A 72,089-nucleotide genomic window follows, 5' to 3' on the forward strand; every position below is an offset into this window, starting at 1 on the left:
CAGAGTATAGAGTGAATGAAGAAACACCAACAACTGCAGCATAAATTGGATGCTCTGTTAAGAATTACAGTTTTAATATTTAATATATTTATGTGTGTAATAATTCTGGATAATTAGATATTTTACAATATCTATACAGGTACAAACATATGCTCTGCTCCAGGTGTTATTACATGGTATGGTTATTCAAACTACTAATTTAAAAAATATTGACATACTATGATACCAGTTAAATAAAAAAATTGCATTGTAAATTTTATGCTTATCTTCTCCTTAGCTCATTAATTATTTATTCCATTTGGGAAGGTATATTACATAGCAGAGATTCACACAATTAGGGATATGTGAACTTATTCTTAACATTGTGTTATTTTTATTGACAGAACACACAAATAAGTTATTCCTTGCTCTCTTTAAGTAGACCTAAAGAAACATCATGTCTTCTGACTTCAAAACAAAAATAAAAAATTCTGAATGATTGGTTTTATGCATATTTATGCAGCAGCATAAAATACAGAGACTACCAAATACAGACATAACAAACCAATTCTATTGCAATCCATCCTGCTCCATTTCAATTGCGTAGCAACTAGATCTTCCAAAGATATATCTAAGTATATCTTTGGGGTGATATATCTAAATTATTCTAAAGGCTAAGATCAAAGTTTAATTCTTTCTGCACTACACACACACACACAAATACTTCTTATATTATCTCTCAAGATTTTCATTTTTCAATGCAGCTACCAGAATTTATCTCCAAATCATTTTAACAGTAAATTATCTTTCTGCAAGTGTCCAACCAAAACAACAAGGAAGCTTAAAAAAGACATGATCTACTGGCATGTGGGCATAAAACTAATATAGAAAGCTTATGTGTTTTTTAAAAAATAAAACTCAGATAAATATAACATCTCCTGGAGATATATGATATTAGAGCGTAATTTTCCTTCAGAAAAATCTGGTGAAAGTGTTGATTAATTGATTCAACCAAGTGGACCAACTATTCAATGGCAGAGCTACAGGGAAAATTCTGTCTTTAAACTTGTAGCTCTCTGCATTTTTGCTAACAGGATGGTACTTCTACAACTTTAATTCATGCTACTACCCCAAATCCTGAGATATTTGTAAAACATTTATCTTCTATACTTAATGTAAAATAAAATGAGCAATTTCAAGATAGATTAACAGTTCCTTAGAAACAGTAAAAAATTCTCCACTGAACAACATTTTCTAATGAGCAATTTACATCTGTCTTCTCTAAACCAGCAGAAAGCACATTGAGAATTTATGTAAGACTATCACTTCATCCTCTAAGAACAAACCTCTAAAATTTTGTGGTAGTCTGATTTTTGCAATCAGGTTGCAGGACCTTTCATTCTTTTTAGGGTAATTTTATGTAGAAATACTGAAATCACAGAACAAAGCAATCAATATACCTATTTCTATTAATTTATATTTTTCTTTTTACTGAAATGTGCATTCTCCATTGTCCCATGAATACTTACAAAAATAAGAAATATTGAAGGCATTATGTTATTCTCAATTTAAAAAAAAATAGTTTACATGTTTAGTAGAAATACTTTTAGACCCTTTGATTAGTTTTGTACAATTTATGGGAATTGATATCTTGAGGCAAGCAAAATACTAGGGTATCTTAAACATTCTCCACTGAGAAGTGATCTTTCAAAAACCCGTTACCCTCACCACTAAGCTGAAAAAACTATTTCTAGCACTAAATTCAAGAGTGAAAGTAGGTTGATTGCCCTTTTTTTCCCCCATTTTGGAATGTAGTTCTAGTTCCAGGATATTGGATCAGTTTAAGATCACTGGGGACCTCAGATTTTCGCCTGATAATGTAATAGCTTGAACATGCATTTTATTTCATTGTAAATATTTAATACAATACAATGTGCAGGAAAGTGAACCTATTAATAATTGTGATAAACCATTCTGTTACATGAATTCAGAGACAATTTTAATAATTTTGTAAGTTTTCTGAGTTGATCGTTTTTTAAAAAATGACACATACAAATTAATTACTTATAATGGTAGAAAACTAGAAGCAAATGTTAGCACATTTTAGAAGAATATGAAATTCCCTTATACATAAAATGTATAAAGTATAGGTAGCCAAAAGAATCATCTTCATTACTAATGCCTTGAGAAAAATCAAAGTTAATATTTTGCTTCATGGATCAAGAATTTTTCTAATTATATTTTAACTAACAATGAATATTATGCTTTAACTGTCTTGTTATAATATTGTTCTCTGAAGAATTAATTGACATAGAATGTACAATACCAAGAGTGATCCCTCCTGTAAACCATGGATGAGGGATGATGAAGATACTGGGTGATAGATAACACTTGACAGGATCAATGTAGGTTCATCTATTGCAACAAATATACCACTGAGTATGTTGATAGTATGGAAATAGTGAGTATATGGGAATTTTCTGCACTTTTCACTCAATATTGCTGTGAACCTAAAACTTTCCTCAAAAATAAAGTTTATCTAAAACATATATATTTATATACTCATAGAGAGATCATCTTGTGTCCAATAAATATACAATGTATAATTATTATAATATTTCACTATTTTGTTTATTTAAATAAATTTATTTTATTTTTGTACATATGTGAATCACTGCAATAAACATACTTATATCTAACATAAATATCTAGATATAGAATTATCAAGTCAAACTGTTCATTCCAAATATTTTAACTCATATTGCTTTACTCCTTCTACAATGTTTAGTCATTGTTCATTTTTTATCAATTTAAGACATATCTCATGGTGATGTTAATTTGCACTGCTATGATCATTTATGAGATTGACCTTTATGTAATTCCTTCATTGTTTCATTCTTTCAACTAAAATTTCTAGCTCTAACTAACAACTGGTAATATGCTAGGTCCTGTATATCCAGCCACCAACAAAAGCAACAGAAACCATTGTCTTTATGGAGCTTATATTATAAAAAGGAGAAACAATTAATAAAAATAATAAGCAAAATATATAGTGATTGATAAGTGAAAAAGAGGAAAAGGTAGCATGGAAGGGAAATTTTTGGATGTGTATGGCTGTGAAAATTTTACATGGGAGCCCAGCCGGTGTTGCTCAGTGGTTGAGCATCAATCCATGAACCAAGAGGTCACTGGTTTGATTCCAGGTCAGGGCACAGGCCCAGGTTGTGGGCTTCATCCCCAGTAGGGGGTGTGCAGGAGGCAACCGATTGATGTATGTCTCTTATCAATGTTTCTTTCTTTCTATCCCTCTCCCTTCCTCTCTCTCTACAAATTAATAAAAGCATATTAAAAAAATTTATATGGGATTCTTATAGAAGACTCAAGAGAATATGGAATTTGAACTGATATTTAAAGAATCTGGTAGATTGATTCAGGAAAATAATGACAAAAGTGGTGAGAAGTATTTATATTTTGGTATGCTTCAAGGTAGATCAATGAGATTTGTTGATAAGCAGATAAATATATGGGGAGAGGAATCAAGGATACCCCAAAGTTATTTGGTCCAAGCAACTGTAAGAATTGTCATCATAATAAGAAAGAAGGTGGTTAAGAGCAGGTATGGGAAGAAAAATTTGAATTTATGCATATTACATTCTAATGCCTATTAGATATCAAATGGACATGTCAGCAAGTCAATTAAATGATTCTGAAAGTCAGTGGTAGGCGGCCTAGATTGATGATACACAGATGGAGATTTTTAGTGTATCAACAGCAATTAAAACCATGAGCCTATATAAAAACATAAAGGAAATACACATAGGTAAAGGGGAGAAGAGGGCCTAAGTCTGAGATCTCAGATATCCCAGATATTTGGAGGTTGGAGAGATATTGAAAGTCATTGAGAAATAGCAAAGTAAAATAAGACAGCCAAGAAAATGTAACATGGAAGAATAAAGGTAGTGTTTTATGAATGAGGGAATGATCAACTGGATTACATGCTGCCAGTAGGTCAAATAAAATAAAATTTGAGAATTGGCCATTAAACTTAGTGAGATGGTGACATTGATAAGCAGTTTCTTTAGAGCTATGAAAGTAAAAGCCTAACCTGAATGGGTCAAAGGGATAAAAGCAGAAGCGGAACTAGGGAATATGAGTATACATATTTTTTTACAATATTTTCTCCTCTCAGAGTTCTAAAAATAATTATAAATTCAAAATTATTATTGTAAAAAAGAAAATAAACTATACATATAAAGCAAAATTCCTCCTGACCATCTACTTTTGTAATAGTTGCCCTCTCCTCAGGGGCTATTCATGTTTACTCTCAAAATTAATCTACTAATATACTATGAATCTAATAAAATTAAATAATGAGTTAATTTTCAAAATTAATGACTGAATTTCCAAAACTAATATATAAAATTTTGGATTTTATTTATTTAGTAAATATATTGCTACTGAATAAAAGTACCTTATTCCTTTTGTTTCTACTTCTAGGTATAACTTTTATTTTTTATTAATAATGTTACTTTTACTCATTGTAAGGATTAATACTTGTATTTTTGTTTCATGCCTCAAGTCTGTAAATGAGAATGAAGACAGAACCTATCCTTATTGTAGTTTTAGTAATTTTTCATTAAATTATGATGTTGGCAATTAGCTTAAGATGGTTAATTTATCATTTTTATAATACAATTATGGTGATGATGATGACAGCTAACATTTAATGAGAAGCTGTAACAGTATGTTGTATACAATATAAGTATTTTACATACAGTCTCTAACTTCACCTTTTTAATAACCCAATGGCATAATGCAGAAACTAAGAGTTAAAAATTGGCCAGGATCATTCAGCTTGTCAGTGGTAGAGGTGAAACTCAAAATTAAGTCTGTATAAATACAAATAGTTCATGACTGACTTAAATAGCTACTATGCTCTTTATCTAATAACTAGAGGCCCGGTGCACGAAATTCGTGCACTGGGTAGGGTGTCCCTCAGCCCAGCTTGCACCCTCTCACAATCCGGGACTGCTGGCTCCTCACCGCTCACCTACCTGCCTGATTGCCCCCTAACTGCTTCCTTGCTGGCCTGATTGACCCCTAACTGCTCCTCTGCGGGCCTGATTGCCCCCAAATACCCTCCCCTGCTGGCCTGATCACCCCCAAGGCTTTTATTAGTATAGATATGACCCTGCACAGAAAATTTTACTAACCCTGCTTTACAATAAGGGCTTGACGATTGAATCATTAGGACCAGACACCAAGATTTCCTTTCTTTAAATAGTGGAGGGAATACTTATCTTGTATTTAAGTTGCCCGGAAATTAAAATGAGATAATGACTTAGAAAAGCATAAAAGCACCACATAAAGACAACTGTCTTTTTAATGAAGTGGCAAAATGAAAAACACTTTTTATTCTCCCCTTCCTTCCTTTACAGCTTTTATTTAATCTTTGAAATTCATAAAAATTTCACTCCAATTTTCATTTCTTTACATTCAACATTATTTTGTATTGGTTTCAGGTTTTATATTAGTTACAGAATAGTGGTTAGACAATCATATACTTTACAAAGTGTTCCCCGATATTTCTAGTACCCACCTGGCATCATACCATCATTACAACACTACTGACTATATTCCCTATTTAAGTGACAATGGGTTTACAGGTTCCTTTCAATCTTTCTTTTGTGTTTTTTTGTCCTTCCTTTTCTTTCTCACTTCTTCCCTCATTTTCTTTATATAGTATCTCAATTGGCCATCAAAGCTCAATGAAGGCACTGGGACACGCTTCATCCATTTTACAGACCAGGAAACTGAGGCCAATTCCAGTTGGCTGTGGAACTTGACTCAGGAAGCCCTCAGAGCACACAGGAAGCCCTCAGAGCCATGCTCTTTGCGCTTCCTAAGGGGCAGCGGCCCAGCAAACAGAACAAACCTTCCAGTCAGGCTTCCGAGCCTCTTTCTCAAGCACCTCTTCATTGTGGATGCTCCACATTCTTTCCTCTCCCCCCATTCTTTACTGCCCCCCCTTCTCCGAAGCAGGTGGAAGGCTTCCCACTCACTGCCTAGGCATGCTCTGCTATGGGGCAGGGTGTAGCGAGCTTGCTTTTGGGTGAAGGCAGGAGCAGGAGTCACTGCCTCTGAAGTGTGAAGGCCACCTGAGCGAGGCCCATTAGCACTGGGAGCTTCTCTGAATCACATCAGTCAGTCCAGTACCCTGCAGTGCAGCACCCCTTCACTGAGGTGGCTCCACTCCTCAACCCCCGCCTCAGGGGTGAGGGTCCTTGCCCCTCGGCCAGGAGTCCTTCCATGCCCCTTGATCCCTGGCTGGGCCCACCCACGTCTTGGGGGCACTGCAGAACCTCTGTCTCTCTGCAGATAAAGCAGATCCCTGCCCTAGGTCTCTGCAAAGCTATGAATCTGTGGCCAGAGGCCTGGTCTGGGAATCAGCAACAACATGCCTGCAATGTTACCAGGGACCCTGGGAGCGGCTGGGCAAGTCCTGCCACGCGCCCCCCCGGCCTGGATCACCCTCAGAGAGCCAGGCTGTGCCCGGCCACGCCCCCCGGGTGGTGATTGCCGCCTGGATCACCGCGGGAGCGCCATGCTGTGCCCAGCCACGCCCCCCCCGGGTGGCGATTGCCGCCTGGATCACCCGCGGAGCGCCCGGCTGTGCCCGGCCACGCCTCCCGGTGGCGATCGCCGCCTGGATCACCCTCAGAGAGCCCGGCTGTGCCCGGCCACGCCCCCCGGGTGGCGATCGCCGCCTGGATCACCCGCGGAGAGCCCGGCTGTGCCCGGCCACGACCCCCGGGTGGCGATCGCCGCCTGGATCACCGTGGGAGCGCCATGCTTTGCCCGGCCACGCCCCCCCGGGTGGCGATTGCCGCCTTGATCACCCGCGGAGAGCCCGGCTGTGCCCGGCCACGCCCCCCGGGTGGCGATCGCCGCCTGGATCACCCGCGGAGAGCCCGGCTGTGCCCGGCCACGCCCCCCGGGTGGCGATCGCCGCCTGGATCACCCGCGGAGAGCCCGGCTGTGCCCGGCCACGACTGCCCGGGTGGCGATCGCCGCCTGGATCACCGTGGGAGTGCCATGCTGTGCCCGGCCACGACCCCCCGGATGGCAATCGCCGCCTGGATCACCGCGGGAGCGCCATGCTGTGCCCGGCCACGCCCCCCCCTGGTGGCGATCGCCGCCTGGATCACCCGCGGAGCGCCCGGCTATGCCCGGCCACACCCCCCCCGGGTGGCGATCGCCGCCTGGATCACCCGTGGAGCGCCCGGCTGTGCCCGGCCACGCCCCCCCGGGGGCGATCGCCACCTGGATCACCAGCAGAGCGCCCGGCTGTGCCCGGGCACGCCCCCCCCGGGTGGCGATCGCCGCCTGGATCAACCGCGGAGCGCCCGGCTGGGCCCGGCTACGCCCCCCGTGGCGATCCCGCAGAGGACCCCCCGGAACTAAGAGGATTGGGCGCCGCCATCTTGGTCTTCTCAACAGCCGGAAAGGCCACCTGGAGTCCCACCCCCAGCCTCTTGCAGGCCCAATCATGGGCATAGCGGAGGTGCGGTCAATTTGCATGTTTCTCTATTATAAGGTAGGATGTTCGTAAAGGTCTATAAATGATTAGAGAACCAATTCCCAAAGCAGGTACTTTTAAGTACACTAAAATGGCAATTATTCAAAAAGGTAAACAGGTTATTTTAAAAACAAGGACAAGATTAGTTGAACTTTCCTTCCTCACTGTTTCTGTTCTGTGTTTCTCTGTTTCATCTCTGTCCCGCTTAAATTACACTTCCACAAAATAGAGTTGTGACCTTTGAGACAGTTGAAGTCTATAACGTTAGAGCTGAGTTCATTGCCTTGCCTGTGGGCCATTGTACATTTGACCACCACCTATATTTTGATTACACTACATGGTCACGTACAAGTTCTGGCCTTGTTGTATTCTTAGGTTCTACTTTTGCAAATATTTAAGCCTTTACATTTTCCTTTATCCTACTAATTTATCATTGTTTTTACATTGGACCAATATTATATTTATTTATATACCATTGTATTTCCTGGTTTGAAAACAAGACAAAGAGTAAAATCCAACAACCTTTGCCAGCATTCTACTGGACATTTAAAAAAATTATTTGGACCCTGGCTGGGTTGGCTCGGTGGTTAGAGCATCATTTGGTGCATGGTCAGCAGGTTTGATTCTGGTCAAGGGCACGTACTTGGTTGCAGGTTTCTCAGCCCCCATACGGGTGTGTGTGGGAGGCAGCCAATTGATGTGTCTCTCTCATGTCAATATTTCTCTCTCTTCCTCTCTTCCCTCCATTCCACTTTCTCTAGAAATCAATGGAAAAAAATATCCTTGGGTAAGAATTAAAAAAAATTATTTGAGCTTTGTGTAATTCTCCTAATAACATTCCTTTTGATGCCTATTGCTTACTTTTAAAATAGTTTGTTCTAAATATTTGCAAGTGGGAGGCAATGTAGTATCACTCTTAATAGACAGCAGTATACCTAAGCAGGGCTGGCTTAAAAACAGAGCAAACACAAGTATTTGTCTTGAGTTGTAATACAAAAGACCAGCAAAGCCAGTTTACTTCCAAAACCCAAAATAAAAATAAACCAGGAAATCTAGCTAGTGATGGAGGAGGTAAAATGAGAGACCATAAATTTAGGAGTTGGATAGACTGAAGTACAAACACAGCCACATCAATATCAGTTATGTGATATTTTTGAAAATTACTTAAATTCTGAGACAAATTTCTTCATGTTTAAAATGAAGACAATTCAACTTCAGTTGTAATATTTAGATTAGATATAAATATTAAAGGCCAGCAAATATCTGACACACAGTACATTGTAAACCAGGATTACCTGGTTATCTTTTATAATTAGCAGGGGTGCATAGTTGAAGTAAATTTGCAAGGCATTCAGAATGTAATGGAATTGTGAAGCCGTGTATTGAATATGAGAAAGGCTGAGGTTGCTACTGGCAGAGATGCCAGAGGCAATGGCCAAAGTCCAGCTGGCTCACAGCTCCATGGGATGCACACGGTCCCTGTGGAACCATATTGGCCGTGACTCGCCTGCCTTGGCTGTTCCTCAAGCTTGATTCTCCAGCTTTCCTATTGGTTCTATCTATAGTTCACCTGAAACCCTTCCAGGAAAACTCCTTTCCCGCTTAATTTATTTCTGTTTTTTGTAACCGCAAACCATGACTAGCATAAAAATTGGAGTAGCTTCTCAGAGACCTGTAGGGACATAGAGAAATCTGGGCTTTGTCTTCCGGCAAATCTGGGCCTGAAAAGAGTGAACATCCAATTAGCATTAAAAAATAGAGATTTGTGATTTCACAGCATACATTGGGAAAAAATATCTGATCTATTTCTCTGGTCACCTGGAAAAAAAGTGCCCACTGAAAATAGTCTTTAAGGTTTGAGTGGCAATTGCTATAAACCAGTCAATATCATACATAATTTGAAAGAAAATGCCAAGGTCAGATTTCTAAATTCTCAGCTTAATGTAAAGATTGAAACATAAGCCTTTCCTAGGTTCCTTTTACAGACACCTAAGGAGTGTCAGTAAAAGAAGTTAGCATTTGCTCCAGGGGGTTGTCAGATTGTACAAGGAAATAATTCCCCAGCCTCATAAGATCCCAATGTGAAATGTAAGACATTTGTGGGGGATTGGAATATTGATCATTGAAAAAGAGATATATAACAGATTAGAAAGACTCAGGGTATGCTCAAACCCAAGTGATCTTCTTTATCTGGAAAGTTATTCTACTGCTTTAAAGATTCTATGACAACCTTGGCTGATAGAGTTACCTTGAAGAGAGAAACCATTTCTCCTAATGCCTCCCACTCTCCACTCTGCTTTCTCTCTCTCTGGTAAGTCCAGATTCCAGCACTCACCACAGTAATGTTAAAACAAACAAAAAACTAGAAGGGAAGTTTTGCTGCCTGAAAACAATTCTATTTCTCTTACTTGACAGAATTTCATTGGATGTGTGATTTAGGATGGATTCTTAGGGTGCTGAGTCAATGTAAGACTTTTAAAAACTAGTCTCATAGACAGAAAAATTTATTGATATTTTCCCACTATTGTTAGTGAAATGAAACAAAAACTCCAGTAGTTTGGAAATAAAATTCCAGAGTTACCAGGGCCAGTGGCAGCAAAACCAGCACAAACAGTAAACATCACAATTCTAAACCCTGAGCTTCTGTAATGCCCTCTTATTCTACCCTGTTCTTCAGCATCCTTCCTGAACCAGTTCCCAGCCTTCCCATTGATCCTGTCACCTGCTAATAGACTTCCAATATACTTCCTTTTGCCTTGAGTTAATCAGTGTTTGTATAGGACTAGCACACCATATATATATCTTAAGCTCTGTTACTAATTCTTGGAAAACTGTCATGTAAATATATTGTATTATTCTGAATAATAATGATAATGAATTAAATTACTTAATGGCAATCAAGGTGCATTTTGAACTTTCTAATATGTAATTTTCTAATAAATAGAATATAAAGTAAATCTTACAAAGACATTCAGCAAAGAAAAAATAAATTATTCTATTGCTACTATTAATCTCTCACCTCTTTTCAGTTATTATGGAATTAAATTCAGGATTTATTTGCACAGTTATAATCTTATTATAACTTTCCACAATAATTGTCAAAATTTTTCAGAATTAGTGCTCTATGATATAAATAGAAGACGATGCCTAACAGTAGAGCATATATTTTAAGTTCCATATGCCACCCTAAAAAAGTCAGTTAATACTTTTTTCAACTCTTAATTTCCTAGTTGTCCATTAAAACTTTATTCAAATAACTATATTTACTAGAATCATAATCTTAATTTGAAATCATCCATCATAAATGTCAATAGAAGGAAATATGGCTTTAACTTTGACATAAGTTAAAATACTATTTATTTGATTATAATACATTAAGAAGTTTGAAGTAATTCATTGATAATCATTAACTGGTGGGTAATATATATTAAAATGCAGTTAAGAAGTAAACTTTTTATCAATGTTATTAATAACCCTAATGATATTTTCAAAACAAAGATTTCAATATTATAAATTTTAAAAAAACATTTTAAATTATAAAAATCTACCTTTTCTGTAATATTTTCTTTCCTGTTCAAAACTTATCACATAACACTATAATTGTTTTACTTTACATTCATCATTATCTAAAATTATCATATTTATTTAACTTGTTTAATTTCTGATTTTAATCCAGGAAGCAATTTCCATCATGCAAATACTTTGTTAGTCATTCTTTTCACTATAAACCCATCACTTACAGAAATTCAGAACAAAGCAAATATTATATAAAATCTTGTTGAATTTTTAGTGCCTTTAGTGCTAAACTAATGTATACTCCAATTCAGAATTTACTAGATCTATGACTTTTGATAAATAATATTATTTGTGAGCCCCCTTTTGCTCATAGGCAAACTACAGTATGCTATTGCAAGTATAAAATTAGATGTCAAAAAAAGACTGATCTAGAAGATGCTCAACATGTTGTTTTCTTTATTTCAACTATTGCATTTATTATAAACTAACTAGAGGCCTACTGCATGAAATTCGTGCACAGGCAGAGGGGGTTCCTCAGCCCAACCTGCACCCTCTCACGATCCGGGACTCCTCGGTGGATGTCTAATGTCCGGCTGCTTATTTAGGCCCGATCCCACAGGGATCCCTGAGGGATTGGGCCTAAACTGGCAGTCGGATATCCCTCTCACAATCTGGGACTGCTGGCTCCTAACCACTCGCCTGCCTGCCTGATCACCCCTTACCACTCTGCCTGCCTGCCTGATCGCCCCTAACTGCTCCCCTGCCTGCCTGATCACCCCTACCCACCTCTGCCTCAGCCCCTGCTGCCTGCCATGGCTTCGTCCAGAAGGACATCCGAAATGACGTCCAAAAGGTTGTTCAGCTGTCTGGTCTAATTCCATATTATGCTTTTATCATTTTAGATGTATATATTAGTTTCATAACTATTAGTACTAATACTAAATATAGAGAATAGAATTAATAAATTAAAATGCTGTAGAATAATGGACTAAATTTTTTATATTGTTATAGTCTATATATTTCAATTAATTTACCGCCAGTTAACAAATTCATTAAATTAACTGACACATCATTTCCCCCATAAAGTTCACCAATTGAAAATTATGGCAAAATAAATGCTTATGGTTAACACCCTCATGTACTTTGTAACCTTTGCATTTTTTTTGTCTGACAATTCAATTTGCATGCTTATCAAAAGTCATTAGTTTTTTCTTTCTATGTTTAATTTATGCAAATTGCCTTATTATATTATGTAATTAGTAAAATGTAAAATAAACTGATGAAATTAAGTCATAGACATATAACTGCAAAAATAATGCTTCAGGTAAATTAAATAGAATGGCTTTAAAAATTATAAATATAGTAGTTGCTAAAAAAAATTAATTATGCTGCCATATTTGCTGTGGGTAAGACAACCAAAAAGTTGAGGGGCGAGGGGGGAATTGCAAGATTTTAAAAGGACTATACATTTAAATTGCTTCTCAAGTATTTTTAATTCTCTTATTCCATTATTAAGGAGCAAATATATGAATTTTGAGCAAGGTGTTATGCATGTAATTTATGCAAAAATAGATTATAAAGTTGTTATTTTTTTTTTTACCTTATTTAGAGAAAGGGGCTCGGACTTGCAAAAATTAATGGTCATTTATATGTTTCTTTTTAATTAGACATTTACTTTATGCATATATTTTGTGAGCCCCTTTATAACCATCTTTTTCAAACTGCAACAAATGTCCAGTTGATTATGTCTGATAAAAATATTTCTTCAAAATTCTTCTCAGTGTGGTAGTTGGGCAATACATAAGCCCTCTCAACCTCAGCTAGATGCTAGACAACACATTAATTCCTTCACGCAAATACTTTGTTAGTCATTCTTATCACTATAAACCCATCACTTACAGAAACTCAGGACAAAATAAATATTATATAAACTCTTGTTGAATATTATTGAATAGATAAGTTTGACAGTTTTGATATAATGTAATGGAAAGAACAGCACAGGGAACATGGAGTTTGATTATATATATATATATATATATATCCATTAATCTATCCATAAGTATCTAGGTTGCTTCCATATATTGGCTATTATAAATAATGCTGCAATGAACACAGGGGTGTATATGTCTTCTGAATTAGTGTTTTGGATGTCTTTGGGTAAATACCCAGAAGTAGAATTGCTGGGCCATAAGGTTGTTCAATTTTTACTTTGGTGGTTCCATATAAACTTTAAAATTATTTGTTGCAATTCTGTGAAAAATGCCACTGGTAGGGATTTCATTGAAACTATAGATAGTTTTAGGTAGTATGGACATTTTAATGATGTTAATCTTTTCTATTTTGAATATAGTATATGCTTCATTTTATTTGCATTGTCTTCAATTTCTTTCTTCAATGTCATATAATTTTTCAAATACAGGTGTCTATCTGTGTTCTTGGTTAAATTTATTACTAGGGGGATCCAAAATGGTGGCAGAGTAAGTGGAAACTACCCTGAAACTCTCCCAGGACCAAACTGGAATTACAACTAAAATACAGAAAAAAACATCCTCAATAATCAATGGAAGACTCACTGGAGAGAAGCCTGATAACCAAGGAGGGAAAGTGGAGACCAAATAGCACAGAGAATGGTAGGAAGTGCGGAGGTGCAAAAGGGCTGGCTGGGCTCCCACAGACAGTAGCTGAAATTCTGGAGAGATATCTCAGCCTTGGGAGGTTCCACTGAGAACTCTGCCATCACAAATTTCATGTGCAGCCACTTACTTTGGGCTCTGGCAGAGGGAGGGCAAAGTGGACTAGAGCTGTCTGAGTGGAATCTAGGTTTGGGGCTTCTAGGGCTGGAGCTCAGAGGGCAACCACCTGGTTTCCTATGCTGAGTCATTCCCTCATGCTGCAGAGGACATCTTTCTACAGCAGACCATTATCATCCAGGCAGCTTTGCCTGAGGAGGAACCAATTGCCCCACCCTGTTGGAAAACCTCTCACCCGACCCTGTGGTTGATAGATTGTGGCTAATCAAGACTGAATAACAATCAGACTGCAGGCAGAGGCGGATCTCTGGAGGATTTGAATCTTTGCCTGATCTCATTCTGGGCCGGGCTAGGAAAAGCAGACCTTGGTGCACATCTTGGTCCTTTTCTGAAGTACCCAGTCCCAGCAAAGGGAGCCACAAGCTGTGGATTGCTGAAAGATACAAACAGGGCTAGTTAGAAACAGTGTCTGACATTGTCCTACAGTAGAGATTGGGAGTTGTAGCACATTGACCTAATACATAGACACAATCCCAAACAGGCAGCCAAAATGGGGAGACAAAAAAATCAAGCCCCAAATGAAAGAACAAGAGAATTCTCCAGAAGAAGAGCTAAATGAACTGAAGATAAGAAATTTAACAGATATAGAGTTTAGAATAATGATGGCAAAGATGCTCAACAGCATGAGAAAAGATACAGTAACTATGAAAAAAAGACCAGTCAGAAATTAATAATGACCCAGCACTAATAAAGAACACACTGGAAGGAATACACAGCAGATGAGGGGAAGCTGAGGATCAGATCAGTGAATTAAAAGACAGGTGGAAAAAAATCAATCAGAGAACCAAAAAGAAAAAAAAACAATTAAAAAACAGGAGGACAGCTTAAGGGAGCTGTGGGACAACATGAAATATAACAATATTTGCATGATAGGAGAACCAGAAGGTCTAAAAAGTGAGTAAGGGATAGTGAACATGTTTGAAGAAATAATGGTAGAAAACTTCTCTAACCTGGTAAAGGAAAAAGTCACATAAGTTCAGGAGGCACAGGAAGTCCCAAGTAAGGCGAATCCTAACAGGCCTACACCCAGACACATCATAATTAAAATACCAAAAATCTAAGACAAAGAGAGTATCTTAAAGGTAGTAAGACAAAAGCATTCATCTACTGCACCATCCTGACCAGAAGTTCTAGTGTTTCCTTTTAATGTAAAATATAAAGTTTTAAGCCCCAAATAGAATACCACATATACCCAGAAAGGTTGTTTTCCTTCCTTCTCTTTTAGGTAATGAATATATATATATATTTACATGAGCTATATTAAATGTCAAATAACTATATTCCATATTTGTTTATAGAAAATATTTTTAAACTGCCACTCATAGCAAACCTCACAATAGGTCCTTACATGTTTTGAAGTAAAATAGAAACTTACTTTCACTTTATGTATGGAATATTGACAATTTGTTAGTTCCAAATTCCAGCAAACATTTTTTTTTCCTTTCTAAGATTGAGGTGTTCTTTTATCAACACTGCAGGAAAGAGAAAATCTGTGCTTTTTCTCTATTTTTTTTTTTTTTTTTTTTAATGATAAGCAGGAGGTAGTCACAGTTTAAGTACTTGTAGTCTTTGCTTGGTTTGGGGAAGAGGTTACTTGGAAGAGAAAACTGAGTTAATATCTATGGAATAAGAAAATACCACCCAGCACAAATCTAAGAGTTTTTCAATTAAGCCAAGTAATTAGATTTTGGAATGCATCCAGTGAACTTCCACTAAACAATCTAACTCATGAAACTCAATGATACTTTCAAGAAGGAAGTGTAAAAATAATAAATAAAAATAGAACAGAAAATGGTCAGTGAATTCACCTATGGCAAATGTGCTCCAGGAGCATAGAGATAAAACCATGTTTCCCAAATTTTCACTTCATGATAATTTCTAATCAACTTTACAATGGAATTATACTTATAAAAGCAATACAATTGAATAGTTATATGCTTTCATAATAAAAGCATGCCTCTCTGAAATAGAATGGCCTTAACCTACTTATGATATTTTATACCACTGTATTATGCAACACAGATTCTCACAAAAGTATGTTGTCTTTTCAATTAGTATTTTTGCCATTATAAAAATAAAATCAACTATTTTTTCTTGATATTAGATTAGTTGATGAGAAAATATTGGAAACTATAAATCGGAAACTGCTTTTTTTGTGGAGTTTAAAGAAGCATCTTTGATAGACTTTCCAAATAGTGTAATTTAACCCTCATAAAATCTCTGAGAAGTAAAATAGTAAACATTTCTTATATTTAATTCATGAATGAAATAAAATAAGTTACTTTTAAAAACATTCTTTCAAATTTAATTTAGCATTGGAAATGCCTCACAGTATGTTTTTCCTCATGATTTCACCTGTACTTTCTGTATCTTCTCACATTTACTTTTTGTCTTTTTTTTTAGAAGGGAATATAATAGAGTCAAAATGTTTTGTATGTATTTAATTGCCCTCCCTCTTCCAAATATCTAATATTGTGCACTTCTATACTATCAAAGAAGATCAATATTGGCAATCTTGAGAACTGTTCAACAAAATAAAACCATATTTATTATAACAGCCCAAGAGTTACTCTCATGATAGAATATAAGTGTCACCTGTGTATGTCAGAGCATATATAAGACCATTTAAATTTAAATACCTCCTAATCAAGAGAGATAGTTCTTCAAACACCCCATACTTATGGACAATGCACTGTTAGAGGTTCTAGACAATATCTGGATATTCTTCCCCCAGACATATAATAGTCCCTGAAGGTGCCCTGTCATTTTCCTGTGTATCTCCCAGAAATAGGAAAGATGTGTCAGATCCTATAATGCACATAGTGCCAATATACAATGGTAGCAGAAAAATGAAGAGTGAAAAGAAGAGAGATGATACTTATCATTTTTCAGTGCTGTGGAACATGCTTTTATACTCTAAAGTGACAAAAGGGGGAAAATAAATTCATGTAGAATGAGAAAGAGAAGCAAGTATAAAAGCATCAAACATAACTATTATAAATATTGCTTAGTAAAATGTTTTATTTTTCTTCATAAAAATACAATGATATTTGCCTGAGAACCTGCCACAAAGCTCTTAAACAAAGACAATTTTTGACCATGTAGGTATCTAAGATTGACTTCTGAGGGTTCTATATGAGCTAAAAAAGAAAAAAAAAAATAGAGGAAAGTGGTCATGGCCCCCTAGGAGGTCACCCTACCTATCCTTTCTATATGACCGCCAATAGGAGACAAATAGTTATAAGATTTTGAAACTTCTCTCTGGAGAGCTGTCTATTGGACTCACTTTACCCAGAGAGAGTGTTTCAGCATCTCATCACTGGAGCTAAATGCTGCGGGTGGTCCCTGCATGCTCATTGACATGACATTACTGGGAGCAAATATATCATCATTGAGAAACAAGATGCCTTCTCCCACACGAATACTGCAAATCTCTGGCCTTTGCCATTCATGACCTGCAAGACCTGGAGGCCAAGAAGTTCCAACACAAGTTCTGAGTCAGCACTGTACACATCTACCAGTAAGACAAATTCTCCTTTTGTTCTGCAAAAATTAATTGGTGCCTGTGGATGTGGCCCAATGGTTGAGTATTGACCCATGAACCAAGAGTTCATCAGTTGGATTCCTGGTCAGGGCACATGCCTGGGTTATAGGCTCAATCCCTGATAGGAGGCATGCAGGAGGTAGCTGATCTCTCTCTCTCTCTCTCTCTCTCTCTCTCTCTCTCTCTCTCTCATCAATGTTTCTCTCTCTCTCTCTCACATCAATGTTTCCCTCTCTCTCTCTCTCTCTCTCTCTCTCTCTCATCAATGTTTCTATCTCTCTCTCTCTCTCCCTAAAATAAAGAAAAACATATTTTAAAAAAATGAATTGGTGGATTGGAGGAATTCATGAGCTCAATTTGTCCTGATACTGTTAGCATCTAGTTTTTTTCTGTAAAGCACACACTATTTGATGTCAAAAGGACTGCATTTAAAACAAAACCTCATAGACACACACAACAGTATGGTGATACCAGAGGAAAAAGGGGTGGAGGGGAAGTGAAGGGTAGAGGAGATTGAGTGTATGGTGACAGAAGGAGACTTAACTCCTTCTGGGTGGTGGGAAGACAATGCAATATATAGATCAAGTATTATAAAATTGTCCACCTGAAACCTATATGACTTACAAAATTAATGATAAAAAGACATGTGTTTACATGTTAACTGCAGGACTCACTGCTTGTGTAGCCTTGGAAAGTACTGCTACTAAAAAGAGGAGGTTGCTTTAGTGATATCCAATTTGGGCCGCAGCGTCTTAGTGAGAACTTCTAGTGAGCACTCAGGTCAGGGGAATAGGAATAAAAACAACAAAAGAACACACACACAAAAAAAACCCACTGTCTTGTTGGTCATAATCCCATTTTGTTGCAGGCTTATGTTTCTTTTTAAGACTTTTAACTCTGAGGTTGGAGGTTTGGGGGCAATTACTATGTCCCTGAAGCATCCCTACTACTCTTCTATATTTGCCTTAATTTTTTTTCAGGGTACGTCTTGGGAAATTTTCCCTGGTAAAGAAGACCTCCACAATTTGAAGAAGCTGTGAGTGGGTCGATGCGGAGGGAAGTTGAGGTATTAGAGCTGATTTCAGTGTAGCCTTCACTAATATTGCCCTTGTATTTATCCGGACATCACTCAGCTCCAACTCACAAATTGGAAAGAAACCTCAATATAATGCATTAAAATACATCTCCATGTCAATTTTTAATAAATTGCCCAAACTCAAAGTAGCAGAAAGCAGCAGTTACTGGGTAATTGCCTGAACAACAAAGATGCAATGCACTCGTGAAAAGAAACATTTTGATTGAGGCATATTTTACATATCATAAAACTCACCCATTACAGGTGAACAATTTGATGATATTTTTAGTAAGTTTCCAAGTTGTGCATCACCATAAATCAGTTCTAGAACACTTTTATCACTGATAAAACCCTTCATGTACATTTACTGTTAATCCCTGTCCCTCCTCCCTCCCCGGGCATCCATTAATCTATTTACTCTGTCTGTAGATTTTAAAGTCTAGGTTTGAACAGCCTTTGATACCATGCTTAAATATTTTGACCAATGGGGATTGTTAAAGAAGGGAAAGCAGGAGAATAGCATGTTTCAGACTCTTGTTCAGAAAGTCCTCTGACAGCCTGGGGATGAGAGATTAAAGAGGAGAGCCTGGACATCAGGAGACTGATTACCAGAGTGTTGGGAAAATCCAGCTCCCAAAGACGAGGCAGAGAACCTGTGGTCAGGGCCTGGCCATGCTCGGACCGTGTATACTCAGAGTAGGCAGCTTTCTCTGGAACAGTCTGAGCAAGGAGAAGGTTTCCCAGAGAAGGTGAGTGGTCTGTGAAATGAATAGTAGGTGAAGAAAAAAAGAGAGATTTTGTAGTTGTATGTTTTCTAGGAAGTCTATCCCTAAGAGCATCAGAGAAGAAAGTAAATGAGCCGTGTTCATGTGTGATTTACAAATGATTGCACACAGAGGTTGAAAGTGTAGCACTGCTGAAAGTGCAACTGAATGTGGAGCTCTCTGGGGGAGGGGAGAGTCCAGGGAAAGTCCAAACTAAGTTGATCCCCCATAAATATTACTTTTTCTCAGCAGAGGCAGTTACTAGAAATCATGCTCATCCACAACTATTTCTTCCACATTCCAGTCCAGGGATTCAGACTTACTCATTTCCTTATAGATAAGCTTCCATATACACTAAATGAACTCTAAAAGTGAGACTGTCCTTCTGCATTTTTTAAATTTGTCCTGGTGATGTCTTGTAGTGCTTCCATTATTTTCCTCTTCATATCAACCCATCGATTGGCAGACAGTTATTAAAATATATTTGTTCAAAAAACGCTGTGAAGTCCACAAAGAAGTGTTAAATAATGATGACCAGGAGACATATAAGGAAGCCACAAGTCATTCTTTTCTTCCTCACTAGCAAAGCCCAATTTTATTCAGGGTAAGGATAGATCCAACTAAAAATCTATTATTTCCTAGCTTTATCCTAGTCACTAAAAGTGCTTACATAACATAATATAATCGGGAGTAACTATTTGATTATTTATGAGAAACAACTCTAAAGAGAAGTACCATAGACAGCACATACCTTCTACCTTTGGCCGTTCTGGTTCCATTTGCCCAAATTATGGTTGTGATGCTGAAACTGGAGCAGCTCTCTCATAACCTTGATGTAATCTCTATAAGCTAACAAAGGCTAATTGAAAAGGTAGGTATCGGATACATTGTGGTTCACATTTCTAATTTCATTATGTGAGGGGAACAAAACCTCATAGCAGAAATCAATTGTTAATTGATACAGGACACCAGTGTCTGTGTCTATATAAGAAATAATAAGAATAAAATAATATATGGTTATAGTAAGACATCCTTAAAATCAGCCAGTTGTATTGGGGATGTCAAAAGGTACATAAATAATTACAGTTTTATAAATGAGATTGATTCTGTAATAGTTATGCAGCCATTATGTTACAGGCCACTTATTTGACTCGAGTGAATATTTCTCAAAGGAGATATGACTTGAAGATTAAGAAACTGTTTTCCAAGCAGTCCTAGAGAGGCATGAAAGGGATCCCTGGGAAGGGAAAGCAGACAGAGAGATAAGTCTGTGAAAAGGCACAGGTCTGATAGAAAGGATAGAGAGAGGTGCAAACAACTGGAGTCCTGGGTGCATATCACAAAATGATGGGAATATGATCTGAGTCAGAGGCAAGAACCGGATGCATAGGGCATGGCAAGGATTTGGGACTTTATCCCATGGCCGAGATTAGCAAACTGGCAGCTAGCAGTAGAATCTCTGTTTCGTTTGGCAAATACAAGGTTTTATACATTTTACATTTGAATGTATTTAGGTAGGGTATGCTTTACACCCTTGCCACAGGCCCCACTACTTCCTTTTAATGTCACCACATATTCACATTAGAAAACTGGTTCCTGAAAAGACTTAAGTTTGTGACCTCTAGAGAAAAAAAATACCTGAGGAAGATGGGAAATCTTGAATGTGATTGAGCAGATTGTTTTGAGGTGTGCAGGGTTAAGTGGAAATCATATACCTCTAATGAGAAAAGGCTTTATTTGATAGACACAGAAAAATAATCATAAGTGCCAGGAGAAGGAAATGAGAGAAGTCAAAGATATTGTTCTACTTATGTATGCATTCATTGGTTGCTTCTTGTATGTGCCCTGAACGAAGATCAAACCAGCAACCTTGGTGTATTGGGAGGGTGCTCTAATCAACTGAGCTACCTTGCCAAAGGCTCAGCTCTCTAATTTTTAAAAACATTTAATGTATTGATCTGCTGGTTAAAATGCTAAATACTTGATTATTAACTCAATGGTATTTAACAAGTGCAGACATAAATTCCTAAACTTTTGGGAGACCTAATGTTACTTTTTTGCCTAGTAGATTTTATAGCTTCTAAAAACCAAGCAGTAGAGACCACTCTGTATTTATCTATTACTATCAAAAGAAATAAGGTGGGTAGGAAAGAAGAAAATAAAATATAAAATAACACATTGAAAATAGTCAATTTACAAGGTAATAATAATAAATTATCAAGTTATATCAAAATGTATTATTTAACCCAAATAGTTTTAGCATCCTCAATATTAAATACAATATATAACATGCACAAGTAGAAAGACACACATGATATATCCTGTGAGCATTTTACCAGTGTGTTAATGACCTGCTTGAGTTAACAACTGAGCTTTGCCTCCAGTCTTAAAATCCAGGCAATTATTACTTGCTTACGTCTATATCAGCACATTTTAATTAGACTAAATATACTCTAAGGAGAGGTTAATATTATACTATTTCATTTTCATTCTCAGCATCTAAAATATTCATAATTCAATTGTACCTATAAGTGAAAATCATGTATTTGTGACATTGTTTAAGTTTCTTGACTCATAAAATTAGAAACATCAGAGTCTGAAGTAAGTTTAAATATCTTCTTATATATACTTAAATCATGTAATGTCATTTTTCCCATTTTCTCCATATTAGTGATATCTTAAATCTTAGCTTTTTGAGATAAGACCTAGTACCTGTTACAAAAAAAAACACAACAAACCCAAACATGACTGGGATTTTAAAGCCACTGTCAACTATAATGAAGGCATACAGCATGCAGAGCAAACTTCACTCATTGAAGTAACAACTGTCAATTTGTTCATTATTTGGACTAACTTCCCCTCCTACCTCTGGGCCCATAGCCAAAAAGCAATTTGCATTTTATTATTTACTCACCACTTGTTGAGGTGGAAGGGAGTGATCTTTGAAGTTTCAAATGGTCAATGCTGTCTTTGCATTCCTTATTCTTTCAAACTAAAAGTAGATAACATTTGTATAAGCAGCATCTTGTTGGATAGCTGAGAGATTATTATGTTTTAAGTTTTAGAATTGCTTAAAATTGTAATAAGATTGGGGTCAATATCATTCAATACCTTGTCAGGACTTTGAATGGTACAATTCACATTAGTGATAATCTACACTAATAAAAGAAATATGTGAACTGACTGTACCTCCATCACACCTGCCAGCCAATCAGGAGTGAGTATGCAAATTAACCCAACAAAGATGGAGGGTTAATTTGCATATGCAGGCACAGGAGCAAAGACTGAAGACTGAAGACTGAAGACGACTGAAAACTGAAGACTGAAGAGGCTTGGCTTCTCTGCTGCGGCTGGAACGAAGGCCTGGGTCCTGGGTGCTGGAGGAAAACAGGTGCTGGCAGCCAGGGGAAGGAAGGCCTATTGCATGAATCTTCATGCAACGGGCCTCTAGTAATAATTATAATAGCCACATCTATTAATTTACTTAAGCACATAAATGTTTCAAGTACTGTATTAAATAATTTTTCATATCTCATTTGATCTTCAAAAAACACACCTACAATGGTAAGAACTATCATGTTTTGTTTTACAGATAGTAATAGCCAGTACTTACTAAATTCAAATCCCAATGAGACTGTTACCATTTTCTAGAACAGACAACACAGATGTAGTGTGAGAAAATGATTTTCCTAAATACCCATATGTGGTAAAGTTGGAGCCAGGACTCATTTGCAATTTAAGAACTCATGTTCTTAACCACAATGTCATGGTTATCAAATGGATTAATCTCATGAAATAGTAAATCTAGATCATTTAACACACAAGCTCCAGAATCTTATCACATTAACAAAATAAAAGTTACATTGTTTACTCAGGTTACGGTCCAACCTGAATTACAGTTGAAATGTTGTCTGTCACTAATGGAATCTGAAACATCAAATCTAGCTGTGTGTCCAAGAGAGAAATAAAGTAGTTTGGGTATAAATATGGCATTTTTCTGTCATACCTTAATTTCTATGTTATAATTATGACCATAGTGATATTGCAGAGATGAGTCTATTTTTCAGTCTACACATGGCTGAGAGCAGAGAAGGGGAAGCTATTTAAGGAGATAAGTTTCCATGAGAAATGACAGGAGCAGGAGCAGGAGCTAATACAGTGGCTGTAGGAATTAAGAGAAGAGCTAGGTAAAGGCTCCAAAAGACATTTAGGGGATAGAATCAAAAGGAGTTACTGAATACTGGGTGTGGACAATTAAAGAGAATAAGGGCCGATGATATTTCTGAGGTTTTAGGCTTAGGGCACTATACGGATGGAGTTAAGGAATATAATGTAGCAGTGACTTTTCCACATGAATACAATGGTTCCAGTCCTTTGTTACCTAGGCAGACATATTGATTGTGCTGCATGTAGGTTTGCTTGTTTGCAATGCTATGAAAACCTCCTAACAGCAAAACCAAGACAAATTAAATAAGTGGTAAATTAATCTGACTTATTTCATTCAATTATTCCCATTCAACAAAATCATATGAATTGTGAACTGTGAGAAATTAGAGGAAACAAAAGACACAACCTCTGGGTTCAGGGTGTTTAGGTTAAGTGGAAGACAATCATGATTTAACCTAATCAGCACTCAATAATATCAAATGGGATGTTCTAGCAATTCATAGAAACTGCATGAAAACCCAGAAGAACAGCAAAGAGAGCAAAAATATCTTTCTAATAGTTTGAAGGGGGGATACGAATTAGTTAAGCTAAAAAGAAAGGCATGCTTATGCTGAAGGAAAAACATGTACATCGACTCAGAAAAAACACGGAGAGTGCCATGATTAAAGGACAGCAGGAAGGAAGCTGAAAAAGAGATGGCAAGAGATAGAACTTGGTAGGTAATAATTGTTAGGATACGAAAAATTCTTACATGCCAAAGTCTTTTGAAGACTTCACCTTAAAAGTTAAAGAAGCCACTGAAGCATTCTTAGCAGAAAAATGGCATGGTCACATTTATACATCATAAATGGAACCCGTCATGGGGATTCTAGTAGAGCCCAGAAGAGAGGAGCTAGAGATATGAAATAAAGAATTATAGTGAGGATGGGCAGGAAGGAGGAATTTAAGAAATGTTAGGGCAAAATGGATAGTTGTATCCCCAGTGATATTAAAGGCTAAATGAAAAAGAAGAAACAGGATAAATCTCAACTTTCTAACTTAGGTATAAGTAAGTAGGTATCTGATGGTACTATTCAACAAGACAGGGAAGGCAGGTCAAGGAAGGGAGGAAGAAAATAAACTTATGCATATAATTATCTCTGAAGCATTTTGATAGATATGTCCAACAGGAAGTTGTATGTAAATTTTTAAGTGTAATATAATGTAATAGGACTTCATGTGTTATCTATGTCTGTCCTTTGTAGCTCAGTGCTTTAATGAGGTCAAGTTAAGGGTCTCAATTTCTTCTTCTTGACTTAACTGACAGACTTCTGCCAATGCCAAGTGAGACTAGTAAGAGAGAACAAAAGATTAAATGCAGGTTGATGCCGGCGGCCCGGCCCGCTGGCGGAGCGCGATGTCATGTGCCAACCAACCCACCGTGCGGATCACGGAGCTCACCGATGAGAATGTCAAGTTCATCATCCAGAATACGGACCTAGCTGTGGCCAATTCTATTCGGAGGGTCTTCATCGCCGAGGGGCCCAGAGTAGCCATTGACTGTGTTCAGGTTGAAGCCAATTCCTCGGTCCTTCACGACGAGTTCATGGCTCAGAGGCTTGGATTGACCCCCTCACTAGTGATGACATTGTGGACAAGCTGCAGGACTCCCGGGACCGCATGTGCCAGGAGTTCTGCCCCGAGTGCTCGGTGGAGCTCACTCTCCACGTGCGGTGCAATGAAGACCAGACTCGTCAGTGTCACATCTCGGGACCTCATCTCCAACAGCCCCCGGGTCATTCCAGTGACATCCCGAACCCAGATAACGGCCCCAATGACTATCTGGACCAGGACGACATCCTCATCGTCAAGCTGCGAAAGAGCCAGGAGCTGAGACTCCGCGCCTATGCCAAGAAGGGCTTTGGAAAGGAACATGCTAAGTGGACCCCGCCTGCAGGGGTGGCTTTTGAATGTGATCCCGACAATGCCCTGAGGCACACGGTGTACCCCAAGCCAGAGGAGTGGCCAAAGAGCGAGTACTCAGAGCTGGGTGAAGATGAGTCCCAGGCTCCGAATGACCCCAATGGCAAAGGAGAGGTTTGACTACAATGTGGAGTCCTGTGGCTCTCTGCGCCCTGAAACCATCGTCCTCTCAGCCCTCTCTGAGTTGAAGAAGAAGCTAAGTGATTTACAGACCCAGTTGAGCCACGAGATCCAGAGTGACCTCCTCACCATAAATTAGCTGCAGCTCATCCCACCGAGCGGAAAAGGATCCGAGCAGCAGCTGTGTGCAGGTCTCCTGAGACCCTCCTAGCTCCTGAAGTCCTGACAGTTGTACTTAACTGCTTGGCAAGCCATCAGCACCAACTGGAGAGGTAGCAGAGGGGAAGGGTGCCCCTCATCCTTGCTTGGTCCCAGGTAGATTACAGGGGTGCCCCTGGTATTTGAGGCAGGACAGTCCTTCACTGAGCATGCAGCATCCCTGGCCTTACCTGCTGATGGCTAGTCTCCCCAGAACCCAGACCTCCCTCCCGCCTTGTCTGCTTATAGAGGTCGTACTGCTTCCCTGTTGAAAACTACTGAGCTAGACGCCCCTCTTTTGGTCATTTCAGCTCTTGACTTACTTTCTGTGTGAAAGTTAGCATTTCACAGTTGTTCCTTAGGTTTCCGCTGTTAGGATTGAGTGTTAGAAGTCTCATTCAGGCCGCCTGCAAACCCAGCCCCTGCCCATGGTCAGCCTATGCTTCGCTCAAATTCCCAAGTGTCTTTAGACCCTGGCCGCTCCTCCCTACCCCACCCCCAAATAAACCCTGTATTTCATTCTCTACCCATCAGTTACGACTTCACTGCCAATGATCTGCTTAATTAGTTTGGGGTGGGGAGGAAAGGGGAGGGGAAAGGGAGGAGTGGGCAAGGGCCTTAATGAAGGTCTGGCCTTGACCCCTTAGTCTTATTGGTAGGAACAGACCCAAAGCAGTTAATTAGGCAGTCTGGCGGGAGGCATTGGAGAAAACCGAAGATACAGTACAGAAAGGAAGGGATATTTATTAACAGTAGAGTTTTTATTTTTGGCAATAAAAAGCACACAAAAAAGATTAAATGCAAATACATTGTCATAAGTCATTGTTGGTCAGTAGTATTATCTTCTTTTTTAGTACCTATTTATAAGTTGAAGAAAGTAAAAACTTGCCTTTTTTATATCTTATGCCTGTTTGGAAAGGGAAGTAATTTGAAAAGAAAAATCTAAGTCACAAATAAAATGATACATAAAAACCCTACAAGGTAAGAGTTTACTATATGCTGATGCTCATATATTTATAATTATAAACTATTATAAATTGAATCCAAACTTTATGCTCTTTCCCAAAAGGAAAATAAAATAATGACTATGAAAAGGGAATGGATGTCAAGTCCTAAAGAATGTTACATAATACAAATTGTAAAACCACAATGGAGTAATACAAAATTATGATCTTCATGAGATAAGATGAGTGTGTATTCAACCAAAGAGCTGCATAATTGCAAAGTAGAGTCTGAAGCAGCTGGATTAAATAATGGGAGTTCTTTAAAAAAGAATTATTTTTAGAAAACATAGCTTTCTAAAACTTTCGCAAAAGATACTATAGTCTACATAATTTTACATATGTATTTAAAAATCTAAATTAAGCAAAGTTGACCCAGGAAAGTTTGAAATTTAGCTCTTTGAAATAAAATTTAGAAGAGAGTCTTTCCATAGGCTTCAAACATATGGGATGGGAGGGCTTCCAGACAGATGAAGCAGCTTAAATATTTCTGAGTATTGATATCACTATTTCAAAGTCTCAGTCACTGCTGGCCATAGTGGGTGTGTGTGCCAGAATTCCCAACCTCCTGCCAGCCTCAGGGGTAAGCTCACACAGGAGTCCTCCTTGCAAGAACACTGGAAACCTCAACCAGCCACCATAAAGTTCTGTAAATATTAGGGGAAATTTTTCTTTTTGCAAAAGAACCAGTAATTTTCAGTAACATGCTTTAGAACATTGCTTTCTTTACTCTTTGGTATGTGTAGACATAGTACCAATAGTTTCAATCTGTTCCCTTGCTCCTTTATGAAAATAGCTTGTCTGAGAAGACTTTTTTCTTTTAGAAATTATGACTATTCCAGTTCATAATTTGAGATCATATAATCTCTAAGGGAGCTCTTACATTAGCACTTTAATCAGAAAATGTTTCTACTGAACAAAGTTTTGTTATTAATATGCAAATGAATGCTGTAAGGCAGATGACACTTTTCCCCAAACCACATTCAATTAACATAACCAATAACTGTAGGTGCTCCTAGTGTAATCAGAATTAGTGTTTTACATGACAGATTTTTTAACACTTCCTCTTTTTGAAAATAAAGACTATGAAGCTATCATTTACTATTATGATGCAAGTGCAAAACATATAGGTTGAAAAAATGGGAAAACATCCAAAGATGACATAAATATAACAATGATATAAATACACCTTATTCAGATTTCAGAATTGTTTGCCGAAATAGAGAATCCCATGATCACCTTAAAGAAGGCATTTGGCATTAAAATTAACAATTGTGCAATGGTAAGATATGTATACATATAATACCTTAATAAAATAAATAAATAAAATTAGCAATTGTACCTGTCTGTTACATTAGGATTATGTAATCAAGTGCTCTGTTACCTACAAGTGAAATCTAACAACAACAAAAAAGAAATCAGAACAGATCATGTAATAAATTGCTCAAACTCTTTAAGTACCACCTAAAGCAAGTTTTTATAGTTGAAATATTTTAAGAAATTAAAGTAAACAATTGAGAATTAATTTGAAAACATTATCTGCAGCCTTTTAATATTAAGTGGAAAATGAGTTATTTTGCCCCTAAGCATATTACTGATCAGTGTTTCTTGACTAAAGACTTATCTACCTGCCATCAGGCAGGTCAAAATCAATATGGAACAAAACCCTGAAGTCTCTTGTTTTACTTTCTATGTGTCAGGAAATAATTTTATGAAATTTATTTACTCAACAACCACTTATTTGTTACCTGTTATATAGTCACTGCTGTAGCTATAATGTAAAAAAAAAAAATATCTTCATTACTTAAACACAGCTCTTTTATATATTGGATATCATTTTAAAGAATCAAATTTATATTTTATAATACACATTGCTATTGTCATGGATGTAAAAATGCAGCTTTGTAGGGATTTTTACTAATTGTTTTGAATTACTCCATGTTATTTCACATGACTTTTTTGGAGCATTCAAGCATATCCGTTTCTAACTGAATTGTAAAGATCTGTGTGTGTCAGCATATTTGCCAGTGTACTTAGTATTTTCTGAGTAGTGTTGACTTTGATAATGGTCTCCTGGGAGAAAGGCTGGTATCACATTTCCCTGTTCCAACACTTAGTTTCAATGTGAATTTAAATCATACAAAAACAAAAAATTACTTGACTGAACATTTCTGGTGCTCATAGTCAGCACTTATGTAATTAGCATTAAATGGATCAGAGTAGCTCCTCTCTCGTCAAAACCAAAGATTTCACATTCATTTGGGTTTCAATATATTTCTTACTGCAAACATTAATTTGGGGGAAGCCTGTTCAAAACATAATGTAGAGTACAGACATTTAAAACAGAAAGTTGATCCCTTAATGAAATGTAGCACTCTCTACACTCAATACACTCAGAACCTAAAATATATAATTTTAACTGTATAACACTCAGCCTAAGCCTTTGCATCTGCTTTTTGTGTTTTATTAGAGTATTATTTTTGCCACTCACATCACTGACATCTAATATGCTGCCATCCAACAACAGGTAAGCAACATAACTTTTAACAGCTCCTGTTGGCATGCCACTATTTGTTGTAATTGCTTTTAGAGGAGTACCACATTCTCTTAAAACACTACTCTGTACTCTTTATGTGCACATATTATTTTGAACACTAGTAAAAGTTTGAGGAGTATTTACTTTTAAATTAGAAGGAATTAGAGGCTAAAGAAGGATAAAAACCTAGGGATATGAGACACACAGTCCTATAACCACAGATTTGGTTGTTTTGGCTTTTTGGGGGGTGAGGGTGAAGATGATGATGGCATTGGTGATTTTCTCAGTAAAATTAAGTAAAATGTAAAAGAAAAAGCAAACAAAGAAACCCTTGCTAGAATACTTCTTATCTAAAACCTACCACTCTATATTCCAGTCTTAAACCTAATCACATATGTCTTTATCTTACCACTAGAGGCCTGGTGCATGAATTCATGCACAGGTGGAGTCTGGCCGGCCGCAGTGCCTGTGAGTCACAGCTACTGGTCGTTTCTATCCTTCCACTTGTTCCGGCTGTAACGGTCACTTGGCTTTATATACACAGATGATGTCAGCAATCAGTATATTGAATGGAAACCTTTTAGTTTTTATTTTAATGAACCTCAAAGTGGCATTTGACTCTTGTTTACTTGCTTTCTTTTTGAAACACACTCCTCACGTGGCTCCATGACGCCACCATTCCCTGGCTTTTCTTTTATCTTCCGCTCCCCTTCTTCTGACACTCTGCAGACTGACCTTCCTCCACCTGGGCCTTTCATGAAGACCTCCCTCATGAATGTTTCTCAGTGTTCTCCTTTGGGAATTTCATCTACTCAGCATTTTTATCTTCAGGAAATATCTTCCTCTAAGATTCTAATCTTAAAATCAAACTCTCTGATTATTTACTCCTTTTTTGGAAATGTCATAAGCACTTTCAGTTTTATATTTCCAAAACAGAACTTTTTATCATGATTCAGGCCTTTAAATTTATCCCTTTTCTTCTGCTTCCTTTCCAATGAATGGCATCATCATATGTTCAAAGCTGTCATTTCAGAAACCTTACTGTTCACTAAATTTCTCTCACTCTACCCCTGTAATCAAAATATCATCAACTTTTGTTGATTGTCTCTGTTAAATATCTTCCAAATTCATACACTTTTATTTTTCACTATCTCATCATCCAAGTCCAAAGAACAATGGTTTCTCATGAAGAATGCTACAGAGTCCCAGATAGATGATAGATAAATCTCATTTTTCCATATTGAATGAAAATTCTTTTTAAAAAAATATTTTAAAAGATGTTTTTTTAAAAATATATTTTACTGATTTTTTACAGAGCGGGAGGGAGAGGGATAGAGAGTTAGAAACATCGATGAGAGAGAAACATCGGTCAGCTGCCTCCTGCACACTCCCTACTGGGAATGTACACACAACCAAGGTACATGCCCTTGACTGGAATCAAACCTGGGATCCTTGAGTCCGAAGGCCAATGCTCTATCCACTGAGCCAAACCAGTTAGGTCTTAAAAGGTATTTTTATTATGCTTCTTTTCTCTCTCTAACTCCCTTCTCCCCACCCTCTCTTTCTCTTGCACACACACACACACACACACACACAGACACACACACACACACACACACAACTTTTTCCCATATTGTGGTACATTAGGTTAATATGCATAATTTTTACTGCTTCTCTTTTCCCAGTACAAGAGTATATTTCCCTACCCCTTGATCTTATATCCAGCCATATGACTTGCTTTGGTCAATAGTTGAAGTTGGAAGTGAAAGGGATCCAGTTCCAAGCCCAGGTCCTAGTGATTTTCACCTGTCTTCTAGTGCCTCCACCATCACTAAAAAAATCTTATCTGGCCTAATTTATATTCCAAATGAGAATAAGAGACATGAAGAGAAGATTTAACTTAGCTCACCCCCCCAAAAAAAAAACAAAAAAAAAACCCCACATAGTTTTATCAGGTAAATAATCTTAGCATTATTTGCTGCTGAGATTGGTGCATTTGCTAATACTGTAGAATTATTGAAGCCATTGCTAAGTGATATTTATGGTTTCTTATTGTTCTAAATATGAAGTAAAATATCTTGAATATGGTCAAAAAAGATCTGGTGTAGTTAGTCTTTGTATGCATGTTCATTCTAATTTTACACCAAGCTCCCTCTAATTCTCTGTGCCCAGTCACAGTGGCCTTCTTCCAGGTCTGTGAAGTCATCAATAATTCCTCATATGACAGGGACTTACACCTTATGTCTCTTCTTTCTTTACTTAGTTCCTTCTCATCCTTTAGACTGTCAGCTGAAGCACCACTACTTTAGGATTAGCTTGAAATAATTACTATTCTACATTTGTTTGTGTGATTTTGCAAATTGGTTTCCACCATTAGACTTTAATAATAATAGGGCTATTTAAATGTTAAATGAAGGAATTAATGAAAGAGTTGATCCAAGCCTGATGTGATTTGACTTTCAAGTGTCCTAGTAATTACAATTTTTGACATTTGCTAGTCCAATAATACATACACAGTAGTTTTTTTTTGTTTTGTTTTGTTTGTGTGTGTATGTGTATGTGTGTGTGTGTGTTTGTTTTTAATCCTTACCCAAGACACGGCCAGGCCATTGTGGCTCAGTGGTTAGGCATCAATCTACAAACCAGGAGGTCATGGTTCAACTCCAGGTCAGGGCACATTCCTAGGTTGTGGGTTTGATCTTCAGTGTGGGATATGTAGGAGGCAGCCTATCAATGATTCTCTCTTATCATTGATGTTTCTATCTTTCTCTCCCTCTCCCTTCCTCTCTGAAATAAATTAAAAGTTATATTAAAAATAATAATAATAAAATAAATATAAAAAATTTCTTACTTGAGGATATGTTTTTATTGATTTTTAGAGAGAGAGGAAGGGAGAAAGAGAAATATCAATTAGTGACCTCCCATATGCAACCTGACCAGGGATTGAACCTGCTACCTGGGTATCTGCTCCAACCAACTGAGCCACCAGGCCAAGGCAAGTAATTTTTGAAAATAGTTATGTGTATATTAAACAAATTGTAAGCAATATAAAACAAATTTGGTATATACATTTAGTTATCTTTTTCTCATCATAAGTCCAAGCAAGTAAAAATTATACATTTATCAGCTTCACTTTGATACAATAAATTAGTCAGATTGAGTATCCATTCATCCCCTTGCTCTGTGATTTCTTGGTATTTTCCCATGAGATATTTTTCTTTTTATCAATAAAAACACTAACTTCATCTTCAGCATCAACTTAAGCCTCTAATATTTTTGTTTACATAATAACAGATATGAGTTACACATTTATAGCTTTATTTCCAGCTTCTAGCCTAGGAAGATAAATAATCTCTTATATTACTGAACTAAACTTAAAATGGTTCTCCACACAAGAATAGCATATTTATGATTTAGAATCCTGGTGCATAATTATTTCATACTTAGGATATGATCAATATTTTAAACTACTTTTGGGATGTTATCGGGAGCCTGAAAAACCCAGGGAATCTACAGCTACGGCACCCACCGAACAGCTGCGAACCCGAGAACACCGGCTCCCAAGTGGCACAAGCACGCAGATTCAGAGGAGCTCTACACTCCACCATGGAAAGGAGAGAGAGAACTACATAACCAGACACCTGGAGAAGAGAGACCATGGGGAGACAAAGAAACAACTCACATATGGAAGAAAAGCAGGCATCACCAGAAAAGGAAGTAAATGAAATGGAGGCAAGCAACCTGTAAGAGAAAGAATTCAGAGAAATGGTCATTAGGTGGATGAAAAGAATGGAAGACAAATTCAACAATATGTGTAAGAACCAAGAGGAAATGAAGAAGAACCAAAAAGAAATGAAAAATGACATCGCTGCTGTAAAGAACTCAATAGAAAGCATCAAGAGTAGACTAGAAGAAGCAGAGGACCACATCAGTGAGCTAGAAGACAAGGTAGGAAAAAATACCCAAGTAGAGCAACTTATAGAAAAAAAAAATTAAAAAGCAAGAGGAGAGCCTAAGGGAACTTTGGGACAACAAAAAACAAAACAACATCCGCATAATAGGGGTGCCAGAAGGAAAGGAAACTGAGCAAGGAATAGAAAACCTGTTTGAAGAAATAATGACAGAAAACTTCCCTGATATAGGGAAGAAAAAACCCACACAAATCCAAGAAGCTCACAGAGTCCCAAGCAAAATGAACCCCAAAAGACCAACACCAAGGCACATTATAATTAAATTGGCAAACACCAACAACAAAGTAAGAATCTTAAAAGCGGCCAGAGAGAGACAGAAAGTTACCTACAAAGGATCCCTAGTGACTGATTTCTCAACAGAAACACATCAGGCCAGAAGGGAATGGAATGAAATATACAAAGTCATGCAAAGGAAGGGTCTGAATCCAAGAATACTGTACCCAGCAAGGCTATCAATCAAAATTGAAAGTGAAATCAGGAGCTTCACAGACAAAAAAGGACTAAGGGAATTTATCACCATCAAACCAGCAATGCAAGAAATGCTAAAGGGTCTGCTGTAAAAAAAAGAAATAGGAAGTGAAGAAGGAACACAGAGATAAAGAATAAAAATGGCAACAAACAAGTACCTATCAATAATAACTTTAAATGTAAATGGATTACATGCCCCAATCAAAAGACATAGGGTAAGGGATTGGATAAGAAAACATTACCCATATATCTGCTGTCTACAAGAAACCCACCTCAGAAAAAAAGATGCACAGAGACTGGGGGTGAAGGGATGGAAAAAGGTTTTTCAGGCAAATGGAAATGAAAAAAAAAGTGGGGGTAGCAATACTTATATCTGACAAATTAGATCTCAAAGTGAAGGACATAAAAAGAGATAAGGAAGGTCACTTCATAATACTAAAGGGAGCAATCCAACAAAAAGAAATAACTCTGGTAAACATATATGCACCCAATACAGGAGCACCGAAATACATAAAAAAAAAAAACTCCTGGAAGATATCAAGGGAGAGATTGACAGCAATACAATCATAGTAGGAGACTTTAATACCCCACTATCACCATTGGACAAATCCTCTAAACAAACAAACAAAAAAAAACAGCAAAGAAACATCAATCCTAAATGACTCACTAGACCAGATGGAATTAATTGACATCTTCAGAACATTTCACCCCAAAGCCACAGAATATACATTCTTCTCAAGTGTACATGGGTCATTTTCAAATGTTTTAAACTACTTTTAACCCAGTCTCTTGTTCATACATTGTCAGAGTGCAGATATGTCTCCCTAATTATATTTTAAGCTCACCCCTCTTCTATTATAAAATATAACATAGTTTTAAATGTATAACAAATAATTTATGTTTGTTGACACTTTAAAACATATTAGTTATAAGAAACTCCCTTTTCCATACATACCATGTTGGGTCCAGGACAAAAAGAGGGGATGATCATCATTGCTTCTTTCTACTCTAGAAAATCATACTGCCACATTTAAAAATATCTCCTTATTTAAAGTCCATATCATGATTTTACATCTCCTCTTCCATTGTTGTCACAGTCATCCTTCACTCTTCCACACACCCCACTTTTCTAATAATATTTTTGTCTATTGTTCACCATTTCCCCCTTTACCCAAATTCTTGTTAACATTCTGAGATATTATATCAATTATTCAACATTCTTATCTCACAGATGCTTATCCTTTTAAAGCCAATGAGCTTTATTTCCATCACAGCAGGAACCCACCAATTCAGGTTTATTTTGGGCAATTCCAGAATATTTCTATAGCAAAATTGGTAATACCACTCTCTGGTATTTTTATCCATCAATAATTTCAGTTGCTGTCATTCTTCCATCAAACTTTCATTGTTTCCTCATCTGTCTTCTATTTCATGTATATGTTTCTAACTATCACAGCCTATAATCCCTCCCAGTTCTATAATCCTTTCTATTAATCTTAATCACTTTGATCCACTGTTCCAATATTCACTCCCCAGCATACTGGATACTCAACTCCTTAAATCATGTTGTTATTTTTTATTTGTTTGTTTGTTTCTACCTTGCTAGTTTAAATCCCTGGGTAACTTCAAATATCTCTGTGTCAACTATTACTTCTGGGATGCTATCATTGACAAAAATAATGAAACCAGTGTTCTTTCCATCCCAACCTTGTTGTCTGGAAGTGCTTGGCATGACCAAAGAATGCTGAGGATATGATATTATAAATAAGTGTTTAAGAATGAATAAAGAGAAATTGTCAAATACTCCAAATTTGATCAAAGAGATTGAATCTTAGACTTTAGATAACAGATAATATTTGAAGTTATTAGAAAAAGGAAATGGTATTGCTCAATCTGTTCCAAAGATTAAAAAGTATATATGTACATAATATAAAATCAATGGTATAGAGCCGTTGTCAGCAAACTGCAGCTCTCAAGCCACATGCGGTTCTTTGGCCGCTTGGATGTGGCTCTTCCACAAAATACCACGGCCGGGGTGAGTCTATTTTGAAGAAGTGGCATTAGAAGAAGTTAAAGTTTAAAAAATTTGGCTCTCAAAAGAAATTTCAATTGTTGTACTGTTGATATTTGGCTCTGTTGACTAATGAGTTTGCCGACCACTAGTATAGAGGAAATAAAGGTGGTAAAAATAGACTTTCTGTTGGCTAGAAGCTAAATATTTTTAAGGACTACATTAAAAGTATTCCTTAGTTGTAGTTCTGGAACTCAGCTATTTAGGATAATTATCTATGATTCTTTAAAAATGCTGAAACCAAGGTTCCATCCTTGAGTTATAATTCTCTAGATCTGTAGTGAGAATGAAAAACCTACATTTTTCACAAGTACCACTAATCACTGTGATATATGTACAGGTGTGAGAATCATTACCTTATAAAAAGCAAAATTTGGGTCACTGTTATCCTTCAATATATAGAGTTGTACTTCTTTTCCCCCTGCTTTTGTCATAAGCAGTCATTTTAGAAGAACTTTCACAGCTAAGAGCATTTTCTTATTTATTCTGTTGGTTGAAAAAGCAGTCCTCTGTGGGTCACATTTCCCTCAGTCAAAGATGCCCTGCATTGTCTTGCTGTCAATCATTCTTTCAGTAGTAATCGCCCATCAATTTCCCCTCTCCTGTCAAGAGATTTTATGGCATCTAAGATTTATGTAACAGGAACTGCTTTACAGAGCAAGGCATCAGCTTTGAACACTGTTTACAGGACTGGGATCTATCTCAATGCCATGTGAGCAATGATAACCCTGAAAGCTGTTGAGAAATAGTTTGAACAGCTTGAGGTTTAATGGCAATTCTCCCCAGCAATCATCAGACAAACTCAGCATGTTGGATTTATTTTGCCAAAAGGGTGAAAAAATAAACACTTCTAAGTTCAAGAGAATTTAGTTTATAATTCAAAATTTAATAACTATTATTCTATCAATTAATAAATGAAGATATTTCTATGCATATGACATGAATAATAAAATAAAACATTTTTAATAATTAAAATCTGACCTTATTGCTTAAATAAAAATATGCAATCACCTTTGCAATAGCATTTTAAACTTGGCCTCAAATAAATTGAGTCTGACTCTAATATTTTTAGACACTAATGATTTGAAAAAAAAAATGTACTTAGACCCCAAAAGCAAGTTTAATTTAATCAGAAATGGCTTTCTGGTGCTCCCATCTACAAAATTAAAAGTCTTGGTTTGGTCATCTTTGCCCCAGTAAAACCAACAACTCTCCCTATTTCCTTCCTCTCAATTACTCAATAAATAATAAAGGAGATATTCATGTTATTTTATACCCAAAGAAAACAAAGACACTCATATTAGAACTGTATAATTTACAAGGTGAGAGAATTAGGAAAAAAAAGTATATCCTCAATTGCTTTAAATTCATCTTCACATAACAAAATTTTGTGACATTCTCTTATTAATCCCACCCTGGGGCTTTACTCACCTGATCTTGTCTTGATAATTATTTTAATAGCGCCATCATAGGCTAAAACATAAACAATATCAATTAACAAAAACTAGTAAACAATACCAATTAATACAATATTTATGGAGCTATTTTTTGCAAAGAGTTATTGCAATGTAGTTTTTAACGTAGTATTTCAATTTGTATTGCTATGCTTTACAAGTCCGGTTTATAGGTCTTTGGGAGGCCTGAGATGACTGGTAATCTAACTACTCACTTGAATTATAATATGTCACTGTATCAAAACAATGATCATGTGATCCATACTTAGAGCAGAAGAAATGTTAGTCATTGCAACCATATCTCAATAACATTACAGGGCATCCAAGAGTATTGTCCAGAGAAATTATTATTAAAAATATCTGTCTTATTCTATTGTCTATACTTTGAAAATTACTGAGAGGCTCACCCTGCTACTTTGGTTGAACTCACTTTCCCATAGCTCTTTCCAATCTGTCCTCGAACTTATTGCTATGCCTTCTGCTATGCTGGAGTGGAGAGCAGTCCATCCTTCACCCTAGCCTTTTTCCTGTGATAATCTGACTGAGTTGCCTTTGTCCTTTCTACCTTTTTGCCTTTCCACAATCCTCATTGTGCAGGTCTGAAGAACCAGACTAGGTCAGAACCCCAATAAGCAAGAAGAGGAGAAAGACTGAGAAACATATTATTTTTTACCCTTCCTACAAAAAATGTGCATTACAGAAATAGTACATTCACTCACTAGTAAGTTGTAAACTTAAAATGCTGAGCACTCAACAAAAGGAAAGAATTGTTTTAAAAATATAAATATATTTGATAAGATTTAAAATATGTAAGTAAAAATGTAAGTAATATTATGATCATCTGTAGAGTACAATGTATTTTATATTATGAATTGCATGTATGTTCCCCAACACACACACACACACACACACACACACATATATATATATATATATATATATATATATATATACACACTTTTATTGGTTTATTTCCTATATAGGCAATCTCAAAACAGTTTGAATTTAAACAGAAGATATCTGATTGGTACATCTCAGTAATAATGGATCCACCAACTGCCTTTCTTATTTCATCAAAATGTTCTGAAATTCTTATATGGATTTAGCCTCTGTTATTTAGGAATAAAATCCAATAAGTTATTGAAAGAAAAGGGAAAGAAATGAGAGGAAGGAAAGAGAGGGAGAAGAAGAGAGGTGTCTTCTAATCACCTAAGAAATTCTACTGGGCAACAAGTTTATATTTTACCTAAAAGTTCAAAAAATGGATGGTACTTAAAGAAATGGCATTAAGTTTTGTTTGAAAATTTGAAAGAGAAAACAAAAGGTAGGACTAAGAATGTTAAGATTATTAACCATTTCCTGATGTTTCATATTATCTTTAAACTCCATTATTAAGTAAACAAATGAATCAATATGAAGTATGGAGATCCAATCCATTTTTTGTTTGTTTGTTTAGCAATACTCCTTGCTGGAAATGTGTAAATTTAAGAATTAAAGTTAGTCATTATGCAGGAGGAGGGGATATAAATGGAAAGGAGAAAAAAACATAAACAGCAATGATAGTCTAACACATGGCAACAATTGCAACTATAATTTTTATTTCATCAAGATAGTCTTCATCATATGTCTAAATAGCTTTGAGCCAAAGCCACAAAGATCATTTCAGAAAATGTCTTATAAAAATTTAAAATTATGTGATTATATTCTTATCCACTGATTTAGCCTTGGGTACCCAATCTGTCACTCCTTGAGCAAATTACTGGTATAGTTAATTAGCAATTCTGTCTTGAAGTGATCCTAAAGACTTGAAGAATCAGTAACATAACCTGTCATTTCTACTAACCTATTCTATAGGTGTTACTTCCTTTATTTTATATGAAGCTCTCCATAACCACATGCCTTGGGAAAGACTAATTAAAATCACTGAAGGAAATGTGATTAGCCAGATGAGGCAGAAAATAAATCTAGGGGGGAAATCATTTAATAGTTGTTACACTTTTTCATAAAATACTTTTCTTAGATGTTGAAAGAATATATTTTACCAGAAGTTATTAAGCAGAGGTAGTGTGACTTCCCCACTTTATTTTCATGTATAATAACATCTTTAATATTTTAAATAAAATATTTTAAATAAAATCTTGTATATTAAATATGAAAAAATCTAACTTCAGGTTTTATTCTAGATAATAGAATGTAAATGAAGAAGATGTACATCTGGTGGGCTGAGTAGCTTGCTTTATATCTTCTCAAGGTGATTATCAGAATTAATTCCAGGCTACAAAGATCCACAAGGTGGAAGAGTGTGCCCAGCCTGAGTGTGATGTCTATCTAATAGTCCTCAGGTCAAAATACATCTATTCCGTTTGTAAATACAACATAACCACTATTTCCAAATAGTGAATTCTAGCTCAGCAAGCTTCCTCAAAATGTATCTCTTTATGAAAGCTATAATCCAAGAAATAAAAAGCTGGACATCAAAACAAGTGATTCTCTTTTGTAATGATGTCCAAAACTAAATTATATAGTCAGCATTTATGTCTTACATATTTTCTGGAATCTGAAATTAAGTTTTTTTTCTTGTTTATAGGAAGGTGGATGGCATGTAGTGATTTTTAAAGTTATTACTATTATTTATAACTAAACTATGTTAGTGAAAGTATTTCTTCACCTACATACACACACACACACATACACACACACACACACACACACACACACACACACACCTACATATATTCAGATCCTGGAGCTTTTGTACCAGTTATTACTAGAGAGGAATCTCAAAACTGATCATGATCCAATTATTTTTCATTGTATATTATAGTTTAAATACAATTTATTCTGTTTATATAATCTAGTTTTTTCCCCCAAAGCAATTATTTTCAAACCACCCTCTTTTTATAGTATGGATTTAGTTATTTATTTTTCTCTTTAAGTATTTCAAACATTTTTAAAGTCTCCTGCAGATTGCTTTGTTAGCACGAGCCTTTCACTTGTTAATGGCTCTAGTGTGACTCACTCTTATGACTGTAATGTCATTTGGTAACTTGTAATTTTTGTGAATTCACTCTCAGGAACCAGCTTCTTGCACATTTCTACGCACATTGGCCCTGGACGGCCAAGGTGACCTTATGATGTGATTTTGCAGTTGTCCCTGCAATGACCTATGGAGCTCATTGATTCAGGACCAGCTTTTAGTTCATCTCCAGGCTAGGGGTGGCTGCATCAAATGAGTAGTACAAAGTTAACTTTTTGTTCTTTCTAAATGCATGCTCTCATTGCCAAATATTCTCAGGGACTCTCTTCCTACCCACAGTATAAAGTAAATCTGGCACGGTAGTTTATTACAATAAAAATTGTAATTGTTACTAACTCCCTTTTTAAACACAAAAGTGTCTCAGATTGGACAATGAATTATTGGGCCCCTTACAAACACAGGCCTATGGTCTTAACTTCCTGTATTATATTACTAGTAAAACTTCTTTTTAAAGAAGGGGTTCTCAAATACAGCATGCACTATTTTGTGTGTGTGTTTTCTTTGTTTTTAATTTATTGTCATTATGGAAAGTATTACAGCTTTCCCCTTTGTTTCCCCCCCCCCCCCCGATTATCCCCCTTTGCTCTGCACAGCATGCACTTTGTTGAAACACAGATCTCTGGGCTCCATTTCTAGAGTTCCGATACAGAAGATCCCTAGTAAAGTTCAAGAATGTGCATTTCACAAATTCCCATATTGATGGAAACTTAAGAATGTTGATGCTTGCGGTCTAGGACCACATTTTGAGAACAAGTGACGTAAGTAGTGTGTGTGTGTGTGTGTGTGTGTGTGTGTGTGTGTGTGATTCAGATATACATATGGACCTTTGATCCTTCTTAGGTAAGAAAATTTTCTGTCTGCGGGGACCAGAGATACTTCTTTGTCATCACTGAAGTCTTCCTCCTCCTCCTCTTCCTTGTCTTGTGGCTGCTGGTTTTGACACATTAGATATTAGCTTATTTATTTATTTTTCTTTTTACTCTTGTTCAATTTTTACTGGAACCCAGGTGCAGAGGAACGAATTAATCGTAGACCTCACTTCATAGAGTATTGCTGTGACTGGTTATTCATGGCCTTTATTTTATTCCCCCCTCACATCCCTACTTCCATTTCCTGTACAAGATAGAAAACTATTCTGTTTGATATATAGGCTTTAAAATTCATATTTTCTTAAATCCCTACCTATAATTACAATGTATATTATTATATACTAGAGGCCCGGTGCATGGATTCATGCACCAATGGGTTCCCTCAGCCTGGCCTGCAGGGATGGAGCCAAAACCAGCTCTCTGACATCCCCCGAGGGGTCCCCAATTGTGAGAGGGTGGTTCTCAGTTGACGCACCCCAGAATCAGGCTCCCTCCTTTCTGATTCCTGGTGCCTCACCTGAGAACTGCAGCTGCCAAGTCACCTCAGCTCAGCAGCTCCTGCATTGAACGTCCGCCCCCGGTGGTCATTGCAAGTCATAGCTACCAGCCAGTCAGCCAGTCAGCTGGTCGCTTAGGCTTTTATATATATATAGATGTAAATGTGTGTGTGTGTGTATATACATACACATATATATGTATATATATTAGTTTCTCTCTCTCTCTCCCTTACCTCCCCTCTCCCAAGGCTATGAAATTTTTTCCTTTATTTATATTTTTCAGAAAGATTTTTACTATATGGAATTATCAGTCTGGAAATTATAGAAAAATTCACCTGTAAAACTAGTTAGGCATGGTGTTTTTTTAAAGTGGCAAGAGTATGTGACAAAGGTCTTCAATGACCTTTCAATTCTCTGAATATTTAATGGTTTTCTAAATCAAATATAAATTTTGAAAAATTATATTCTTTAATAAATATGTCTATTTTATTTGGTAATTACTCTATACATGTTCATACAAATAAATTCATATATACCACTTTATATTTTTATCCCATATTTTTTGTCTTTGTTGTATCTGCAGTTATTTTTCTATTTGCTTTCATATTTCTCATTTTTTCTCCCTCCTCTTTGGGTCTGTTTTCAAAAACTGTATCTACTTCATTTGATGTTTGTTAATACTGTTCATTGGTGAGTTTTTGTTGTTTTTCTGTTTCTTTAAAATCCAATTATTAAAATCTTTCTACTTTTTTTGGTATTTGCTTTCTTTATATTTTTCTACCTTTTTGTATTGGGTCTAATTAAAGCTATACACTATTCTGTAAGTAACAGTTAAGTGATATTCACAAATCTTGGCATATAATATTTTCATTATTTTGAAGTTTCCATACAAATTTCTTTTTAACACAAAATATACTTAAGAATACTTTGTTTTATTATAGACACTAGAGGCCTGGTGCACAAAGTTTGTGCACGGGTAGGGTCCCTAGGCCTGGCTGGAGATCAGGGCCGATCGGGGCCTTCCAGCTGCCGGCCAGGGCCTTTCTTCCTCCAGCTGCTGGCTGTCGGCCAGGGCTTTTCTTAGTTCCACGCTGCCCCCTGGTGGTCAGCGCATGTCATAGCGAACAGTAGAACTCTTGGTCAGTCAAACTCCTGGTTGGTCGAACTCCCAGGGGACAATTTGCATATTAGCCTTTTATTATATTGGATACTACATGTAATTGATTACCAATCCCATTTCACTCTTTAAATAGAGTTTATATTTAGAGCACTTTTACATTTACAAGAATATCGAGCAGAAAGTACCTAGAGTTCTCATATACCCCCCACTACTTTTCCACAAGTTTTTCCTATATCTTGCAGTAGTGTAGTATATTCATTACAATCGATGAGCCAATATGGATACATTTTAATTAACTAATAAAACCTAGTTTACATTAAGGTTCATTCTCTGCATGGTACATGGGTTCTATGGGTTTTGACACGTATGTAATGACTTATAGTCACCGATACAGTATCACACAGCATAGTATTTAGTGTTCTAAAAATCCATTGTGTCCCATCTATTCATCCCACTCTCCCTCCACTGAGTTTTATTTGGAAAACCTAGTCTATGTAACATTGTTACCTTGTATATAAGAACATAATCAATTTTGTGTCCTCAGTGAAGAATGATTTGTAGCTGTGTGTTGTTTGTAACTATTGTGTTATTTAAATCTTCTACTTATTTTCTTATGTATTACTTGTTTGATCTTTAATATTTCTAGGATGGGCATTTTAAAATCTCGAACACTGATTTATCTCTATCCATAAGTCTTCTAATTGTTGCTTGTTCTGGCTAAATTAGTGCATCCATGCTCGTAATTGTTCAATCAATATATTTCCTCAGCATTCTTTTTTAGTACCCACTGTATGTCAATCACTCTTTTAGGCACTAGGTGCAGAGTATTGAATTAAAATCTGAAAAATATCTACTCTTGACAAGGTTTCATTCTTGCGGGTGCTGATGCCAAGGTAGAGAATAAATGAACATAACATATAGGATTTGAGATAGCAATTAGTGCTACAGAAAAAATACAGCAGGCAATAAGAACAAAGTTACAGGGATGGGAGAAAGACTTGTTTAAACAGTTCTGCTTTGATTAAGCATCTGACATAGATGATGGCGCAAGCAATATACACATTAGAGGAAAGTGCATTCAAGACCAACGGGCTGACCAATACAACAATTCTGATGCAATAGCTTATCTGTTAATCTACATGAATACTGTATATTCTTATTATTTCTTTTACCAGTTTATAACAGCTTCGTTCTTCATGATGTTGTTTACTTTATTTTTTTTTTTTTTTTTTTTTAAATTTCTTTATTGATTAAGGTGTCACATATTTGTCCTCATCCCCCCATTCCCATCCCACCCCTCTCCCCCCGCATGCCCCAATCCCCTGTTGAACTTAACCGTTGGATAGGCTTATATGCATGCATACAGGTCCCCTGGTTGAACTCTCCCCCTCCCCCCACCCTCCCCCTACCCTCCCCTATCCTCCCTCTGAGGCCCGATAGTCCGATCGATGCCTCCTTGCTTCTGGTTCTGTTCTTGTTCCTCAGTCTATGTTGTTCATCATTTCCCCTAGATGAGCGAGATCATATGTCACTAGATATATACTAATAAGAACTGAATGTGAGACGAGCAATAATAGTTATGCTGACAGGCAAATGAATCAATCTGTAGCGAGCTTCCCCCTGGACCAACAGTTCTTTTGAGACCCAATTTCAATGTCCAGTAGTTCCTTATGTGTACATGTCAGCACTGACCCCTCAGCTCTGGATGGTGGACAAATGGTGGTAATGGAGGTCCGACTCCCTCTGGTTTGGTCTCGGCCGAACCCAGGGGCACGGCGTCACCCGGACTAAGGGGCACGTGGCCTCACCCATACCCAAGGGGCGCGTGGTCTCACCCGGGCCTGGGACCCAGCCTCACCCGGATGGATCCAGGGGCGCACGGCCTCACCCGGACCCAGAATCTGGCTTCACCCGTACCCAGGGACGCTTGGCCTCTCCCAGACCCAGGGCTACTTGGGCTCACCCGGGCCTAGGTGCACGAGGCCTCATCCAGATCCAGGGACACATGGTCGCACCCGGACCCAGGGACGCTTGGCCTCTCCCAGACCCAGGGCCACTTGGGCTCACCCGGGCCTAGGTGCACGAGGCCTCACCCGGATCCAGGGACACATGGTCGCACCCGGACCCAGGGACGCTTGGCCTCTCCCAGACCCAGGGCCACTTGGGCTCACCCGGGCCTAGGTGCACGAGGCCTCACCCGGATCCAGGGACACATGGTCTCACCCGGACCCAGGGACGCTTGGCCTCTCCCAGACCCAGGGCCACTTGGGCTCACCCGGGCCTAGGTGCACGAGGCCTCACCCGGATCCAGGGACACATGGTCTCACCCGGACCCAGGGACGCTTGGCCTCTCCCAGACCCAGGGCCACTTGGGCTCACCCGGGCCTAGGTGCACGAGGCCTCACCCGGATCCAGGGACACATGGTCTCATCCGGATCCAGGGACGCTTGGCCTCTCCCAGACCCAGGGCCACTTGGGCTCACCCGGGCCTAGGTGCACGAGGCCTCACCCGGATCCAGGGACACATGGTCTCACCCGGACCCAGGGACGCTTGGCCTCTCCCAGACCCAGGGCCACTTGGGCTCACCCGGGCCTAGGTGCACGATGCCTCACCCGGATCCAGGGACACATGGTCTCACCCGGACCCAGGGACGCTTGGCCTCTCCCAGACCCAGGGCCACTTGGGCTCACCCGGGCCTAGGTGCACGAGGCCTCACCCGGATCCAGGGACACATGGTCTCACCCGGACCCAGGGACGCTTGGCCTCTCCCAGACCCAGGGCCACTTGGGCTCACCCGGGCCTAGGTGCACGAGGCCTCACCCGGATCCAGGGACACATGGTCTCACCCGGACCCAGGGACGCTTGGCCTCTCCCAGACCCAGGGCCACTTGGGCTCACCCGGGCCTAGGTGCACGAGGCCTCACCCGGATCCAGGGACACATGGTCTCACCCGGACCCAGGGACGCTTGGCCTCTCCCAGACCCAGGGCCACTTGGGCTCACCCGGGCCTAGGTGCACGAGGCCTCACCCGGATCCAGGGACACATGGTCTCACCCGGACCCAGGGACGCTTGGCCTCTCCCAGACCCAGGGCCACTTGGGCTCACCCGGGCCTAGGTGCACGAGGCCTCACCCGGATCCAGGGACACATGGTCTCACCCGGACCCAGGGACGCTTGGCCTCTCCCAGACCCAGGGCCACTTGGGCTCACCCGGGCCTAGGTGCACGAGGCCTCACCCGGATCCAGGGACACATGGTCTCACCCGGACCCAGGGACGCTTGGCCTCTCCCAGACCCAGGGCCACTTGGGCTCACCCGGGTCTAGGTGCACGTGTCCTCACCCGGATCCAGGGACACATGGTCTCACCCGGACCCAGGGACACTTGGCCTCTCAGACCCCGGGGCACGTGACCTCACCCATGCCTAGGTGCACGAGGTCTCACCTGGATCCAGGGACACACGGTCTCACCCGGACCCAGGGATGCCTGGCCTCCCCCAGACCCAGGGGCACGTGGCCTCACCCGGGCCTAGGCGCACGAGGCCTCACCCGGATCCAGGGACTCACGGTCTCACCCGGACCCAGGGACGCCTGGCCTCCCCCAGACCCAGGAGCACGCGGCCCCACCCGGGCCTAGGTGCACGAGGCCCCACCCGGATCCAGGGACACATGGTCTCGCCCGGACCTAGGGGTGCGTGGCCTCTCTCAGACCCAGGGGCACGTGGCCTCACCTGGACCTAGGTGCACGAAGCCACCCGGACCCAGGGGCGCGTTACCTCTCTCAGACCCCTGGTCGCGTGGTCTCACGCGGATCCAGGGGCTCACGGCCTCACCCGTACTCGGGACCCAGCCTTACCCGGATCCAGGGGCCCACGGCCTCACCCGGACCCAGGGTTCAGATTCGCCCGGACCCAGGGGCACATGGCCTCACCCGAACCCGGAATCCAGCTTCACCTGGACCCAGGGGCGCGTGGCCTCACCCAAACCCAGGGGCGTGAGGCCTCACCTAGACCCAGAGGCGTGTGACCACATCTGAGCCCAGAGGCTCGCAGGCTCGCCTGGACTTGGGTCTCAGCGGGGTTTCGTCTTCTTGATCCCAATTCCTGTTGGCCAATTCCCTCTCAGCAATTCCTTCGGTCATTTTCTCAGAGCTCCAGGGCGGCTGCCGCAGAACTCGTTGGGCGGCGGGCTCGGCAAGGCTCCGGTGTGCCCGGTGCCCGGCGGTGGGCTGGTCCGGTGTCGCTGCGTCGGCCCTTGGGTCTGCAACGGTGGCCAGTCGCTGAGCGTGCGCACCTGGCCACTTCGGGGCATTGAGATTCTTGAAGGACTCGGAGGTCAGCAAGCACGGAGTCTCCCTCCCCATGTCTCCCAGGGGCTCGTCTGTCCGTGCTCGGCAGCGAGTGGAGCCGTCCCCTCAGCCGGAGACCGCCGGGGGAACTGCGCCGAGCACGTTCCAGGCCACCATTGTGTCGCCTGAGCCATAGTTCTTAAAGTGTGGACTTTGGGTCACCGGCATCAGCATCATCCTGCGTACCCCTCTCTTTTATTCTAGTTGTAGAGCATCTGCTCAGCCAGCCCCCCGGTCTTTCTGGCTGGTGTCTGCTCTGCTCTCCCGTCGTAGTCTCAATATTGTTGTGGTAGGCAACGATCAGGCTGCCGCCCTATGTCTCCATCTTGGTCCTCCTTTGTACAGTTAAGTCTTGATTGTTGTTGGTGTCACTGGGAGGAATTGTCCTCCAGGCCAATTGGCCGTGAGGACCCTCTTTGTCTATATAGGAAGAGTTGCTGTGCAGGAGACATGTTTGTGGGCCGGGTCTTGATGCAGCAATGCCTTGGCGCTCACTGAGTCTGCCTCTAGAATGCCTCCCTTATGCAAGTGATTGAAATCTGGTGTCATCTCCCACCAACCACTAGATGCCCTCGTTTCTGGGTCTCCAATGTAGTGTGGGTCAGCCACTACCTGAGGCACTCAGCAGGAAAAAGCTTCTGCTCAGCTTGGCTGGGGCGGAGCTACAGGGTGGAGCCTACAACCTTGGCTTCCTGTCAGCCCCGCCCTATGAGGCTCCTGTGTCTGTGTCCCTCTGTATTCCTTGCAAACACCTCTGAGAGAAACGCGCCCTGGAGTTTCGCCCACTGCCAAACAGTCCAGTCCCTCCCCTAATGAATCTGGACTCCCAGATTCTCGCCTGGAACTGGGTTTCAGTGTAGTTGGAACTGGGTCTCAGCGCAGTCTGGCGTCCCTCTCTCCTTCCCAGCAGGGCCACCCAGTGGCGCAGGCAAAAGTCCGTCCTCTGCGCACCTTCCAGTGCACGCGTCTGGAGCCGCCGCTTCTCTGTGCCTCCGCCACCACAGCCCAAATTCATTCCCCCAGCGTGCGCCTGGCTTCCCAGGGTTTCGCCCGGAACTGGGGTTCAGTGCAGTCGGAACTGGGGTTCAGCACGGTCCTGAGCTTATGTCTCCTTCCCGCTAGGGCAGTTCAGTGGCGCAGGCAACAGTCCGTCCTTTGCGCCCCTTCCCGTGCGCGCCTCTGGAGCTCTGCCTTCCCCCGCTCCTCTGTGCCTGCGCCCCACAGCCCAGATTCATTCCCCCAGCCTGCGCCTGGCTTCCCAGGGTTTCGCCCGGAACTGGCGCTCAGTGCAGTTGGAGCCGGCGCTTAGCACACTCCGGAGCCTTTATCTCCTTCCTGCCAGTGAACGCCGGCCAGGCCGTCAGCCGCCCCTTCCTCTCCGGCTCCATCCTCCCCGCAGGCGCGCGTGCTCGTGTCTCCGCCAGTTTCTCCATACCTCAGGCTTTTACGGCTCCCCCGATTGTCCCCGTGGCCTTCTCCTTCCCCCCAGCTGTGGGCATTTCAGTCCGCCAGCTCTCCTGTGGTTCTGGGCGATGTCCGTTCTGACCTCTAGTTGTGCCTTTGAAATTGTTGTGCCCGGCTGCAGGTTAGGTGTTTCACCTATGCCGCCATCTTGGTTTCTCTGTTGTTTACTTTAAATTCTATTTTTTATATTATAATTTTTGCCTATGATTGGTAGTTTCTAGCTGTTTACTGAATATTCATGTTCTTCCCCTTTCTTATTGACAGAAACCGAAATTGATTCAGCACAACAATCTGCCTGGATGTCAGTACTCACTGTGATCTACTAAAAGATGGCCTCCCTGAATATCAGGCCCTAAACTGGCAACCTGTTATTATAATCTTGTTTGGAAAAAGTATTTTCAAATGTGACCAAGTGAAGGATGGTGAGGAAAATTATACTGGATTACCCTGGAGGTCCTTAAATGCCTCCATGTAAATGTCTCCATATATACATCCTTGTAAGAAGGCTGGGAGTGATTTGAACCACCAAGGAGAGAAGGCAATGAGAAAACAGGCAAAGATTGGAGTGATGCGGCCACAAGCGAAGGGACATTTGCAATCACCAGGAGCTAAAAGAAGAAAATAATTGAATCTCCCTTAGAGCCTCTGGAGGGAGTATGGCCTGCTGACACCTTGATTTTGGACTCTGGCTCCAGAACCGTGAGAGAATAATTTTGCTGTTTTAAGCCATTTGATGTTGATAACTGTAGTTTTGTCAATCTGAAACAAATGCGCTTACCTAGACATCCTTGCAGTTTAAAGTGGCTGAGTGAAACAGCCATCGACCCTGGCCTCACCCAGATGGAATCCATTCCCCTGTTCCTTTCTCTCTTCTTTCTTCCTGTGGCATGCATGTGGCTGGGTGTTACACAGAGTATCAGCTCCCTGAGCACTCTGCTTCTTAAAATGCTTTATCTCCCTTGACTGACGAATTCTCAGGGTGTGAGTGGAAGAAAGGAGAAGAGCTGAGTGGGTCCGGGTAGTCAGCCTGCAATCGATTTTATCATTTCTTAATCCCAGCCACCCTTGACATGATTTTGATATTACCCCCGTTGACTGTGGCTCTCTGCTGTGGCTGTTGTTTGTTAATCCTCAGTGATGTGGGGACAGCCAAAAAATGGAGAAAATGAACAGAAAAAAAAACCACAAAAAAAAAAAACTCCAGACTGCCTGTTCACCCCCCAAGTCATGGAAGCTCGCCCCCTCTCCCATGCATTATGTTTCCTTTGTGGACTAGGTTGCCCCTGCCATCTTATCCTTGAGAGTTTTCACACATATATGCTATAATTATTGAAGCCCACATATTCACACTTCTTCACTGGCATCTCCAGACACACACACACCCACCAGCATACTGTGTTGGTTTGTCATTTTTGTCATGAACCAGAAATCTCAGGTATTTATTTACATTTTTTTCAGCTGCTGTTACATTTGTGTGTGTGCTTATAAGCAAAACTACATTTTGCCACATCTGTTCAGTCAGCCTTTTCACTTGAAGTTGTATTTTATGATGTTTGTGAATTTAATTATCATAAAACCTAATGTTTTCTATATTATCTGCCCCCCACCCTTTTTTTTACACACTTTGAGATTCAAAGAAGGTTGAATTACTTTCTAAGGTTGACATAAGTGTATTGGAGTAGACATGTTCGGACCCAAATCTGAAAGTCCTGAAGGGACTAGCTTAATATCAGATATTTACACTTTTTTGTGTGTGTATCTTAGGGAGTCAATTTTCACATTCACAATGGAATTTTTTTTAAAAGTATGACTATAGCCGAAACCGGTTTGGCTCAATGGATAGAGCGTCGGTCTGCGGACTGAAAGGTCCCAGGTTCGATCCGGTCAAGGGCATGTACATTGGCTGCGGGCACATCCCTGGTAGGGGGTGTGCAGGGGGCAGCTGGTTGATGATTCTCTCTCATTGTTTTTTCTATCCCTCTCCCTTCCTCTCTGTAAAAAATCAATGAAATATATTTAAAAAAAATATGACTATAAAAATAACAAAAGAAATTTGAAAAGTGTGGAGGATAAGGTGCAGCTTTTTTTACATGCAATTCATTTTAATGTGTTCTGATTGGCTTTCATTAACTTTTACACATTCAAATAAAACTGAGTTTATTATCTGGTCCCTCTTTGTGTTATCTGAAATGCCTACTTACCTGTGCCTGGAAAGTTTTCTTCCAAGTGTTGAAAACCTTGGATTAATGTACAAATGTGTGGGTGTTTGAGTGCCCATGTTTGTGCGTAAGCAATTCTTAGACATTAGCAAAGTGTTGGGGAATTCAACTCAGTTTCTTTACACTATCTTCCCAGGGAGAGCATCAGATTCTACAGACCCATCCTCCACTTCAGACACCAATTGTAAGCCCTGGTTGCTAACTATACTGCACTTCTAACAGACAAGCTATAAAGTGGCAACTCCCACTGCCTCCTCCTTGGGTTTGATTAATTTTTTAAAATGGCTCACAGAACCCAGGAAACCTGTTTTCTGACTAGATTACTATTTTATTACAAAGGATTTAAAAGATTCAGGTCAACAGTTAGATGAAAAGATACATAGGGCAAGGTCTGCAACCAAGGAGCTTTTATCCTCATGAAGCTTGGGGCCCAGAATGGCGTACACGGAAACTCCCAGAAGACCCTCCTCTTGGGTTTTTATTAAGATTTCATTTCATAGGCATGATTGATTGAATCATTGGCCATTGGTGACTAATTCATCCTTTAGCCCCTCTCTTCTTCCCCGTAACAGGGGGTGGGACTGAGTTCGAGCTCTTTATTCATGATTGGTTCCCCTTCCTTAGGTGCTTTCTAAAAGTCACCTCATTAACATAAACCCAGTCCAGGTGGAAAGAGCCTTGTTATGAATGAGAAAATATCCGTTTTACCTTTATGGTTCTGAAGTATTTTCAGAAACTGAAGACAAAAGGCCAAATATTATAACAAAAGATGCTTCCCTTGCTCGTATCACTTAGGAAATTCCAAGGGATATTTTGAGCAGTGAGCCAGGGACTGTGGATGAAGACCAAATATATATGAAAAATACATTTTGGTCATTCAAATGTTCAAATTATACATTTTTTTTTTTGTAAATCACAATTGAAAAAGTAACTTAATTTTTACTAAAGGCTTAGGGCATAAGTATATATTTTTAGATACATAAAAGAAAAATATTTCCAAGTTGAATACAGAAAATATAGAGGCTAAGGTTGTAAGGATTCACCTTGAGATTGATGTGGGTAGCATAAAGAATTTCTGAAGTGAGGTTGTGAATAATTTCTACCTTTGCATGTGTGGGAACCAGGTAGGAGTTCACAGTAGGACTAATTTTAATGATAGTTGTTCGACAAAATATCTGAAATATCTTTTAAGGATTGCATCTTCTCAACATGCACATTACTGAAATTATAAGTATGTGTTCTGAAAAATGCAATTGCAGTTTCTATCAATTTACTGAAAGAATAACAGGGAAATACCCTCCCTCAAGTCGCATAAAAATAAATGGGAAAAAAAATTGTTAAGAAGTAACAACAGGATTCAAATGAAGTCACTTGTGCTAGATCCCACAACAGCAAACCAAGACTTAATTACCGTTTTAGCCTCTTTCAGAAATTGGACCTTGAATCAGTCAATCTGACATTACCTGGTCAGCACTAGTGAGGTAATCGACCTGATAGATCAGTCCTTCCCCAAAGGAAGTTGACCTTGCCTGCAATACTCCACTCTGCTAAAAATGTTACCAGACAAAAGGGGTTTGTTTGCCCGTGCACATAAGAGCCTAATCAAATGCAAACTGGGTTTGCAGCAAAGAAAGTAAGGTTTTATTACTTGATGAAGTGGCCCACACCAAGGGGTCACAGGTGAACTAATGCTCAAAGACCTGGCTCCCAGATGGCTTTCAAGGGATGGGTTTTCCCATTGTAGGGGAAAATCATTAATCATGGTGACTTAGGGAGTTCGTGATACTCCGAATGGCAAGCTGGAACTCTTCGGGTTCTTGTCTCACGAGGTTTGAAGAATAAATTTCACAGACAAAGGATTTTAAGCAAAAGTGTGGAAATTGATTGTAAGTGTATACAAACTCCCAAGTAGGGAGGGGTCCCCAAAGGGGAACCTGCTGGGGAGGGGTCCCCAAAATGGGAGACCCTGTAAGTCTCTTTGTTTAAGGGTTTATAAATGCTAGCAGCTTCTTTGTCTGTTCATCCCACTTTCTAATTGGACCCTTCCTTATTTTATGTCCCCCGTGCTTTTCCTAATTGGCTACTTTCCCCCTTTTCCCAGCATAGTATCAGTTTCACAGTTTCAAAGCTCACCTGCCGCCCCCCCTCTTTTCTTCCCCTTATTTTGTAACATTATTGTAAACAAACTGGTGGCTTGGAGCTGTCTCCAATGGTCATGTATGCATTCCTCTCCATGAACCCCCTCCCTTCCCTAACTCCTGTCTCATTAGGGTCCTGGTCAGGGTCATGGTCTCCACTGATTGGTTGGCCCTCAGGTAGGGGGTGGTTGCTCAGTGCATCTGGCCCTGATGTCAGCCATGGTGTAGCTTCATCTGGTTTCACCGCTTTTCTAGGTCTGGAGCTGAAACACAACTGAAGGCTAGATGTTATCTTTAGTTTAATTGAAACTCTGTCTCTGTGGTCAGTAGACCCAAAGCTTTGTTCCTAAGATTGTTTAAGGCTGACCTTGGCTGAGGGCTTAATAAATAAGAAAATGAACATGCAGAGGAGAAGGAGGCAGGTGAGTCAGGGTGCTGGGTAAGAACAGTTTGAATCAAAAGAAAAGAAAGGAGAAAATTTCATATTAAAGAAATGAAGTTTCTATGTGCTTACAGAAACTACCTTTTCTTCACTATCTTCTGCCTATATACGCCTTCCATTTTGTACAGCATCTTTGAGCTCCTTTCTAGTTGCTAGATTCTGAATGCTTCCCAATTCATGAATCATTGAATAAATCTTATTAGATCTTCAGATTTATTGAGTTGAATTTTGATTTTTCTAACAACCTGAATTAGCATATTATTGAATATCACAGTGCATAAAATAATGGGCTATAGAGTCAAAGACCTTACTTTGAATATTTTTGTCACTTCAAGCTGTATGACTTTGAGCAAGTTCCCAAACTTACCAAATATTAAGTATCATCCTATATAATAAAAGCCTAATATGCAAACCGAAGAGCGAAACGACCCACAGAACGACTGGTTGCTATGACACACACTGACCATCAAGGGGCAGACACTCAATGCAAGAGTTGCCCCAGCCTGCAGGCCCCAGGTCAGCCAATGTGGGTGCCAGCAGAGGCCCCCTAATCGCCCCACCGGTTGCCCCACAGATCGGCCCTGATTGCCAGCCAGGCCTAGGGATCCTACCTATGCATGACTTTTGTGCACTGGGCCTTTAGTCATATATAAAATGAGAGAGATTATAACTTCCTCATTAAGCTATTGCATAATTCCTTGGTATTACTCTCTGGGTTCTCCAGAGAAACAAAACCAACAGAATCTCTTGATAGATAGATAGATGATGATAGATAGATAGATGATAGATAGATAGATAGATAGATAGATAGATAGATAGATAGATACAGAGATAATTTTCCAATTATGTATCTCACACCTATCTATCTAGACTCTAGATTCTAGAGAGAAGGGACACTTATTTTATGAAATTGCTTCGCACAATTGTAGAGACTGGCATATATAAAATTTGAAGCACAGGTCTGAAGGCTGCAGACTGGGGTAATTGTTTTCTCTTTTTTTTAAAATATATTTTATTGATTTTTTACAGAGAGGAATTGAAAGGGATAGAGAGTTAGAAACATTGATGAGAGAGAAACATTAATCAGCTGCCTCCTGCACACCTCCCACTGGAGATGTGCCCGCAACCAAGGTACGTGCCCTTCACCAGAATCGAACCTGGGACCCTTCAGTCTGCAGGCTGACGCTCTATCCACTGAGCCAAACCGGTTTTGGCAAACTGGGGTAATTGTTGATGTTGCAGCCTTGAGTTTGAATTTTGCAAGTCAGCGGGCTGAAACTAGGCAGGGTTTCTATGTTGTAGTCTTAAAGACAGCCCCTTCTAAGGATAATGAGGAAGACTCTGTCTCATTTTTCTCCCCTAGCTTATTTGTTTCTCTGGCAATCTTTGGCATTCATTTGCTTGCATATGTCGATTTGCCCCCATCTTCACATAATGTTCTCTCTATGTGCATGTCTGTGTATCAAAATTTTGTATTTTTAGGACATCAGTTATGTTGGATTAGAGCCCATCCTAATGACCATAACTAATTACATCTGTAGCAATGCTATTTTCAAATAAAATCACTTTCTCTCATATTAGGAGTTAGGGCTATAAGGATAAGAATTTTGGGCACCCACAATTCAACCCATAGTATCCTTAAAAAAGAAATCACACAATAAATGCTAGTTATTGTTTTCACACATGATTAGATACTTAAGAAAGAAAGACTGAATTTAGAGTTCTTTAAGAAAATAAAATATAAATTATGTTAAGATCTTAAACTAATTCAAGAAATTATATTATTTGTCCTCTAAGTCCTATGACATAAATAATTTTAAAAATAATATATGGTGCTTGTTGAAGGAGTACAGATTTAAAAATAAGTTAAATTGCCTCTAGAAGTAGCTATGGATAAATGTAAGGAAATGGAGAAATTCTGGTTTAAGAAAATATATAGATTTTGAGACTATTTTGGCTCTTCCTCAATCAATGCGTTCATAGATTTATTTTTCTCCTCGAGAGGATAATCTAATTTTGAAAGTCTACAGGAGCATACCCTGAAGAATAATGAGTGATTGTAGCACTCATAAAGGGAAAGTATGAATTTCCCCATTCAGAGAAAAAATAACAAAGGGAAGGGAATAGGAGTGAATATCAGTTTGTAGGAGGACTTACTCCTTGTAAGGGGCTTCTAGAGTTATGTTACTAACTGATTCCAGTGATTTCCAGCAGGAATTGTACTTTCTCCCACACCAAAGGAAAAAAAATCAAATGCTACATGATTGAATTCAGTCCTATTACATTTTGTCCAAAACTAATTTTTCTTTTTTCTTTTTGACTTTCATGTTTAAAAAGTCTAAGGAATCCCAAGGTGCAAGAGCTTTGAAGTGGTTTTATTCTCTCTTCTTATTTGAAGGCCTATGCTTTGGTCAATTATACCTCTACAACTCAGCTTTTCTATTCCTTTTAAACACAAACTGAATTCAAGTTCTGATTATCATGTTAATGTGTAATTGAAAATATTACTACTGTTTTCTCTGCTTTCAGTTTATCTCCACTTCCAATTAATTTTTTATTGCTCCCATTACTCTCAAAAGTTGAATTCTGATTACGCCTCCTTCCTCAGATGGGAAAATGAAATAACTTTCCATTACCCAGTCATACCACATAGTTTAATTTGCTATTTCTTGTCTATGATAGGTTGGTAGCTTAATGGTTGTAGTCTTCACCCTCTTTGGCTCTAAACCTTCTCTACGTGGTTTTGTAGCTCCTTTCATCAAGAAATAAATACTTCTCCACTTTTATATTTGCTTTGTCAAATAGAATGTTCTAAAAGTGACGATTTGCCTATTTCAAATCCAGGCTTTGGGAGACATTGCATGATTCTGTTCTCTCTATACCCTGATACCAACATACGAATAAGGCTAGTAGATGTTAGAAACACCTGGCCCAGTCGTATCCATTGTCCTAGCCAACAGCTTTCCTAGCACTAAACATGTGAGTGAGGCCATCGCAAACCAGTCAGCCCCAATCAACATATTAATCACTGATTCATGAGTGAGCCCAGCTGAAGTCAGCCAAATCTAGTCCAGATCAACAGAACTAGATTAGCAGAACCATCGTGATGAGATAAAATATTATATATAATAATAAAAACATATTGTTTTGGGGTAATTTATTATGCACCAATAACTTAATGGTACAAAGCCCTTCAGGATCTGAACTCAGCATAACACTTGAATACTCCCTAACACTTGGAAAGCCTTCTCATCTCAGTAACACCTATTGAAATTCCATTCTTCAAGACCAACTTCCAAAAATGCTGCTGGGTTATCAGAGCTGTTGTCCAACCATGAGATTTCCTCTTAGATCCTGACTGATAACGAATGTTGTTTTTCATTAAGCCCTGCAATATATTTTGCTGATATTATTTTTAATCCAATGTATCTTTACTTTGAACCCTTTTAAACTGAGGCCACCTAAATATACCTATTTCAAAGAAACTAATGTAATAATGTTTGCAGATTTATTAGCCTAAGTGAATAACACAAGTCATAAGAGATTGAAAATAACCATGATAAATATCCAGGGAATAAATAAAAGTAACATAGAATATCCTCCTACATTCCCTTAGATGTACCTTAGAAAATGAAAACATTTGGTAGAATTCCCAAGAGGATAAGGATTGAACCAAAGTCACAGATGATTTTCATGAATAAGAACCAGTAAAATTAGTATCCGAGAGCTCTCTCTTCTAACATGACTGATGTTCACAAATGTGGACCCAATAAAACACAGTGTGTCAATTACTTGTCAATATGTAACTATGTTTCTACAGTTTGGATTTTTTCTTTATAAACTATTGATTTAAGAGAGCATTAGGTTTAAAATATTTTGGTCCTCAACAATTTGTTAAGAATAAAGATGCAGTGGAACAACCAAGATGGCAACATAGGTGAACACCTGTACTTGCTGCCTCTCACAACCACATCAAAACTCCAACTAAAAGACAAAACAAATATCATCCAGAACCATGGGAAACCTGGTTGAGTGGAAGTTCTACAACTAGAAAGAAAGAAAAAAGCACATTGAGACGGGTAGCAGGTGCGGAGGTGCGGAGGTGTGGAGGCGTGTGCGAAACAGGCTGGCAACTGGGTGCGCTATTGTTTCTTTTATCAGTCGAGAGAGAGATACAAGCTCCTGATTGCTCTGAACTCCAGTTCCGGGTAAGACTCTGGGGACCCAGACTCATACAGGGAGAAACTGGACTGTCTGGCATCTGGCAGGAACTCAAGGGTGGCTTTCTCTCAGTGATCATTGTTGCTGCACGGGGCCACAGGACACAGAGACCCGGGGACCTCTCCGGGGCAGGGTGGACTGGCAGCCATTGGTGTTTGCTCCACTCTGGTGATTCCCTGAGACCCGCCCCACCCAATTTACAACCCCAACCAAGCTGTGCACAGTGGCTTTTGAATATGAATGGCCTGTCCCTCTTGCAACCTAAATCCTAACAAACGGCAGCTGGGTCAGAGAGCTCCAAAGCATCCAAAAGAAAGCCTAAGGCCCTGAAACAGCAGCCTGCATTGCTTCACAGATGGGCCTCATCTGGGCACTTCCAAACCCCAAACAAAGATGAGGAATCTGCAGACCTCTCTGTAGCTCCTGATGGGTGGCCTCAGGCAGAGGCTAAATAGCACCTCCTTGGAGATCCAATAGCCAGTGTACCCAGTGGTCAGTGTGAGACCATACCAGATTACAACTCTTCACATCCATAAGTGACACACTCAAGGGGCAGACTCAGTGAGCACCAAAGCCTCACTGAAGCAAGTCCTGCCCCATAAGGGTGTCTCTGACACAGCAGTTCTCCCATTGTAGACACAGCTGGTCTTCACAGCCAATTGACCTGGAGATGAATTCTTCCCAGTGATACCAACAGAAATCAAGGCTTAACTACAACAAGACTGTGCACACAGCCCACAAAGTGGTGCACCAAGAGTGTCCATCTCAGGTAATTGGGGAGGCTGAGCCACTGGGCCCTATAGGACACCTAGTACACAAGGCCACTCTATCAACACAGGGAAGCAGCCAAAATACAGCGACAAAGAAACATGTCACAAATGAAAGAAAGGAGGAAAGCAAACTACTGAATATAGAGTTCAAAACCATGGTTATAAGGTTACTCAAGAATCTTCTAGAAACTTCCGAAAAATTTAGTGAGACCCTCAAGGATATGAAAAAGGACCAATCAAAAATTAAGCATACACTGACTGAAATAAAGAATAATATACAGAGATCCAACAGCAGACTAGAGGATCCCAAGAATTAAGTCAAAGATTTGAAATACGAAGAAGCAAAAAACACTGAACTGGAAAAGAAAAAAGAATCCAATAATATGAAGATAGTGTAAGAAGCCTCTGGGACAACCTCAAGCGTACCAACATCCGAATTATGGGGGTGCCAGAAGAAAAGAGAGACAAGATATTGAAAACCTGTTTGAAGAAATAATGACTGAAAACTTCCCCTACCTGGTGAAAGAAATAGACTTACAAGTCCAGGAAGCACAGAGAACCCCAAACAAAAGGAATCCAAAGAGGACCACACCAAGACACATCATAATTAAAATGCCAAGGGCAAAGACAAACAGAGAATCTTAAAAGCAGCAAGAGAAAAACAGTTAGTTACCTATAAGGGAGTACCCATACGACTGTCAGCTGATTTCTCAAAAGAAACTATGCAGGCCAGAAGGGAGTGGCAAGAAATATTCTAAGTGATGATTAGCAAGAACCTACAACCAAGATTACTCTACCGAGCAAAGCTATCATTTAGAATTGAAGGTCAGGTAAAGAGCTTCATAGACAAGAAAAAGCTAAAGGAGTTCATCACCACCAAACCAGTATTACATGAAATGCTGAAAGGTATTATTTAAGAAGAGGAAGAAGAAGAAAAAAAGGTAAAGATAAAAATTATGAACAACAAGATGACAACAAATACATATCTATCAACAAGTGAATCTAAAAATCAAGTGAATAAAAAACCTGATGAACAGAATAAACTGGTGAATATAATAGAATCAGGGGCATAGAAAGGAAGTGGGCTGACAATTCTTGTGGGGAAGGGGGTGTGGGGAGTGCAGGAAGATATTGAACAAAAATCTTAAACCTATGGACGGGGACAGTGGGGGGAAGTGGGTAAGGGCATGGTAGGGGTGGGAACCAGGTGTAGGGGAGCTATGGGGGGGGGGGAAGAGGAACACCTGTAATAAACTGAACAATAAAGATTTATTTTTAAAAAAGAATAAAGATGCATTCTGTAACACAATTTAATGGTCTGAAATAAAACAATAAATATTGAATATGAAGTAAAATTTGGGAAGTGAATTTGATCTCTCTCTTTCTATCTCTCTAAAAATAAATTTCAGAAAATCTAAAGTCAGAAGCTAACTTTGTTTCTGAGGCATGTTTTCCTTTTTTTAGAGTGACTGTACTAACAAGCCTTTTAGTTATGTAAATTAAAAGAAGTTTTAAATATGGGATGATGTCCAAAGACTGATGCTTTTGATTGACCTATTAAGAATTCTGTTTAATAATAAACTAGATCTTCATTCAGAACACAGGAACATCTCTGATAAGATTATTAGCTATATGTATTTTTCTTTTTCTTTCATTCTGTTTTGTTTTGGGCAGGGCTAGAGTTGGGGGCTATCCTTCTGGAGGTTGATTTCTTAGAATCTGGGCCTCCAGAGAAAGAGAGTTTTAAAAGAGATTACAACTCAGCTAAAATCCAAGTGGAGAGGGAGCTCTTGGGAAGGGTTCTAGCCAGTGGAAAGAAGAGGAATTAGATCTGATTATCTGGTTTTCAGATTTCACTAGAGGCCTGATGCATGAAAATTCATGCAAGAGCAGGCCTTCCTGCCCCTGGCTGCCAGCATCGGCTTCCCTCCAGCACCCAGGACCCGGGCTGCTTCCCTCCTCTGGCCGCCCGCAGGCTTACAGGACCTGGGCTGCTTTTCTAGGGCCACCAATAGGCACCTGTGACCTGGGATGGCTTTCCTCTGGCCCCAGTTTCATCAGAGGGAAAACGTCTGTAAAACATCGGTCTAATTAGCATATTAACCTTTTATTATTATAGACTAGAGACCAAGTGCACGAAAACTCGTGCACTTGGGGAGGGGGTCCCTCAGCCCAACCTGTGCCCTCTCACAGTCCAGGACCCCTGGGAGATGTCCACCTGTCATCTTAGGCCTGCTCCCCAGGTGATTGAGCCTAAGCTGGCAGTCAGACATCCCTCTGGCAGCCCAGGAGCCCTTGGGGGCTGGAGAGGGTCCCATCACCACCACTGCACTGGCAGCCATGAGCCGGCTTCTGTGGAATTTCACTGACCACCAGGGGGCAGCTCCTGCATTAAGCATCTGCCCCCTGGTGGTCAGTGCATGTCATAGCAATTGGTCGTTCCAGGTTGTTCTGCCTTAGGGTCAACTTGCATATTACCCTTTTATTATATAGGATGATATGCATGGCAATTCTTTTATGTTGTCCTCAAACATTTGCCAAAATTTGTTAAACCAGGGTAGCCTTTATTTAGCTGTAATTTGAGGAATTAAGAGAATAATTTGAAGGATAATAAAGCAGGAAAGAGCTGTAGCAACTTGGAGAACTGTTTACCGAAAGGCCAAAGTTGTTGGGGGGAGTGGGCTCTTCTATGGTAGTTCTGTGATATGTGTAAATACACCCATCCTCGGGCATTCTCAGGAATACTGGGTGGAGGAGACTCTCTTTAATATGGATGATGGTTTCTCACTATCTATCATTTGGATATTAAAGCAAAGGCTTATCCACACCCTGCGACCCGTAGCACCTCCCACAGACACTTATCCCTGACTCAGAAGATTAGAGATATTATTACAAATATATTTATCATATATCTAACTTTTAGTAAACTTTCTTATTAAATAAATTAATAGTTGTCTGTTGACCCTCTGGAGCTTCTTGATATATAACTGTGACATTAGAGAATTATAATTTTATCCTTTCATTTTTAAGAGTTTTCTCTCTGATATCTGTTTAACATATTCATGCATTAACCACAAATTCTAGAATAATGTAAAAAATAATAGCATTTAGAGACATCTTTGCTTTCCTTCTGGTTTTAATGAGTATAACTTTTTGTGCACCATCAAGTTTCATATTAGATTTTGACTTAAAGGCCATATTTTACACAGCTTTAATGAAATAATTATGCATTCCTGCATTTCTATATCTGTTAATATTATTAAAGATTATTAAATGACATTCTGGTTCTTGAGGTGATATTTCTTATTTATCTTCTGATAATTGATTTCTAATTTAAAAACTTTAAATTCTAGGATAAATCTTATTAAATTATGGTGGATTATAATATTTTACATATTTTTTGTTTTCATGAAACAGACACATAATCGTAAGAGAAGACAAAAAAAATGGAGGAAATTTATTGACACATACTGAAAATGTGAGACAGGAAGAATAAAATAGTCTGATAAGCTAAAGTTCTTCATTTTCTCATTCTTGTGATAACAGTAGGGAGTGCTGTTTGGCAACTTCAAAAAAGTCCACATGACAAGGAAGAAAATTTTCTAAAACAAAGCAGAGCACTGTTAACAGAAGTAATGGTAAGGAATATAGAACAGACAAAACAAAACAAAAAAGTTTAAAGGCAAAATTATGTTAAATGTATTGCTGCCTTTGGGGTGCTAGTAGTTTATTTAGAATGCCCACATCCTATCTAATAATAGACAAATATGCAAATTGACCATACCTCTGACACACCCACAAACCATGCCCACCATCCAATCAGAGCGAGTATGCAAATTAACCCAAACCAAGATGGCTACAGCCACAGAAAGCAAGGTTTCCTAGGTAACAGAGGAAGCCAAGCTTTCCACCTGCCCTTGCCAGGCCTAAGCCTCCATTCAAGCTACAAAGTTTCAATTATAGAAGGTAAACAAATTCAAACAAATAGCGGCAGAATGGAGCTTGAGAGAGCAGGCCAGGGTTGCTGCTGGCAACAGGGGTAGCAAAGCTTTCTGCACACCCTGGCTGGGCCCACCTGCTTAAGGCAACAAAGTTTCAAATATAACCCCAACACAAATGGCTGCGGGCCTCGGAGGGAGCCCCAGGCTTGGCTCCACTCCAAGCTACAAAGTTTCAATTGTAGAAGGAAAATAAATTCCACATACCAGGGTCTCCCCTTGTGTTGCCGGGGGGGGGGGGGGTGGCCGGCCTGCAAACCACCACAGGCCCCTCGCTCAGGCCGCCCCACACTCCAAGGGAACCCCACCTGATCCGGGACACGCTTCAGGGCAAACCAGCTGGCCCCCACCCCTGTACCAGGCCTCTATCCTATCTAATAAAAGAGTAATATGCAGATGGATCATCACTGCAGCACACAATATAGCTGCCCCCATGTGGTCAAAGATCCTGCCCCCATGTGGACACAAGATGGCCACCACAAGATGGCCAGCAGGAGAGGGCAGTTGGGAGGCACCCAGCCTGCAAGGGAGGGCAGTTGAGAGGGACCAGGCCTGCAAGGGAGGGCAGTTGGAGGTGATCAACCCTGCAGGAGAGGGCAGTTAAGGGTGACCAGGCCGTCAGAGGAGGGAAGTTGGGGGCAAACAGGCTGGCAGCGGAGTGGTTAGAGGGTGATCAGGCTGGCAGGCAGAAGTGGTTAGGGGCAATCAGGAAAGCAGGCAGGCAAGCAGTTGGGAGCCAGCAGTCCTGGATTGTGAGAGGGATATCCGACAGGCAGTCGGACATCCCTCAAGGGGTTCCATATTGGAGAGGGTACAGGCTGGGCTGAGGGACAACCCCCCTCCATGCACGAATTTCGTGCACTGGGCCTCTAGTTTACAATAATAAGAGAGTGACATTAATCATTGATATTTTTTATTATATCTTTTCAAACTGTATAAAGCTTAGTATAGCTAAAGGAATCTCTGTATGTCTTTTCATATTTTCTTCATTTTCTAAAACACATTATAACATAATAATCATGATCAAAAGAGTGAAAAACCTCACCATAAGATATTCTTTTGGTCCATCATCTTCTGTACAAGTAACTTTCTCCAAGATTATTGGTCACTTTAAGTTGACAAAGAAAGTCCATTTTAGTTATTCTATTTTACAAAGCATTCATTACATTTAATTTTCAAATCAATAAACAAAAAGTCCCCAAATCAACTCAATTATGTTATAAATGCATAAATTTTAAAATATTTATTTAAATATGGTCAATGTTTGTTTACATATTTATTTATCTCTGTTTCTTGTTTTAAAGCATATTTTAAGACATTAGTCTATTTTAGTTTGTATTTTTGTTCTATTTATTTTCTGTTTTCTGCTTAATGTTTATACTTTTATTATTGATTTGCAGCATTTATTATTTACTTCTTAAAATCAATGCCAGTCCTAGCCAGTTTGGCTCAGTGGATAGAGCATCAACCCATGGAGTGAAGGGTCTGGGGTTGGATTCTGGTCAAAGGCAAATACCTCAGTTGTAGGCTTGATCCCTGGTCAGGGCACATGTGGGAGGCAACCAATTGATGTGTCTCTCTCACATGGATGTTTCTCTCTCTCTGTCTCTCCCTCTTCCTTCCGCTCTCTCTAAAAACCAATGGGAAAATATCCTCGGGAATTAAAATCAATGCCTTTTTTTTTTCTTATAAGATAACTTGTGAATTCATTGCTAATCTATTATTACATAATTAATTTGTCCTTCATCCAATTTTTTTAAAAAATATGCTGAGGGCAGATTTTAAATTTTAAACTTTTGTAACCTTTTTGTTCCATGTAACATAATGTGAAGAATACAGAGATACTGCTTGAATAGAGCTTAGGACATACTGGTATCATATACATATTATTATTTTTCTTATGACCTAACACATGATCCATATTTTTAAAATGTTCAGTAGATCCTGAAAATAAATATTTATTTCATTTGTAGTCAAGTAGTTTGATTATATATCTATTAGTCAACTTTATTTTTATATTATCTATGATATTCTCTATTTGAACTTCCTTATTTGTCATAAATTGAGGGATGTTTGCTAAACATATCCCAATTAATTTCTTTCCTTAAAGTTTTCATTGGTGCCAAATGTGTTGTTTTTAAATGTTTTTACTATATTCATTGACACAATTATCACTCACATATTCACTATGGATTATAGTGATTAATATGACTTTATTTTCTCATTTCATATAATGTATTACTTAATTTTATGTTGTGGGATGTTAAGGGTTGGATCATATCCCTCCAAAATTCTTATGTTGAAATCCTAATCACCAGTACCTCATACTGTGGCCTATTTAGAAATAGACCATTGGCTCTACTCCCCGACACAGACCCCTACCTACTTCAACATGACTGACGTCCTTGTAATAATGGGAAAGTTGGGAACGGACATGCATGCAGAGGGAGAATGCCATGCGAAAAGATACAAGTATAAGACTGCCATTTATTTATTATTTTTTTAATATATATTTTATTGATTTTTTACAGAGAGGAAGAGAGAGGGATAGAGAGTTAGAAACATCGATGAGAGAGAAACATCGATCAGCCGCCTCTTGCACACCCCCTACTGGGGATGTGCCCGCAACCAAGGTACATGCCCTTGACTGGAATCAAACCCGGGACCCTTGAGTCCACAGGCCAATGCTCTATCCACTGAGCCAAACCGGTTTCGGCAAGACTGCCATTTATAAGCCCAAGGCTTCCAGGAGCTAGGAGAGAGGCCTAGCACACATACTTCCCTGGAAACTTCCAAGATAACGTGACCCTGCCCACACCTTCATTCCAGACTTCTGGCCTACAAAACGGGGAGACAATGACCATCTGTTGCCGAAGACACCTGGTTGGTGGTGTTTTGTTGCTGTACCCTAGGAAACCGATACGTAGAATAATAGTTTTACCATTATTACTTTTTTTTCTTTTGTTGTATTTTTAACTTCTCTGATAAGTCATGTTCTATATTTTTATTTGCAACCTTAATGCATAATGTAGATTTAATGCTTCTTTTGTAAGTAGCATATGATTTGAATTTATGTTTTATATAACCTGAGGGAAATTAAAACCCTTATTCTTTTGAAATGAGATATTGGTATCTTTATGCTTTGATGCTACTTGTTTATATTTCTGTCTAATTATCTAGTCAATATGTAGTTAGCATGTATCTTCTAAATGGATTTAATAAGTGTATAAAATCATTTCTCTAAGCTTATAAAATACGTACTTATATTACAAAAATTCCCTAATTATCAAAAGTAAAAAGCAAACAAGTTTTAATCTTTTGTATTTTGCATGTTGTTTCCCTTACTCTTCCTAATATATATTCTTAATAATTTTATCCTTTTCTTCTAATTTTCTTGACTTTTAAAAAAGAAAAAAATAGCCTAAGATTATCAACATATTTATAGTATTTTACTTTAGTTTAGCTATAATTCTAGATTGCTTTTCTTATTCCCCTTCCATTTTATAACTATCAATTACATCAATTATTTATAACTGATTTAAAATATGTGTATTTTTATAGACATTTCCCAGCCTCTCTATAGTAAGAGTCCCTCCTAGTTATATTGTTAATTTTGACTCTTTTATGACTAGGTTAAAATTCTCTAAGCAATATTTTTAGAAAGGCTATTTTCTGAGCTCCTGCATAGTTTAGAATGTAATTATGTTTGAATTGCACCAAAATAATGACTTTATTAAGTCTTGGCCATGATTGTGTCTGACTTCCAATGAGTTTCTCTCTCAGAAGTCAACGGGTTTATATTGATATAGTTCTGGCTTACTGAGAAGGGACCAGACATGTTGAGTGACTCATTTTTCTCATAAATGTTTATTGAATGAAAGCAGTAAAAAAAGAGATAAAATGATATTTGATAATAAATGATAGAGATAAAAAGAACACAGTGAAGAGAGGTAACTTCAGAAGTTGTAATTTTAGACAGATTAAGGAAGCTTCCAATGAGGAGGTGACCTTTGATCAAAAACTAGAAAGGACAAGGTAACTCATGAGGGTGTCGCAGATCAGGTAGTTGGCAACATACTTGGTATGCTTCAGAACAGCAAAGAGACAGTGTGGCTGGAGATAGTGATATGAAATGAGGCCAGAAAGTTACAGGAGGAATAGAACTTGTAGGACCTTTTGGTTTTTTGGGGGGACTTTAGCTTTTAATCTCCATAGAATCAGAAAATATTAAGAAGATTTTATAGTGATCTTAGTGTCATATCTACTAACTTGAGACTCGAGTGTAAGAGGACAAGTGCAGAATTTAGAAAGTCAGTTAGAATGCTAAAAAATAATCCCAATGGATTATTAAGAATATCTGATGGTACTTTAGACCAGAATAGCAACTTTGAAGAAGGAGGGGGAGGGAAGTTAGCTGAGTGATTGGATATGGGGTATGATAAAAAAGGAAAGTAAAAAATAAAAGTTTTTACCTGAATAACTGGAAGATGGGGTGACATTTATAAAAATGGCGAAAATTAGAAGAAATAAATCAGAAGAGGGTATATAATATTTCTTGATATGTAAATTTTTATTAGTAGACATTCAAGTAGATTTATGGATTATCATTTGGATATTTGACTCTGAATTTATATCCCCAGGGTCATGGATATAAATGCAAAACAGGAGAATTCTGATGACTGAGCTTTGAGACACACCAAATATATAAGTAGAATAGATAGGAAGAGTCAACAAGGAGACTGGAGATAAGAGGTAAGTGAATAAGAAAAAAATAATGGAGGAGTCCTAAAAACCAAATGAAGAAAATGATTGAAGGAATTGGAAGTGGCCAACCATCAAATGCTGTCTCTAAGTATAATATGATGACTATTGAGAATCAACATTAAATTTAGGAAAGTGGAGGCCACTCTTGACCACAATAGTTGCAGTTTTATGGAGAAATAGGATACAGTGATTTATTGAAGATGGTTCATGTGAGGATAAAAGAAGATAAATTGGAGGAAATGAATAGAAGCACATTTTACAATCTGTTTTGCCCTAATAGTAACAGAGAAATAGAGCAGTAAGTGGACAGGAATATAGACTCATTATAGATTTTTATTTTATCTTATTTAAAATACTATAAAATCAACACTATGAATATATGTGGATGGGAGTTATGTATTAGAGAAAATAAATGACGATGATGGATATGAATAGGAGAATTGCTAAAGTAATGCCCTTGAATTGTCAATAGATGTGAGAATTAGGACCCAAACAAACAGTCATGATCAAGGAGCTCAGCTACTTCATCTGAAAGAAAAAGGAAGGAAAAGAGTTTATGAACACAATTGCAGGTAGGTAGAAATTATTTATTTTCAATAAATTAGGAAGGAAGCTTTTTAGAGGAGAGTGAAGACAGAAGCTAGTGTTGTCTAGAAGAGTGTGGACATAAATGAACTGGACAGCCATTCTCAAAATAAGATACAGAGACCCCAGTGGGGAGGGTCCAAAGATTTTTTAGGATACCACTCTTTTATAGATGCCTAAACATGTGTGGTGGGATTTTCTTTATTTATGCCATCAATACAAAAGTGGATATGAGAATTATTTTAGAAGGCAGACATTACAAAAAAAAACACAAAACCTTTCAAAATAGTTTTCATATTATTATAAAATTAATGTCACACATTAATAATTTTTTGTATTTAAAAATAGTTATTTCTCATAAAAATGCTACTTCAGCTTACATGTAATGGGTTTATTTTGCTAATTTTCAAATGAGTAGATGCATAAAATTTAAATGTTTCCAGAAAACATTTAATCTTTATACATTAATTTCTTTTTATAACAAATTTCAACAGATATAATTCACATTTTTAAAAAATTCATCCATGTTCTCAATGATTTTTAAGAGAGTTACAAGATCTGAGATTTAAAAGTTTAAAACCACTAGAGTAAGAAAGCAAACAGGTTATTCAAAGCCTTTTTCCCATCCTCTTCCACAGCTTTTGGTGCTGGTCTAGTTTAATGTGCCAAATGCTTAGTGTTCTCCATGTTTCCAAGTAAACCCTCTATAGACTTGCCTTTCAACATCCGCCCTACCCCACCTCTTCCATTTTCCTAGAACACACACTATTTTCTTATTGTCTCTCTTCCTTTGTTGGTAGCATTAATGAATGCTTTGTATTCTTGCAACAGGCAAATAATTAGTGACATTGGGTGAGCTTCTAGAGATACCATCCTTGAGAATAGAGGTTTACTTATTTTTGAGAGGTAAAAATCCGGGCAGAAGACTTAAACCCAAACAATGAAGATTTTTTAAACAGATTGCCCTTCTAATCAGATTCTTCATTATGTTGATGGACCTTATTTTTTTTTCACAAGCATTGCTTTGATTACTGCATCATAATTTCTAATTCTATTATAGTGAAATATATTATAGTGAAAAAATATTATATTTACAACTACTATTACTAATAGCAATTTATGGGCATCCACAATATATTAAACACTGTAATAAACAATATATAGTTTGTTACTCCTAAAATAAGGAGTCAAGTGTTTTCACAATAAATTAAAATGATTAAATTCTGAGTAGGCCAAACATAGGGAAGATATGTCAAAATGAATAAAACAAACAAACAAAAAACATCAAAGCCCTTTTATACTGACAGGAAAAATTATGAATGGCTTGGAAATGGACAAGAACCATCACTGGGTGTCTTGTTCAGAGTGCTCTTCTGAGTTAACTCCACTTTTCATTGTCTTTTCAAGCTATTTACAGTTCTATAAATTATAGAAACATGATAGCAATGAATAATGCAAATTATTTTAATCTATAGAAATATAAATGAATTGTATTGCATCTTCTTTGGATGCAACTGATTACTGGATTGTGGATATTGACTAGTTTTGTAAATGTATTTCAGCTTTTGGGATGGCCCAAACATATGTGTTCTTTGAAATCTCCTGTAAAGTGGTTTTAACATCTTACTGGTTTCCTCATTGATTAAGGAGCTAAATGACATTTTTTGCAAGTGTTTATTTTATATTTCTATGTGAATGATGGTATTATGTATTTCTAAAAATTAGCTTCTAATAATATTGAGCCAATACATTTTATATTTCTTCTAATCATTCAAAAACACAGTATTTCATTTAAAAAAATACAGAAAATACGAGTAGGTCTCAGACATTCACAGATTGTTATATTTCTCTGCCCATAGTTTGAAGCTCATACAATTGCACTTTAGGTTAAAGTTTGTGTTAGTAGAAACGGGGGGAGGGGGGGAGGGAGGGAGTCAAAATTAAATTAAAGACATTCAAAACAAACAACTTGTCTTCTGAAAGCATCATTTCATAAAAGGAAATGTTCATAGAAAAATATAGGAAGGGTATAAATTCAAAGTAAAAAAAACAGATTTTTGATTAAGATAATGTAGATTTATGAGAACTTTAATTTTCCTCACATCACTGCAGACAGGTGAAAACTTTATCAGAGGCTACCATGGGACAAGGACCAAATTTTGAGAAACTGAGATTTCACATGATACTTAGGAAACTGAGGTTTCTTTTGACTTGCTTAAATAAACTATATGCATATAGCATAATTGTACTTGTTTTACACTGCATTGTAATTATCATTCTCCTCCAGAAGACTATGAGTTTCAGGAGGCTATTTGTTAGAGATAGCTAGCTATCAAACAAAATCCCTTTTCCCCATCTTCTTTGGCAATAGTCAGAGATGTGGTTGCCTATCTAAGCTACATTTGCAGTCTTCCTTGCAATTAGACTTGCTATGTTTGTTAACTTTTCACAGATAGAACATAAGCAAGTGTTTAATTTATATTTCTATGTGAATGATGATATTATGTATTTATAAAAATTAGCTTCTAATAATATTGACTCAATATTATTAGCTATAGGAGAGACAAAATGGCAGCAGAATAGGTGGACGTGTCCTGAGCCTTGTCCCGGAGCAAATAGAATAAGCGGCCAAAACGAGTGGAATTCAGCCCGAATTGGCAAAGGAGACGCAGCTGGTGAGACAGTTTGCAGCCAGAAAGAACAGAGGTTCCCTGGATAAAGGTAAAATCAAGGATCTAGGCAAGAGAGTCTGCCGGACCTCTGTGCCCAAAGGGTCAGGGAGAAACCACACAGCGCCAAGCCGCGTCCCTGAGGACAGGCAAAGCTTCTGACTATGAAAAAAGGGTCAACAGGACTGCAGGAGGTAGGGGATTTTGGACCTTGGATTCTGGATTTTGGATCTGAGCTCAGAGGCAGCCCTGAAGGGCTGTCCGGACCAAGCAGTGCCAGCAAGAAAGGAGCTTGTGGAGATGCAGTCCCTCCCCGCTCTGGGGCCTGTGCCTTTCTCCACTGAACCTAGTTCATAGGTCCTATTGGATACAGACACTTACCCGTGGCTGAGGTGCGGGAGAAGGTGTGGACTTGTGGAATCTGGGGAGAGTAGGCAGTCCAGGAGAGGAGGTAGTGAGTCTGGTGCTGAGTCATACCTGAGCCAGGACTGCCATTTTCTCCTGAGAGATAGCCCCTCCCTCCAGGCTCCAGGCAACCAATACAGCCACACCCAGATCCCACAATGAATGACACAAAGGAATCTAAATACTCCCTGAGAGGTCATAGGAACTGGCCTACAAAGAAATCTTCAGACCCAGCAACGGGAAACTGAGAAACAGTACAACACAGATGACTGGGATCATAAGCCAGCCAAAGGAACGACACTTCACTTTTTTCGCTTTTATTTTTATTTTTTTATTATTTTGTTATTCTTTTTTTTTTCTTCTTTTCTTCTTTTTTCCTGATTTTCCTGTTTTTGTTTGTTGCTTTATTTTCTGTTTCTTTTCACATTATTTTTACATCACTATATTTTATTTTTATTTGCTATTTTTAATTTTTTATAGCATTTTTGAAATCATTTTTTGATAAATTTATTATTATTATTTTCTTCTCATTGTCTTTCTTCTTATCCAATTATTCTCTTTCTAATTCCTCAATACTAAATTGAGGTCCTCCCCATATTCATCTAATTCTTAATCTTATTTTCAGTATATAAGCTCAGCCTCTACAAATTCTGCCCCAACCCTCTTTGCTGGGTGTTTGGTGTTTGTTTGTTTGTTTGTTTGTTTGTTTGTTTATCCATTGATTCTGTGGTGCTTACCCATATATATATATATTCTTCTTTTTCTTCCTTTGTCTTTTATCTCTTATCTTTTTCTCTCTCTTCAATATCATTTGTGCTCTCTTTTCTCTCCCTTAACTCTCTTTTCTCAGGTGGTCACTTATATTGGGGTTATTAGTGTTGTGTGTATATTTGTGAATAGTTCCCTTTGTGTTGTGTCTTGTTGAGGTGAATTTTATCGTGTCTGGCCAAGGGGCTTGAGAGCAAGCCACACAACCAGACACCTGGAGAAGAAACTCCATCCACAAACGGATCAATAACACCCCAGACCCAACTACAGAGGCAGGAAGAATGAAGCAGTGAGGGAGAGAGCTTGAGTGAGTGAGTGAGAGAGTAAAAGAGGAGTGTGTGGTCAGGTGGTGTGTGTGTGTGTGTGTGTGTGTGTGTGTGTGTGTGTGTGTGTGTGTGTAACAGATGCCATAGGACCTTCAGGGGCAGGCTAATCAGGCTCGCCTAACTAGGCAGCTTCTGCTACCATTGCAAACAGTACCAGGAGGCCAGCTTGTCCTCAAAGGTCTAGCCTTTTTGAAGGGGAGAGCTGCTGTAACTGGGTGCCCAGCCTCAACTCCACA

At 38.9% G+C, this 72,089-nt stretch overlaps 1 long non-coding RNA gene and 1 pseudogene across 1 annotated transcript; one reads left to right on the top strand and one right to left on the bottom strand.

The window, feature by feature from the left end:
- Positions 1-24,830: 24,830 nt before the first annotated feature.
- LOC103298763 (DNA-directed RNA polymerase II subunit RPB3-like) lies at positions 24,831-25,655 on the top strand (annotated as a pseudogene).
- A 36,148-nt stretch (positions 25,656-61,803) lies between these two features.
- On the bottom strand, positions 61,804-70,824 carry LOC129149617 (uncharacterized). The gene is made up of 3 exons (XR_008556488.1): positions 70,736-70,824; positions 63,382-63,444; positions 61,804-61,940 (listed from the first exon to the last, which is right to left on the bottom strand). It is a non-coding gene; the product is annotated as an uncharacterized LOC129149617 (long non-coding RNA).
- Between the last annotated feature and the right edge of the window lie 1,265 nt (positions 70,825-72,089).

Source organism: Eptesicus fuscus, chromosome 7 (assembly GCF_027574615.1).
Source record: "Eptesicus fuscus isolate TK198812 chromosome 7, DD_ASM_mEF_20220401, whole genome shotgun sequence".
NCBI lineage: Eukaryota > Metazoa > Chordata > Mammalia > Chiroptera > Vespertilionidae > Eptesicus > Eptesicus fuscus.